This window comes from Brachypodium distachyon, chromosome 5, assembly GCF_000005505.3.
Source record: "Brachypodium distachyon strain Bd21 chromosome 5, Brachypodium_distachyon_v3.0, whole genome shotgun sequence".
NCBI classification, from domain to species: Eukaryota; Viridiplantae; Streptophyta; class Magnoliopsida; order Poales; family Poaceae; genus Brachypodium; species Brachypodium distachyon.
Window position 1 is genome coordinate 19,754,507 of NC_016135.3, and position 67,710 is coordinate 19,822,216.

The 67,710-nt window shown below is 48.9% G+C and overlaps 8 protein-coding genes, 3 long non-coding RNA genes and 1 other non-coding gene across 24 annotated transcripts in view; 7 read left to right on the forward strand and 5 right to left on the reverse strand.

Annotated features, from left to right (window-relative positions):
- Positions 1-141, forward strand: part of LOC100828358 (ATP-dependent Clp protease proteolytic subunit) — a 1,421-nt gene extending 1,280 nt beyond the window's left edge. Inside the window, exon 1 of the mRNA XM_003581397.4 lies at positions 1-141. This exon is cut by the window's left edge and continues 1,280 nt beyond it. The gene's annotated coding sequence lies outside the window, so the exon portion shown is untranslated.
- Positions 142-2,810: 2,669 nt separating this feature from the next.
- On the reverse strand, positions 2,811-7,511 carry LOC100827334 (serine carboxypeptidase-like 35). The gene is made up of 8 exons (XM_003580122.4): positions 7,084-7,511; positions 5,488-5,595; positions 5,155-5,343; positions 4,957-5,045; positions 4,150-4,464; positions 3,901-4,049; positions 3,390-3,482; positions 2,811-3,277 (listed from the first exon to the last, which is right to left on the reverse strand). The coding sequence occupies exons 1-8, from the start codon at positions 7,343-7,345 to the stop codon at positions 2,983-2,985; spliced, it is 1,500 nt and encodes a 499-aa protein (XP_003580170.1). The 5' UTR covers positions 7,346-7,511; the 3' UTR covers positions 2,811-2,982.
- A 3,860-nt stretch (positions 7,512-11,371) lies between these two features.
- LOC106865638 lies at positions 11,372-14,389 on the reverse strand. 2 transcript variants are annotated; one of them, XR_002961118.1, is made up of 3 exons: positions 14,247-14,389; positions 12,088-14,068; positions 11,372-11,991 (listed from the first exon to the last, which is right to left on the reverse strand). It is a non-coding gene; the product is annotated as an uncharacterized LOC106865638 (long non-coding RNA). The 2 variants fall into 2 exon arrangements; XR_002961117.1 differs by having other exon boundaries at positions 11,376-14,068.
- Positions 13,960-15,796, forward strand: LOC100827635 (uncharacterized acetyltransferase At3g50280). Its single transcript, XM_003580123.4, has 2 exons — positions 13,960-14,068; positions 14,247-15,796. Exon 2 carries the CDS (start codon positions 14,263-14,265, stop codon positions 15,646-15,648), a length of 1,386 nt encoding a protein of 461 aa, XP_003580171.4. The 5' UTR covers positions 13,960-14,068; positions 14,247-14,262; the 3' UTR covers positions 15,649-15,796.
- A 555-nt stretch (positions 15,797-16,351) lies between these two features.
- Positions 16,352-21,887, reverse strand: LOC112269345. 10 transcript variants are annotated; one of them, XR_002961114.1, is made up of 9 exons: positions 21,463-21,886; positions 20,769-20,835; positions 19,333-20,656; positions 19,015-19,093; positions 18,848-18,934; positions 18,437-18,556; positions 17,433-17,525; positions 17,129-17,188; positions 16,352-16,657 (listed from the first exon to the last, which is right to left on the reverse strand). It is a non-coding gene; the product is annotated as an uncharacterized LOC112269345 (long non-coding RNA). The 10 variants fall into 10 exon arrangements; XR_002961110.1 differs by having other exon boundaries at positions 19,015-19,124; positions 19,279-20,656; XR_002961112.1 differs by having other exon boundaries at positions 18,848-18,930; positions 19,015-20,656; positions 21,463-21,887.
- A 2,040-nt stretch (positions 21,888-23,927) lies between these two features.
- LOC104585388 (nicotinamidase 2) lies at positions 23,928-25,260 on the reverse strand. Its single transcript, XM_010241853.3, has one exon. It carries the CDS (start codon positions 24,911-24,913, stop codon positions 24,299-24,301), a length of 615 nt encoding a protein of 204 aa, XP_010240155.1. The 5' UTR covers positions 24,914-25,260; the 3' UTR covers positions 23,928-24,298.
- Positions 25,261-27,098: 1,838 nt separating this feature from the next.
- On the forward strand, positions 27,099-27,519 carry LOC106865583. The gene is made up of 2 exons (XR_001404745.1): positions 27,099-27,207; positions 27,288-27,519. It is a non-coding gene; the product is annotated as an uncharacterized LOC106865583 (long non-coding RNA).
- Positions 27,520-29,042: 1,523 nt separating this feature from the next.
- LOC100827950 (probable sphingolipid transporter spinster homolog 2) lies at positions 29,043-38,601 on the forward strand. The gene is made up of 16 exons (XM_003580124.4): positions 29,043-29,786; positions 30,873-31,001; positions 31,385-31,486; positions 31,682-31,786; positions 31,904-31,979; positions 32,710-32,784; positions 32,925-33,027; positions 33,164-33,232; positions 33,777-33,852; positions 34,437-34,534; positions 35,298-35,374; positions 35,605-35,718; positions 36,304-36,423; positions 36,763-36,891; positions 37,257-37,335; positions 38,044-38,601. The coding sequence occupies exons 1-16, from the start codon at positions 29,440-29,442 to the stop codon at positions 38,163-38,165; spliced, it is 1,821 nt and encodes a 606-aa protein (XP_003580172.1). The 5' UTR covers positions 29,043-29,439; the 3' UTR covers positions 38,166-38,601.
- Positions 38,602-41,749: 3,148 nt separating this feature from the next.
- Positions 41,750-42,882, forward strand: LOC100828254 (transcription factor TCP21). The gene has a single exon (XM_003580125.4). It carries the CDS (start codon positions 41,832-41,834, stop codon positions 42,438-42,440), a length of 609 nt encoding a protein of 202 aa, XP_003580173.1. The 5' UTR covers positions 41,750-41,831; the 3' UTR covers positions 42,441-42,882.
- Positions 42,883-58,408: 15,526 nt separating this feature from the next.
- Positions 58,409-58,481, forward strand: TRNAF-GAA. Its single transcript has one exon. It is a non-coding gene; the product is annotated as a tRNA-Phe (tRNA).
- Positions 58,482-60,782: 2,301 nt separating this feature from the next.
- On the forward strand, positions 60,783-64,586 carry LOC100828556 (mRNA cap guanine-N7 methyltransferase 2). 3 transcript variants are annotated; one of them, XM_014895458.2, is made up of 12 exons: positions 60,783-61,238; positions 62,114-62,203; positions 62,314-62,392; positions 62,488-62,582; positions 62,866-62,937; positions 63,019-63,128; positions 63,311-63,421; positions 63,499-63,591; positions 63,702-63,770; positions 63,962-64,017; positions 64,105-64,223; positions 64,311-64,586. In XM_014895458.2, exons 2-12 carry the CDS (start codon positions 62,123-62,125, stop codon positions 64,428-64,430), a joined length of 1,005 nt encoding a protein of 334 aa, XP_014750944.1. In that variant the 5' UTR covers positions 60,783-61,238; positions 62,114-62,122; the 3' UTR covers positions 64,431-64,586. The 3 variants fall into 3 exon arrangements, with proteins under 3 accessions (XP_014750944.1, XP_010240157.1, XP_014750943.1); XM_010241855.3 differs by having other exon boundaries at positions 60,784-61,238; positions 64,126-64,223; XM_014895457.2 differs by having other exon boundaries at positions 60,785-61,238; positions 63,962-64,050; positions 64,126-64,223.
- Positions 64,587-65,495: 909 nt separating this feature from the next.
- LOC100828963 (endogenous alpha-amylase/subtilisin inhibitor) lies at positions 65,496-66,567 on the reverse strand. The gene has a single exon (XM_003581398.4). It carries the CDS (start codon positions 66,344-66,346, stop codon positions 65,636-65,638), a length of 711 nt encoding a protein of 236 aa, XP_003581446.1. The 5' UTR covers positions 66,347-66,567; the 3' UTR covers positions 65,496-65,635.
- Positions 66,568-67,710: the final 1,143 nt, after the last annotated feature.

A 67,710-nucleotide genomic window follows, 5' to 3' on the forward strand; every position in this document is an offset into this window, starting at 1 on the left:
GGGAAATCTATAGCACACATGCTGAATAACTGGTTGTTGCATACTGGGATTCATAATTTTTAGTCAGTGCCTCCTTCATTATGCAATTTTTGTTGTACCGTGTTATCCATAAGACAAAAATAATGCACTTGTGTTCATGCAGTGTCCTCCCTCTAAAATAAGAACAATGTTCCATTGTTTGCTTTGCATAATTATGGTAACTTGTGGTTTCATTTCACATGACTGAACCCTTTGAATGCAAAATTAGTTATCTTTGAGAAAGGCTAGGTTGGCTTCAAGTTGATTGGGCTACCATTACAGAATACTTCCCTTGAGAGAATAAAATATAAAATGGATGTACTGTTGCAGAATTTTCCTTGAATGAATAAAGATAGGCTGGCTAAGATATACTCCCTCCGTTCCATATTCTTGTCGAAATCTTACATGTATCTAGACGCTTTTTAGGAATAGATACATCCATTTTTGGGCAAATTTGAAACAAGAATTATGGAACGGAGGAAGTAGTATTAAGCTACTATGCCAGTATGCCAGTACTCAGAGTCCATTAGTCATATTTTTAACCATATCTCTTATATACCATAGACAGATTTCTAACGCTGTCCTTATGCCATTGTTTGTGCACCATGTGAAACTGGCAAAAGGAAATATAAATTCAAGGATCTAGTATTTGCTACTACGTACATGGTAGTGGCCCATAAAGCCTTCAAAGCATGCACATCAGGTCTGTAAGGTTTAGGCTCACTGGAATCTAATAGGAATGTTTAACGATACATACAACCTTACATATTGGAGATGTTAGCACCAATCTTTGGTTTGTTTAGGGGGACAATGCGGTATATATAGCTTGAAGTGTTGTCGATACATCTAATTGTAAGGAAACATGTATGCAGACGAAAAGTTTCCTTAGAAACAGCTACTAAAAATGGATCTCACATTATGTGTGGCGCAAAACCACCAAGCTGCTCCATTCTTGTAATCACTTAGCCCAGTTGCATCCAGTGTACTCCCTCTAAAACAAAGATCACCTATCTTAGTTCTTACATCATAAGTCGAACCAGTTTCTCTGGCCATTGATCTTATTACCCCTGATGCCAGTAGCTCATATGTCAACTACTTCTTGTGCATGTAGCTGGACAACACGTTTATTGTTCGATCTGAAACTGCATTTTAGTAGTAGTTAGTTATAATATTGTCATAATACAACCTGAACTTCTGCCTATATGTTTCTTTCAGTGGTGCATGGAATATATCACATGCTGTTTGAAAGATAAAATAATAACCATGGTGTTAGTGTTGCAGTATTTCAGAACCCAACTAGATGCTCTATGCAACCAAGGATGGGGGTCTGTTTTTCCTGTCAATAAAACATAAAAGTGGAACATCGATAGGTTCAGTTAAAGAAGTCTTAACCAAGTTAGGATGGCTCATCCACTTCCCCTCTACATTGTTGTAATGCAATTTTGGTCTTGTTAGTTTGTGTCTGCTGCTGGCTTCATTATTCGTATAGCAAGTTGGAGCGTTCTATCTAATTAATTGTTCTTATCTGTTAGCCTCCTATGCCTGATTTTTGGAGTACACATGATTTCGTGTGTTAATTGGTTGGACAAGAATTGGATCGTCAGTGTTACAGTCTGTTCTCTCCTGATATTTTTTGGTTTAGAGTTGTAACTTGTGGTTTAAACTCTTCTCATCTGTCACCAATTCACTATTAGAAAGGTCTGCTGCAAATAGTTGAGGCTTTAGATGTGGAGAGCTCCTCAAGGGTTGAAGGTGTGGTTGATTTTTCTGTGTTTTCTTGAAACAATGGGCCTCCCCGTCTATTTTCATTAAAGAAACTGTCACCAACTCTACAGGGTTCATACAACAAAACAAACAATCAACATAATAGTCCCAACAGCAAAGGAAAATCAGTTCTGCACTTGCAGTGTCATCAAGGCAAACAAACACACATCCCATCAGTGAACTTGGCATTCTAGGCATCCAGCCAAAGCTTCTTGCATATGCTTCAGTGATCACTGTTCTGATACGCTGAACTCCCTCCTTTCTCTTTGCTGGTTTCGCTCTTTCTGCAAGATTGGTTGTCTAGGCCATCAATATAATAGCTTTAACTAAAGATTATAGCTGCAGGATCACTGGGGTATAGTTGTTTAAAATAGGCTGCACTCGTTCTCTTCCATATTGTCCACGCTACTGCTGCCCCTCCCTCCACTCAGCAGTAGATGGCGTGGATCACCTGGAGAAGACACGGACCAAGCCCAAAACATATCTTTTGTGCTATTTGACGGTCGAACAAGACCAAAAGTTTTTTCCGAGTGTTATAATCAGAAAGATGCTACTTTCAGCAAACTGCTCTCATTCAGCGCTGAGTTTATTAGAAGTTATCTGCGTTTCTTGAAGCAAATTTATTGATTGTTGTGCTTCTGCTGATTATTTCCGTGACTAGCTCTCGCTGTTTTATTTGCAAGAAAAGCTTCCGTTAAGAATCTCTACTGTTTGAATGGTATAGTTGATTCTATTCCGAAGTCTCAAACCAAGCAGGCTATGCGATGTGTTCCACACGAATGTTGCATTGCTTGATGTGTTTATCCGTGCAATCAGGTTCGGTGTCGATGTAAAACAATCGCCTAAAGACCTGATGTTTTTGTTGAGGAAAAATAGAGATCGACTGCCGACACTAACTTCGAATTCAAACCCAGTTGGTTCATGATTAAAATTGTGCCAATGTGCTGCTACTGCTGTGTATGTGAACCTGTTATTGTGTTTGTGTACGCATCTTGCCGTTGTTGAACTGAAACAATGTACTCTTCAGCGAGGGGCCAATAACCCATTTAATCCAATAGAGCGCTGGGCCATATCTTCTCATGAAATTCCATATTGTCACAAGTCACAAGTTACAGCCATACCACAACGCTTGCGCAAATAACCAATGGAGATCGCGCTGGCTTATAGCTAGGCAGAGGCTAAACAATCAAGACACACTTGCTAGCGGGAGCGCGATGCCGGCAGGGGTTGACCCCGGAGGAAGTGGTAGAGCATGACGAGCGAGCGGTCAGGGGCGAAGAGTGGCACCTGGTGACCGGCGCCGCGCAGCGTCACCAGCGTCATCCCCTCCTCGTACTCCACCGCCCACCCGGCCACCTGCCGCCTGTGGTACCACGCCCTCCACCCGCCCCATTCTGCCGCCCCCGCCCTCTGCTTCCTCTGTCGCGGCCGCAGCTTCATCGCGTTGATGCTGTACCGCGTCGACGTCACCGGCACCCTCCCGTCCGTGTCGCCGCTGCGGCAACCGCAAACATATTTGCACGTAAGAATGAGTTCAGGTTTGCCTTAGGCCATATATAGCTTTTGACAGGGCGATTGTGCTGCCGCTAGCGTTAGGTCCAGTGTACCTGTAAACCCAGACGCGCAGCCCGGCGCTCATGAGCTTCTTCAGGACGGGGAGAACTGTCGCCGGCGAGTCGTTCCATTTGCTTATGACCTCACTGCAACACAACACACCACAACACACAGTTCGTCCACAAACAGCTTACACAAGCACCGTAAAACGTACTTACGCATGAATGTTAAAACCGTGTGTAGCTTTGCAGTAGAAACGTACTGTACTAGTACTAAACCGCATTGGCAACACAGGAGAATCAATGCGGATGCAAGTTGCTACATCAGATCTGAGGACGTCGTCGTCCGCCATTAAACATTTACATGGCAGCAGGTGCAGGTAGATGCATGGGGGCTGAGGCTCAATCGATCAATCAATAGGAGCGATCGAGCAGTGTATAGTGTGCAGGCGCTGGAAGCATCGTAGGCAGGGCAAGGGCAGTATGCAGTGGTACTGTAGCAGTGTTAACTGCGTGCCGGCATGGGGGAGAACAGAGTAAAAGTAGAGCGGTACTGGGCACGTACCTGCAAGCCGAGTATGGGTAGGGCAGGCCCGTCCGGTTGGCGTGCAGCGCCCGCTGCACGTCCCCGCGGTTAAAATACCCCTTCACGTACGCCTCCGTGCACGGGTCGTACCCCGCCGGCACCCGCTTCGTCATCGCGTGCCATCCCTCCTACGATATCATCACCACACCACAAAAAGCCAAGTAAATTTTCTGCTAGAAAGATGCCAGTCAGAGACAGACAGAGAGCGCGTGTAGGGGAAGGCCATACGTGCTGGGAGAAGACGCGAGGCGCGGCCACGAGCCTGGACGGCGACGACGTGGTGGAGGAAGAGGAAGAGGAAGGGGACAGCAGGCAGGTCGGGGTGTAGATGCTGTAGATGTCGATGTCGTCGAAGGCGCCCAGGAACGCGCGGACGGCCGGCGAGCATGCCTTGCTGGGCTTGCCGCCGTCGGCTTCTTCCTTGAAGGAGTCGCACTCCCGCGTCACCGCCGCGTGGAGCTCGTCCGAGATCACGGCGTGGCTCCACGCGTACTCCACCATGCCCAGCTGGTCCGTCGCGTCGTTCAGCACCGCGTTGCCGATCTGACGAAAAAAGGAAGAGCAAAAAAAAAAAAACAGTCACTACTCGCAACTGAATTTGATACTACTAGCTCGGAGCGAGCTTCAAGTACGAAAGCAGAGGCTGCAGTCGTGTGCTTTTATCACAGGGCGGGCGCACGATGGATGGATGCATGCGTGGAAACGGAATTATTACTGCCGCGGTTAAAAAAGGTTTTGACAGGAACAAACCGTGTGCTTTACACACACGCTGGTAGTTATCGATTGGCCGCGAACTAAAGCGAGTAGCGCGAGCGGGTCATGCACGCTCGTGCCCATCTTTGAATCATATTCTTTTCGCGGCACTGAATCTTCTCTCTTACACTCTTTTCCTTTATCTTTCTTAGGACATCAATTACGTTCGGTTTCTGCAAAGGAGCTGGTTTACCTGCCATTTAGCAATCTTAATGGTATGATTGCAAGCATTAAGATCTATAGGGGGCAACATCCTTTTTTGTGGGGGAGAGCTCAGCTTACCATGAAACCTTTGATGTTGATGGTTCTGCCTCTGCTCGCCGCTTTGTTCCCCTCGTAGATGAGCTCTGCGAGCTGTGGGACGTAGTGCCCTGCGAAAGTGAACCAAGCGGCAGGTTGCCTTTAGCCACAGAATACGAGATGCAGGCCGGCGCGTAACACAATCGGTAAATATTCCTTGTTAACCATGGCCGTACGTACCGGCATAGCTCTCTCCGGCGATGTAGAAGTCCCGGTTCTTGAACTCCGGGAACTTGTTGAGCCAGTTCAGGAGGAAGCTGTACGAGTCCTGCGCCGTCACGCGGTCGCCTAGGCGTCTCAGGTCCGACGTCTTGTTCGTGTAGGAGAACCCCACACCAACCGGCGCCTCCAGGAACAGCAGGTTCACGGCTGAAATTGAACAGACCACACCGCAAAATAGCAAGTTCCCGATCAGTCATGCTCCATTCTGTGGAGAGTTTCAGGGTTTGCCTAGCAACTTAGGCATTTAGCAAGAAATGTACTATGGTTCAATGGTTCCTGATGTGTGCTTGCCTTTGTTCCACGAGTAGGCATTGCGAGTGAGATTTGCGCCGTTGCTCCTGACCAGAAACGGGCCCAGCTCCTGGGCGGCGCCATAGGCGATGGAAGAGCATCCGGGCCCTGCACATTACACGGCAATGGCCCCATCAGATAATTTCTTGCCAAAAGAGGCGATTGAAGAGCAATTTACAGTTGTACAGCCTTATCCAGTGGGCCATTGCTGCAGTTCAGGATGGTCTACAGAATTGTTTAGTAGTAGATGCGTAGGCTTTATGTGTACTGTGCTAAATTAGTGTACTGTTCTTTACTGAGAAACCAAATGCAAAGGCGAGGACAGGGAAACGAGACAGCCGATTTGCCAAGTACTCTCCAGGACCCTCTCTGGCGTTCCCTGACAGTCAAATGGCTCGCATTTCCACGTCGTAGTGGTTAGCAGCCATGCTAATCTCCAAAGCTTATTTCTTACTACTGTTTTCTTATGCTACAGGAAATCTCTGTGCATGTTCACGTTCCTAACTATACTCCGTATCTTTCTAAAGAAGATTATAACTCTGACCTCTGACACTAACACGTGCTGCATTCCAGGACAAAGGTGTAAGATCAAACCGTAACACCTACGAGATATTCCCGTAATTTTAAAGGAACTCATGTTCATGCAGTAGCAGGAACTAATCTCTGTAAATCCAAAAGGATACAATGGCATTTCTGCTCAACGATACCTTCTGTTTTTCGTTTACTGCATGTACCCTGGTGGTGCCCATCTGCCTCTCTGTATGTTACTCTAGCTTTGTCCGTGTCGCTCGTCGGCGCAGGCCAAGCTTCTTCCAAGCCGCTGCAAGGGCAGGATCTGCTCGCCTGTACCGCTGCCTTGCCTTGAGCCTTCTTTTACCCTTTTGCCATCTTTTGCCGTGTCTTTTCTGCGCCGCGGGGCTATGCGCTATGCTGCATTGCTGCTCCCCCACTGCTCTGAATCTGAATGCATGCCTCTCCTCGGCTCCTCCTACCCTGTGGTATGTGGATCCGGGTGCCCTTTGAAGCTTTTATTGCCGGAAAGCATCATTCTTCCGGCCGTCGCGGCAGGGGTGGGCACACGGGCACGGCCTACAGGCTTGAACTAGCTTTTCCGAATAGGACTTGGTCAATTGCCAATACGTTTCGATCGATGGCAAAAATAGCAAGACGAGGAGAGAACGAGCATGTCAATAAAAAGCTTGATTTTTGCCTTGGGTTTTCGTTATCTATCTATTGTTTTCTCTATGTCTATTTCTACTTACTAGTAACGTAGTCCTGCGTCATAAGCTTTCTTTTCTTTTCTTTTCCTTTCTTTTCTTTTTGTTAGCTGTTACTAGTAACTTAGTACCACGTCATGAGCAGTTGGAAACTGTAAGCTCAGTAAATCACGCCCAGCAACTAGCTTAGTCAAATTGCAAGAAACAGGCATACTTGTGCCGTCTTCATTTTTCACACGACACAGTAGCCGCTAGGAAGAGAGCAAAATAATTGAAACAATTCCTTTGTACACACTGAAGGCAAAAGCAAGAATCGCAAGCGGGCAGCAATCAAGAGAGATCTGCGGAGCTAGGGAAGAACGCTCATGCGTTTGCGTACCTCCATTGAGCCACAGCAAGAGGGGCTTCTTGTCCGGCTCCTTCTCGGCCTCGAAGAACCAGTAGAAGAGCGACTTGTCGCCGCCTGTTCCGACATCGACGTAGCCGGCGTAGTGCGTGAAGCCGACCACTGGTTGCCCAGGGAGCCCTGTCACGAGGTCGGCCTCTGGCCGCGGGCTCCAGGACGCTCCGGTGGTAGTCCCAGCCGAAGCTATACTGAATAACACCGCGGCCAGGGAGAGCATCGCAATGGCCCTAGCCATGGGTGTTTCGTGCAGATGCGAGCTCTCCTTGGGTGTTTGGCTCTGGGCTCGTTTTGCCTCTTGGGGTGTGCGGCGAGATGAAGAAGGAAGTTTGGTTTGAAGACAAAGAGAGGGAGAGGACAAAGCATTGTAGCAAATATAGCACAGGAGAAGCCGAGAAGGTTATGGAGCTCTAGTGATTGTAAATTATTTGGGTTAGTGGGGTACTGTTAAAACGGCAAGTTTTTGGTGGGTGGTTTGGGTGCAGTGGGCATTGAGCAGGGTGAGCCCAGAAATGCATTGGCCAATTACGTAGGGATATGGGTCATAGCCTCAAAGGGCAGTCGACCAAAGCTGCAGATAATTTCAAGATGTGCAACTACTTGATTTCCATCGCATAAAGAATCAATGAGCTGACAAAAATTATAAAAAATATACTAATATCAATAATATCAAATAATTATACTACGGAAAATATATATCATGAGTCTACCAACATGTATAACTCTATATTAGTTCCCTTTTATTAAACCCGTTGTGCTATATATCTTCAAAGTATACTTATTTGATAGTATTGTAGATCTTAGTATATTTTCCTATTAGGAACAGATCGAGTATTAATGTGCATTATGACCTGTATTATCTTCAATAGGATAAAATTAGGAAAATATTACATGTTGTTTTACGGATTGTGGATACTAAAAACTATATGGACTGCACAAGTATCATGGTAACTATGAAGTTTAACTCACCTGCATTGTGTAACACTTATGTGGCATGATTTGACAGTTTCTCTGGATGAAAATTCCAGTTTAGGATCGTTAACGAGTAATATAATATGTTATACTCTGAACTTCAATGGGTTAACCATGTGATTCACCTGTGCTTAACACCGCTGGCAGTTTTGATATGTTGTACCTTGTGTAAAAGTGCAGCCTTTTGGGTTACTGTAGCTTGGTTATCACTGATGAGCATGTTTATTTTTTTGACAAAGAGATAAATGATGTCTTATGTTTATATTAACATTGTCTCGTTTCTGTTATATACCCAGACAAGGCTGATTTCTCAGAAAATAGTAATGATTCTGCACAACCTGGAGTATACATCGATAATTTAATTTGCTACGTTGTCCATTGTTGTTTGCTTAATGAACATCCATATTTGGTAATTCTAGAATAAAGTCTCTGTGGCAGTGGATGATTTGTATGCACAGAATTGTTTGATCTAGCCCACTTCTGGAAACGAGTAGTTTAATAATTATCACTCAAGCTATCTTGTGTACTTTCTGCTACTGTGAGACAACAACTTATGCTGTTCGATTTTTCAGTCTTGTACTTCTGCAAGCTAACAATACTGCTTGTGGAGTTTGAGCCAATTTCACAACTATTGTTGCCTCCGGTACCATTTTTTTATACTGCCATCATTTCCACTTAGCTTACTCAAAAGGCTTAATATACTTTCTGGTTTCGCCAGAAACAAACATATGGGCTCAGCTTGCTTGCTTCAGTTTACTGCTCTTCTGAACCATCAGATGGGTATAACTGATGAGCATGTTTATTTTGTGGCATGGAGATAAATGATGTCTTATATTTATTATCCTGTTCCATATACCCCAGCCAGGGCTGATTTTTCAGAACTATCCCTATTTATTAATGCTAGCATGCATGGGTCTGAACAATCTTTACCACCAAAATGTGCTTGATTCTTCTTCTTAATGAAAATGACACGCCGCTCGGCGTGTTCGAGAAAAAAAAATGTGTTTGATTTATCCCATCTATTGATTCATACTTCTGCATACTCAGTGAGACGGTGACAAGTTCACCAACTGCTTTTGTGCTTGATTTATCCCGTTCTTGATTTTTTTTTGGCGCGGATCCGTTTCTTGGGGCCTGTTTGGATTGAGCCACATTCAGCCCTGTCAAAATATTGGCATGACCAAATCAAAGGTATGACCAAAATATTGGCAACTTGTGGGCAGTGGCGTAGCCAGCTAAAATTTTCAGGATGGTCCAACAGTGAAAATATTCATACAAATTTAGTTATTTTAATGTTTTGAATCTTTTTTAACTATGTTATATAGAGGATTGGAAAATCTCAGGGTGGTCCATGGACCACCCGGCAACCCCCTAGCTACGCCACTGCTTGTGGGTGTTTGGATTGTAGCCATTGTGTATGCCAAATTTTGGCAAAATTATTGGCTTCTATTTGGTTTCAAGCCAAATAACTTGCCATGTACTTGGCAACTTTGATTGGCTGCTGTTTGTTTTTCTCCGTTAAGCCAAATAACTTGCCAAAAACAACCAGTAGGTATTAATCTGAGATATATCACATGATACACATATGAAAGAAAATAAATTAAATAACACATGCAACGTGCAACCTGACTGAATACAGTACCACCGCATACTGAAAATTCACAACAACATCAATTCATATATTAGGCCATACAATATTCAAACACCAGATCTAGCGACGATACAAAATCAGGTTCATAAACTAATACACCCATCACCAAACAATTCGAGATCATTTAAGAGACTATGACCTGCTATGCACCCAAGTCTGAGAAAACTTGCCATTCAGAGCATCTCCACGCTGCAGGTGTTGTTGTTTCTTGAACTTGAAAGTCACTGATTTGTCCTTACGAAGCTCAATATGATGTCAGCCATGTCCTTCAAGCAATGTCCATGGATGCTGTCTGATCAAGGTTAATTTGCATGCATATTAAAGGGTAAGATGCACAGGTGCTTCAGTGATCAAATAAATTACAGCTAGATGTACTGCAATCAGGAAAAAGGATAGCAAGGAGAAGTATACTAATCGAGCACTTTATTGCTTCAAGGAGACACATGCATGTTATGATTATGGACCGAACTATGGGGCGACCGTGCCCACGCGAGTTAGCGTGCGGCGCCCCAGGTTTCGCGCGGCGATTGCGCTCGCTCCTTTTTTTCCACGCGCTGCGTCCGGCCGTCCGCTCAGCGCAGCCCAGTAGCGCTCCTTGCCCAGCAACGTTTTCCGCGCGCGTTTCAGTCCATCGAAATCCAACTAAGCGAGCGCAGCGCATCCCCGCATTAGCAATGCATTACTGGCTTGTCTCCGGCCCACGTTGTTTTTTTTTTCTAAATTAAAATTCATAACTTTTGCAGCTTATACAAATTTGATCGATTTAAATATATAAAATTCATCAATACACACGGGTGTCTCTCGAAAAGTAGCACTCTTGCATATGTCAAGAAGTTAGCTCGTCTATTTAACCGTGCCCACTTGTCGATTTATCATCACATAATTGCCGAATTATATGTGCTTCCTTACTCGCTCGTATAGCCTACTTAATGGCTTGCTAGTTTATTTGTCGGTTCAGCTATGTTTACTTGTCGATTTATCGAGGTATTATCAGGTTAACTATGCCTACTTAACAGGTTATCTATGCCTATTTATTAGGTTAATTGTTCCTATGCTTGTTTACCGGATTAACTATGTGTATTTATCAGGTTAACTGTACTTACTTACCGGATTTTTGTCTAAGTTGCCTCCCGTCCACTTAGATTTACTAATTTTTTGTCTTTTAAATAGACATATTTTCGCAACATGCGGTCCGTCCTTCCTTGTAGCCGTGGGAAACCTATTTAGCCTAAACCTACGCATTTATACATCAGTAACGTCCTTGTAGCGTGCTTAAGTTACCTCCTTAAACACGGTTAAATGTGCATATTTATCAGATTAAATGTGCCTAATTATATGTGTCTCATTACCAGGTGAATTAAGCCTGCTCAGCAGGTTACATGTGGCTAATTATCAAGTTAATTAAGCCCACTTATCATGTTAGCCATGCCTAATTACCAGGTTAAATCATACGTTAACCATCCCTAATTACCAAGTTAACCATCCATATTTATCAGGTTAATCGTGACTGTTTATCAGGTTAAACAGACATACTTATCAGGTTAACCAGGCATACTTATCAGATTAAAAGTGCATACTTACCAGGTTAACTGGACATCTATCCAGGTTAAAAAAATAACCGATAACCCGTGGTAAAACAACAAGATAAATCGAAATACAATTGTTGGCATATGTCAAATACTCTTGATACAACACGACAACAAGGTTCAACAAAATACTTGTCTTGATGCCCAAACATGAGCAAAAACACATCAGAGAACAAAGACATGGATCGACACGCAGGAGACGAAAGAGAGCCACGGGCTCGCACGCATTCGACACAAGAAACAAAACAAACAACACAACACAACAAAAGACATCGAAGCCACCCAGCATTCTCTGGGTCGCCGATAATCAAATCCTATTTTGCGTCGCCATCGGCCATCTCCTTCGGGTCAGGCTGTGGGATCCTGCTCCGCTGCTCCTGCCATCACGCGCCCTGCCCTGTTGCCGTCACACTCTGCTTCGTCGCCGCCTCCCTCGCGCCCTGCTCTGCTACCGAGCGCCCTTCTTGCTGCCGCACTCCATCGCGCACCTGCGTTGCCACCGAGCGTCCTTCTCCGCCGCCGCGCTGCAGCATGCCCTTCTCCGCCACCACCGTGGCACGCCCTTCTCCGCGTGCGCTCTGCTGCGCCCCTAGCCCGCGCAGCTCCGTCAATCCAAGCCTTGTTCCGCGGCCGCTGCTTGCTTGTACAGCAATAAGAAGAAACCAAAGGATCATCCTAATAAGAAAACATTTACAGCCTTATCACTTTCCCAAAATGGTACTACTACATTAGCTGCTACCGCTGCCCATCTTTGAGTTTCACCGAGCGAACCTGCAGCCTGAAGCTCTGAACCCGTCCAAAATCATCCCATCAGAGCATCCACGGCATCTTCAGCGCCGCATGGTCATGGTGACGAAGCCATCCCCTGCGAGGCCTTGCTCTTCCTATACCAGACCACCTCCGCGTCCGACACTCCCGTGCTCGCCGAAGAACCGCCGGAGCTACGAGCTCCTCACCATCAGCGGCAGGCCACACACCACCACCACCACCCTGAAACACGGCCCCTGGGGCTCAGTCGCCGCTGCTCGAGCTGCTCTGCCACCGCTGCGCAGGGATCCGCCGCCGCTACTCCGCGCCCGTCCCGCGGGGCTCCGCCACCGCCGCGCGGGGATCCGCTTCCGCTGCCCCGCCCTCCGGCCCGTGCAGCGCTCCGCCGTCGTCGTTCCAAATAGAGATGGGATGGGGAGGGAGAAAAAGAGAGAGAGGGCGCGGGCCCGCATGCGCTGCAGCCGACGGATCGGTCGCCCGAATCTCAAAGTGGCGCCATATGGTAAGACACGGGTGGGCACGTCCCCTCGTTAGATTGTCCATATGATTATTATCTAGAAACAAAGCGAAAGGGGAAGAACGGTTTAGTATGGATACTTCAGATCTTGCCGATAGGACTGACATCCACTGGGTGGCTAATGAACGATCTAGTTGTAATATAATAAGAACAAAGTTAGTTCATTCAGCAGATTAACAAGATCATAAACCTAAATGCCAAGAACCAGTAAATCACGCCACAGGTAAAGGGGATAAGGATGGATCTGACGGGATTCTTGAGCTCAAGAAAGGTGGAACTTGAATCCGTGGAGAGGAGAGGAAGAAAGGTGGAGATCGCCGTTGGCGGCCGCAGGAGCACACCTGTTCACTCCGCCGGCCGACCGGGAACGCTGCAGATCTGAGGGCCTTCTCTCTTGTCCTCGCTGTGTGCAGAACTGGAGTTTAGGAGAGAAAGTAATGGAAAAGGAAATTGATGCTTAGCTTAGCTTCTATGCCACGCGAGAAATCACGCGCGATTTGGCCGCCAAAATTTTGGCGGACGTTTTCCACGCCCTCGCGTTGGCGAAAATTACAAAGGGGCGCGCCCGAGCGGGCCAGGGCGAGCCAAATTTGGCATCGATCCAAACAGTTGCCGAAAATCACGGGCTGGTCAATTTATTGGTAAGCCAGCGTTGGCAGTGATCCAAACAGGCCCCATTCATACTTAGTCATACTCAGTGAGACAGTGACTAGTTCACCAATTGCTGGTTTGGTGCTTGATTTATCCCGCTGGTTCGATGCTTGATCTATCTCGTTGGTTGATTCATGCTTCTGCATACTCCGTGAGACAGTGACTAGTTCACCATTTGCTGGTTCTGTGATCTCTCATGTACTTCCTCCATTGTAAAGAGAAAGTTATATATTTTGACTTTTCAGTTCCCTGCCTGCTACTTTTGGAACTCTAAGAGATAATTTTACCGTAGCTGCACTTAGTTCACAAGATCTTGCAACTCTTAGAGCAAATTTTAAAGTAGCTCTTGCAGATATAATTTATAATCTGAGACACTTATTATGAATCGGAGGAGCACTTTTTAATCAACAGGACACTGGAATTTTTCACCCTCTGAGATGAGATGGAATCTGGCCACATTTTTATTTGTGAACCAGGTCTCTAAATCCTGGAATGGAAACTTCCATCCGCTGCACAGAGTGCTGAATCAAGTCGGCGGTTTGAGATTCGAAGTCACATTCACATGCTGGTCTAGATACGTACTACCCTAAATCAAGTTAGTAATATAGATGTGAAGTCAAGCTGATATTGTGCGGTGGCTGAATAGCTTAACACTTCTTCACTTCAAATGAGATGGATATTTTTTGTGCGTCAAAATCCGTGGTGACCTTGCGTGCCTGTTTTACTTTGTTAAAACCCTTTTCCCCTTCCCCTTCAGGCTTCAGCTCTGGGTTCGGGCCATCAAAGTCCTCTGGGCTGCTTCTCATTTGTCTGAAACTGACAAGTATTTGAAACACTCAAACCAGCATCACTAATGGCATAGAGATCGACTGGCAGCCAGTAAAATCTAAACACAACATCACAAATGGTATAGACGAGTAGATCGATCGACTGCCAACCAGGAATATTTAAATACAATGATTGAATGGAAGGAACCGCCAGAGTAGATGATTACCAAGCGCTTGTCTTGTATGGCGATGGAAGGTTGTGCCAAGCTGACTATGCCTGCAGCCGGCGTCCGCGTGGTCTCCCGCCGCATGGTCCGGCCGTCGTCGGTGCCTGACGCAGAGACCGTGCACCTGACGCCGTGGGACCTTCAGATGCTCACCATAGATTACATCCAGAAGGGCGTCCTCCTGCCCCAGCCTCCCGCCGGCGCCGGAGAAGACGACCTCGTCGCGCGCCTAGCGTCGTCCCTGGCACGCGCTCTGGGACGCTTCTACCCCTTCGCCGGCCGCCTCGCCGTGGAGGAGAAGGAAGGTGGCAGGGTCTCCGTCTCGTTGCACTGCACTGGCGAGGGCGCCGAGTTCGTGCACGCGGTGGCACCCGGCGTCGCCGCGGCCGACGTCGCCACGTCGCTGTACGTCCCTCGCCTGGTCTGGTCCTTCTTCCCGCTCGGCGGGCTGGTCGGCGCAGACGCGGCGGCAGCCGGCTCCCGACGACCCGTCCTTGCCGCGCAGGTCACCGAGCTTGCCGATGGCGGCGTGTTCGTCGCCATGTCGCTCAACCACTGCGTCGCCGACGGGACCGCGTTCTGGCACCTCTTCAATACCTGGTCCGAGATGAGCCGTGTCGGCGCCGGAGTCGAGATCTCCAAGCCGCCGCCGGCGCTCGAGCGGTGGTTCCTCCCGGGCACTCGCCCCGTGCCGATCCCTCTCCCCTTCGCCAAGCTGGAGCACATCATCCGGCGCTTCGAGCGCCCTTTGCCCGTGGAGGAGTGCTTCTTCCACTTCTCCGCGGAGCGCGTGCAAAGCCTCAAGGCGAGAGCGAACACCGAGGCCGCCGGCGCCGGCTCGGAGTCGGAGGCGACCCTCTCGTCCCTCCAGTCCCTGCTCGCTCACACGTGGCGCGCGGTGTCCCGCGCCCGGCGCCTCCCGCCGACGGAGGAAACGACGTACACGGTGCTCGTCGGGTGCCGAGACCGGGTCAAGGGCGTGCCGCGGGACTACGCGGGGAACGCCGTGGTGCGCGCGACGGCGAGGTCCACGGCAGGGGAGATCCTGGGCCACGGGCTGGGGTGGACGGCGCGGCTGCTGAACCGGGCCGTGGCGTCGTCGGGAGACGAGGCTGCCGTGAGGGGGTTCCTCGGCCGCTGGGCCCGGGAGCCGCGGTTCGCGTACCTGGCGGGGTTCTGGAACCCGGCCATGGTGGTCACCGGGAACTCGCCGCGGTTCGACGCGTTCGGGAACGACTTCGGCTGGGGCGCGCCCGTTGCCGTGCGGAGCGGCGGAGCCAACAAGGTGGACGGCAGGGTGACGGTGTACGAGGGCCGCGGCGGCCGCGGGAGCATGGCGCTCGAGGTGTGCCTCGCGCCCGAGGCGCTCGCGCGGCTCGTAGCCGACGACGAGTTCGTATAGAAGACTCTGTTCCTATACAGCGGGCCCCTGATCCAGCCGCCGCTATTTTGAGGGATTGCGTTTGGTTAATGTACTGTGAGATATTTCGTGAAATTTGAATGATTTAAACTGCCTAAAACTAATTTGTGTTTAAAAGGCAGAACTGGGATCTACTCCTATTGTTGGGTCTGTCTATTGGGTAGACGCCTGATTTTGGATCTAAAATCAGTCACCTGATTTTGTGTTTAGAAGCAGGCGCCTGTTTTTTTTTATCAGTCGCCTGATTTTTTCTCCAAAACCAGTCAAATCTCCTAGTTGGGCAAACAAACAAAGAACTGCTAGTTTTGTCGCCTGCTTTTGAAACTAAAATAAGTCGCCTGGTTTTTTTTGTCCAAACCAGTCAAATCTGCTATCAGACAGCTGGCTGGGGAAACAATCAAAACCTTGTTAGTTTTGGCGCCAAAAGAACACATAAATGCAAACTGATAGATTTGGGAACAAAAAAATCATTTATGCAAGCTACAGCTTAGCAGCATATAGTTTTTGCTGTGCAAACCTGTTCCTTCTGTGCATAGACATTCAGCCACCAATCCGCAAATCATTCTAGGACCCAAAAATAAACCCAGGCAAGCAAAAAACAGCATTTGTACACATAGGAAAAGCTTAGATGCATGCTAAGTGCATCTGCAGTAGTAAGTTTCAAAAGAGATAAGAGAGCAGCATAGGAAATGCTACAGGACAGAACCAAAAGCTATACTGAGTAGTATATACACACAAGACAGAACAAAACACACCATTTGGGGTTAGGTTACATGACCAAAAGTTTGCATTCTCGGTGCTTATAGGCTACAGGAACAAAAAAATTGCATTCTTGGTGCTTATAGGCTACAGGACCAAAAGCTTGCATTCTTAGTGCTTTTAGACTACTAAGATCATTCAAATTCCCTTGACACAGACTACTAAACGACCTATTTCCTTGAAGGTTAGCACAAATAACCACACTGCTAAAAATGGTAGCTCCAAAATGATCCTAAGAAAAAGACATATTACAAGATATGAATAATGGACAGAGGAGGAAGCCCCAATTAATATGAATTCGATGAATAAAAAGGACATGCTAGATAAAAGATGGACATTTGCAATTATAAGCATAAGTTGATGCAAATTAATACAAATTGCATTACAAAATTATATCAATTGCATTGGATGGTACCACTGATTGTAGGGTGATGTTCAACAAAATCAAATTTAAAAAAATCATGCTTAGTTGTCCCCCTGCTAACTAATTATTGCAAATGTAGCTGCAATAACATAGAAAGAAAATGCACTAGGTTTTTGAAGGTTGTGATTGCAACAGCTCAGATCGTGCAAAATTAATGCAAAGAACAAATGCAAAAATCTTAATGTGGACTGTAATTGCATTTGTATAGAACTACGATTGCAATACTAATCTTTATGCAAAAATGATTAAAAGGTAGTGCAATTTGAATGAAATTTATACCTTCTCCTTTGTTAACAACATCTCGTCCCATTTGTTTCACTTCCTAGAAATATACAGCCACTGCAAAAGTAGTTTGGACACAATTTAACAACGATAAAACAAAATAAACTACTAAATTGTAAGGCACATCAGGAATCCAGCAAATGAAAAAATATTCTATATGTGTGCTATTCAATCTGGCACTACTGCTCAGAAGAAACAAAACAAAGAACATAGTAGCTGCAAGAAAAGGAAACATGGAGCTAAAATGGAGATGTTCCAGAAAATCGATGCAGAAATCATAAGGGAGAAGATGGAAACTCACCAAGATCTCCAGGCATGGAAGGTACTACTTGCTTGTGCCTCGCCACCCGCCGCCCCACTCCCTAGCTTGTTCTTGCTTCCTAGTTCTTGCTATCTGGATGAACAAGAGAAGCATGCACTAAATGAAAGCACCACAGGAGCATGAGTCTGAATCACTACTATAGCCTACAGGCTACTGCTAGCCAGTAGATCAAAAACAAAGGAAAAGTCAAGAAGCCTACAAATTTGTGACAACTGCAGTGCATAATTACTGGGATTACACGATGCGAATTAGAAGTGCAATCAAATGAGTGTGCGTAAGCAATTGCAACAGACTCGTGTAGTGATTGCGATGTTTACAAAAATGCAAAGTAAATGCAAATTCGCATTGCACATTCACATAACAGAAATTCATAATTCATAATTGTGCTATGTAACAAATTGACAACAGATAATGCATGTATCGGATCATGTATATAACAAATTGTAAAACCTAAAGAATAGACATCATCATGCAACTATTTTCAAAATCAGTCTGGCAGCAGGGATGTTGAACACAACAAGGAACATAAAAGTGGACACATCATTTGGAGCAGAACGCATACATAACCAAATCCACTGAACTATAAGTGCTCTTTTGTGGCAACATTAAAAAAGGGAACAGTGCATAAAACAATATTCCCCTACTGTTGGTTAATCTTGGGATTCATGTTCAGAATGAACAGAGCTCTAGGTTTGTTCTTAAGATGTAACAAAAACCCTAAGTAAAGAAGACAGTGTAAATGGAGTAAAAAAACGAGAGGGCCAAAAACCTAGATTAATGGAAGGGGTGCATGAAAGGAAAAGAACCCAAAGCCAACAACAAACTAACATGAGCCATTCAGAGTGGGTGGAAAAAACTTTAAAAAGGGATAGAACAAGGAGGTGGAACGAACACACAGGTGCCTCAGGGCATGGAACAGCATAGGAAGCAAATCATGAAAGTAAAAAGTTTGTGAATGGAGGGTGAGATGAACAACTTCATACCTCGAGAGAAGGCTGCAGATTTGTGGGAGGGAAGATGAATCAGAAGCAAATAAGGGGCACTAACTTGCTCTTTTAATAGCGCACCCACCACACCAAGGAACAGGAAGGAGTAACTCGGACCTGACACAAGGGTTAACGAGACAAGACGTGAAGAAACACAAACAGAATTGGAAGCAGTGATCCAAAGCCTAGCCAAAACAAAAAGCCCAAGTTGTCAATGACAGGCCGAAAGGGTTACAGGGCCCATATAAGTAGCCGATCATACCCACACACAAAACACACCCGCTGGCAAAGACACAGGACACAGCGGTGGCGCACGCGTCCCCAAAAAAGCACCTGGCGGCGGCGCTGACAGCAAAAGGCAACACGGCGATCGGGGGACAAAAAAACCGCACAGCCATGGAAACTAACCTTGGATCATCAAGGTATGTTCTGCCCCTGTTCTTCTCCCCTTCAAAAGTATAGATGCAGCTTCGGTGTCTCTTCTCTACAAACTGGCTGCATCCAAAAAATTAGGTTAATCATGACTTAGTGGGCTAAATTAACACTGATATTGCAAATTTTGGATCAGCCGAAACCTGCATATTGCAACTGGATGATGTTGAACACACAATTGAGCTGACTGTGCATGTAGAAGGGCAAATTCTGTACCCCCACCTTCATTACACAAAAAACAAATCTTAGTTACCTGCATCCAAAACAAAACATGTTGAACAAGTCTTGGTTAGCTAAAATCCTACAATTGCACTGGGGGCGAGCATAAATTGCATAGTGCAACTCGGTTGTATTTGAAACAAAATGGCATTTACTGTATAATGCAAATGCACAATAATGTAGCACACCTTCACTTCAATGTACAAGCAGCTGCACAGCTACACGAAGAAACTCAAAGTTACCTCCATCCAGAAGAAAATCGGGTACTATAATGTCTTAGTGAGCTAAATTCATAGAATTGCGCCGAGATAAACAGAATTTGCATGATGCAACTATGCAATGATAGGAACTCAATTGCACTTGCTGTAAATTACAAATGTAGTTAGTTGGCCTTATTGAGCTCTTAGTCAGTTCAAGAAATATACTAAAAAATCAGAATTGCGCAGGGATAAACAGAAAATGCATATTGCAACTAGTAGACAATGGAAACTCAATTGCGCTTGATGTATATTGTAATTGCAAATCCTGTAGCCTGCCTTCACTTCAAAAATATACTAATAAATTCATAATTGCGCGTGTATAATACAGACATTGCATTAGAGCAACTAGTGGACGCTAGAAACTCAATTCCGCCTTCTGTTTATTGTATTCGCATAATCCTGGAGCCAGCTTACATTTCAAAAAAATATACTAATATTTCAGAATTGCAGACGAATAATACAGAAATAACACAGAGTAACTAGTAGGCACTATAAGCTCAATTGCACTTGCTGTGTATTGTAATTGCAAATACTGTGGCCTGTCTTAAATTCAAAATATACTAAAGTGGAAGAATTGCGCTAGTGTAACCAGAAATTGCACAAAGCAAGTAGTAGGGGCTGTTTATTGTAGGGTCTGGAAGAATTGCGCTAGCGTAACCCGAGAATCGCCGGAGAGGAACAAGGGCGAGAAGCTCGCAGCAAAATGCTCCTTTCCCCTTCCGAGCAGACAAGAACAGCGGTGGGTTGGATTTTGAGAAGAGACAGTGGAAGGCCCGCAAGCAGAGACTAAACACCTCAGCACAAAATCCCACCTCAGCGCGCCCAGAGAACAAATCGCAAAGACACATCGACAGCCTCCGCATCGACTGGTTTGGAGAAAAGAAACAGGCGCCTGTGCGCTAGCAAAATCGTTTTCTAAAAAGATGAATGATCCAATTGGGTTGTCTTTTGCCTCTATATTAGCAGCATAAGATAAAAGAATCTATTAGAATCCAAATTTGCAAGTGTGTAGAAAGATATTGCCAATATTTATATTCTTCAGAACACTGATTATTCACAATATGATCAGCTAAGAAATTCCAGAACTACATGTATGCTATGCAAAGTGGTTATAATTGAGCAAAATTAAAAGTTACGAATAGCACAAGCTTGTAGAGAAGGAAGTGCAATTGTATCTTGACAATATTGTGATTGCATTTAAAAGAACAGTGCAAAAACATGGACGGGGGAGTGCAATCTGTTGAAACATATATTTCTAGTCCCCAATCAGAAGAGATTGAAAACGCCTCGCCTCTGTTGTCTTAGCCTTGCCACATCCGCCACAAAGAATAATGAGGAAAAATCAACCACAAAATAAGCACGAGTAAGCAACCTAGCACAACCAATTGTTGGGGATCAGAAATAAATGACCAACTCACAGGCACCGAGGAGACCTCACCGTCAATGAGCACAAAATCGGAATTTCCTTGCCTCTGTTGACTTCGCCTGGCCACATTTGAGCCAACAAAAAAGGCAAGGAAAATGTGAGCACAACAAACTGCAAATCACCATTCATCGGCAACAAAAAAAAGTTGGGGATTCACAGGACAAGGATTAGCAGACTTTGTCTCCAATGGCAGAGCGAGTACAAACAATTGATGCAACATGTCTAGAAGAGTAGAAATACATATAAATGCGCTGCATATTTAGCATGTAAGTAATTCAAAAGTAGCAAATCATGACACATATATCAATACTTTTGACAACCACAAGCTGCTCCTGCCATTGAATCAAAACTGAAGAAATGACAGTCTAATTTCAACACACATCAACCATATATTTCACCACAATTACTTCTAATGGAGAGGGAGCACGACCCAACTGACATAAATAGATTAAGGACCAACCCCCATGATCTCTTTAAGCATAAGCATTGAGCAAACAAGCGACCTGATGACAATCACATCCACCGAACAAAAGAATTTAAACCTACAACAACCACTAACAAACAATTTACTATGTAGAGGAGAGATTCAGAAATTGGGAGATTAAGAGATAGAGGAGACAGAGAAGAGAGACGAGAGAGCAGAGAAGAGAGAAGTGGAGAACAGGTAGGGGATGGATAAAGCTGACCTGATCCGCTCGAGTACTTGGCGGCGACGGAGCAGCAGGGGCGGCGACGACGGAGGCTGGAGAGTTGGAAGGGAGGAGCAGCAGGGGTAGGCGGGCCGACTGGGTGGCGACGGCGCAACAGCAGGGGCATCGGCGGGTCGAGCGCGCGGTGGCGCAGCACAATAGCAGGGTAGGGGGATGGCGCACAGGTGTAGCAGGGCCGACGAGCCCGCAGTGGCATCGCAGCAGAGCAGCACAGACGACACAACAGCAGGGAGGGAGGATGGGGGCTGCACACCGGCGTAGCCCCCGGCGGCGGCACCCAGGCGGAGGGGTCGGAACTGGCCAGAATGGGATTAGGGAACGCGAGCTGCGAGCAGACCGACGAGAAGATGTCTTGTTCGAGTCAAAAGAACAAAAAGAAAAGCCCGACCAAATTCACGGATCTTGATGGATCGCAAGAGTCAAAAGAACAAAAAGAAAAGCCCGACCAAATTCACGGATCTTGATGGATCGGATGGTGCGCAAGACTGATTTCAAAAAAAAAACCAGGCACCTGGTGTATAGCAAAATTGAGGGGTGTATATTGTATGAAATCTCTTGAAAACTTGTTTATAACCTTCCAATCTTATAAAGGAGCTAGAATATTTTTTCCCAAAAGTTTATGAGTCAAGTCTTGTAGTTCAAATGACAAATAGATTCATATATGATTTGGAGTCTAGGAGATAAAATGTTGAATTAAATCTGCTCTAGAAATAATTTATTTTCATGATTCATGTTCCCTTCTGTGAAATCATAGGTGATGTATAACATTGGCAAGTGTTTTAGATGAAACATTGATGTGGATACTTTGGATAATATGGATATTTTTATGATGACATGTATCTTATTTGGAATTAGTGCTTTGCTAGTGGTGTGCTGATCCATTAGTTTCTTATGTGAAAACATGACGTGACTTGTGTGAAACTTACCCTGAGTTAAGTCGCGGACTTGTGATCGTCGCTTTCAGGTGTGGCCGGAGCTAGAGGAACGTGGTCGATGACAGGATCGACGGACGAAACTTGGGAGAAGCTAAGGTCAAGGGATCAAGGTCATGCAGGACGTTCGTGCAAAGGAACAATGAAAGTGAAGGTTACGATGATTCGGGAGGGCACCGGTTTGTCATACGTTCTTTATACCGGAGATGTACGGTATTGGAGATATTCGACACGTGATGGTCGAGTTTTGAAGACATCACAAGAAGAGTGGATGGCTGGAGTGGCATCGACGTGACGACATGTAGGTCCAGCCGTGACTGGATGAGAGCTGTTTAAAGATTAAACAGTAGCATCCTAAAGATGGCATCCGATGGAAAAATGGTCCCCAGGAAAGTTGTGCGCGTCGTCGAGGCGAACAACTTTGATTTTGGAGTCATCTCAATCCAAGGTTGTATACGGGTCCCACGGGCAAAATACCGACCGGGATAGAGGAGTTCGTGTTGGATTCGGACTCAGTTTAGGGTCACGAATTTTCCCTTATAAATAAGGGCATCCTAGTTAGGGTTTTAGCAAGGACGTGAGAGAAATCAGACCTTTGGATCTAGATCAATTCTTGGAGAGTTCTTGGATGCATGGTTGCATCTTTTGTAGCCGATCGACATCGTTGCAATAAAGAGATTCGTTGGCGGTGTCATCTCTGTTTTTCTCGGATTTTCGTGAAATCTTCATGCTAAATCTTTCTAACACTTTGGTGCAGGTTCATCACAAGTTCATAATATTTTGCTGCAGGTTTATCACGAGATCAAGAGAAGATTGCGATTAATTCATCTTTCTTGTTATTTCTCGAAATTGGTTTTAGATTAATCCTCGTAACTTTCTGTCAGCTATTACTATTTTGATCATATCTTTTGATTGGTACGTCCGATTGAGCTGATTCTTGTTGCGCTGGTTAGATAATTTCAATACCTTTCTTTTTCATACTCATATGTATTTTTTGGTTCATCCAATCAAAAGTTACGGCTGTTTTACTATCACGGACAGAAAGGTGATTTAGAGTTTGAACTTCCGGGAAAAGTTTTAATTTGCTTCCGCGCAATCATTCACCCCCTCTCTGATTGCCTATCTCGATCTCACACCTTCAAATCCTAATAAAATTTCCAGACAATTTCTTTCAAGTTTGGATCTCCAAAAAATTCAAAAGCAATTGATTTGAACTTGAAAACAGAAAATAAAAAGATCGAGAAGGGGACAAGTAAAGCTTTACCTGTTGGGCCTAAGGATGGCCGAGCTCGCCCTACTGGGCTTGCCCGTAGGCCGCAGCCAGCTCGGCAACGTCCTTTTCATTTTTGCCGTCTGGATGACATGTGGGCCCTATCAGTCAGGCCGTTATTCCAAGCGTGCTAGATATAGTCTTTACAAATTAATCAAAATGCTAGCATGCACATAGCGAAAGCACTGCTAGAGTACTAGTGCCGCTCACTATACAAACAAACGTACTGCAAACAAACAAGCAATAAGACTTTGTCCATAAGTTCTGATCCTTGAACGTAATCATCATCGTCTATCTGACTCGTTCCCTGACTGTCCATTCCTCGCACTGATAATGGAAAAGGTAGAACAGACAATATACGCTGACATGGAAGCCCAGGACACACCTAAAGTTACACGCATTCATGAACAAGCCGTTTGGGTTGTTTATAGCACAACTAGTCCGGAAAACTAAAACAAACAAAATCCGAAAACAAATTGACCAAATCAGGGTATGATGTTTACGGCTATTCGCACTTCACTGATTCACTTCAGGTCACTCTAGGGATACAAAGCCGGATCCCACATAGCATGTCCCGTGAACGTAAGTTGCGCCTGACTCCTGTGCATCTCTATTCACTTGCCTTCCCAAATGCCGCCTGGAGCCGCTCGCAGTCGACGATGTACGCGAACCCAAAGGCCATGTTAACGAGTGTCGCCTCGTGCAGGTCCGGGCTGGCCGTGGCCGTGGCGTCGGCCGAGAAGAACACCCGGAACCCCCTCACGAACGCGTCCCGCGCGGTGGTCTCGCAGCACAGGTTGGTCATCACGCCCGCCACGATCACCTCCTGGACGCCCATCCCGCGCAGCGTCTCCTCCAGCCCCGTGCCGGCCGCGAAGGCGCTGTACGTGCTCTTCTCCACTTCCATGTCGACCCCCGCGATGCGGCCGGCCCCGGGGAGCAGCGCCGCGGCCGGCGTCCCTGCCAAGATGCGGTCGCCGTCGCCGGGCCACCACTCGGCGAGCGGGCGGCTTGGAGGCACGGGATCGATGTGACGGGTGTAGACCACCGGGATACCGGCGCCGCGGCAGAGCGCCACGGTGGCGGCGATGGCCGGCATGGCCGCCGCGGCCAGCGACGCGAAGTGCGCCTGCACGTCGATGACGAGGAGCGCCGCGTGGCGAGGGTCCGGATCGCGGCGGCGCGTCTCGTACTTGGTATACGTGTGCGAGACGGGAGGCGCCATGGTGGATGTACGGTGCTCGGCGCCTTGATGCTGCGCTCGATCGCCGAGATCACGAGAAAATATGGGTCGATGCGGTTGTGCCTGCGCTGCGCGTGCGGGGAACAATATTGGAAGGGGTCACGGAGGCGTGGGAGCCAGAGGCTTCACGAACAATCGTCCCGTTGGACTCCTCCGCTGCTCGAGTATGATCGATCGGCCAGCGCTGCAAGAGTTCCACACGACGACTGGGCTGCGCGTGGCACAAAAGTGACAGAACAACGCCCATAGACTCGTAATCCATGAGAACTTCTTTCCCAAGCCAACACGTGGCTTCTTTGTACTTTTGCGTTCAGAAATGCAAGAGTTCGTTCGGTTTGGAGTATTTCCAGAGAAAAACTAGTGTTGGGAGCTCGGTTCGTAGGAACGAGCTAAACCAAATCATCAGAAATACTGCTCTCTCCGATCCTAAAATTGTTGTCGAAATATTACATGTATCTAGATACTTTTTAAGAATAGATACATCCATATCTGAATAAATTTGAGACAATAATTTAGGATCAACAATTTAGGATCGGAGTGAGTAGTATTTATTTTCTGTGTTTTTTGAGAAAACTATACATTGAGTCCAAACAATAAGTCGATTCGTCAGCCTTTTGATATAGTCTGTGCTTTAAGGAGGGCGGCCGACACAAGGATGCAGGAGAAACCACAGAGAGACGTGGAATGAGCTCGACGAAGAAGATGAATATGACACGTGGGACAATGATGTCAGTGGGTGTAATAAAAAGTGCTAGCATTAACGGCACTACTACAAAACACAACATAAGTGACGAGACGGATCTTTCCTGCCCGTCACTGATGACACCTCATCAGTGGTGGGCGCGGTACGCCCGTCACTGATGAACCCTCAATATGACAGGTGCGGAAAGCCCGCCACTATTGGCCAAATATTAAAAATTGCAAAAATCACAAAAATACAAATTAGTGGCGGGCTTTACATCTAGGCCCGCCACTGATGACATCTGGAGTCCTTTGCACTTTGGAGATTGAAATAATCATAACTAATTCATAAAAAATCAGAAAAATGTGATTCTTTTTTGCTGAAGTCTTATTTTTTCTTGCTTAACATAGTGGAATAATAATATCATATGATAACATTTGAAAAATGACATATGTAGTGCAATATTGTTATTTTCCATGGTTGAACTTGATGTTTTAGGCCAAATGGCCAAAGTTTTGTCCATTTCTATGCCATATTTCATGATAATGTATCTTTTTTTTTGAACAAAGGTGCATCTTTTGATGAAAAACAATATTGCCAAAGAGGTTTACAAATGTTTGGTTATGCATGTCAAATGATGTCCCATTTTCGAAATGCAAAATGTGAGATATTTTGTGTAAAACAACTATAATTAATACGATTCAAAATGAAACCTACCAAATCTTCAAAGAATGTAGACCATATTCATAATTTATTGACCAACTTAGTTATGGAAAATAATTTGTATTATACGGAATATAAAAAAACAAAAAAAAACATGTTTGGCCTCATCAGTGACGGTTTTAAAAGTTAAGCCCGTCACTGATGCGTTTTCTAGACCCGACCAACCCGATTGAGGCCCAACCCAGTCTCTGACCTATAAAAACTTCCCCTAACCCTAACCCCACCACACGTCCTCTCTCTCTACCCAGCCGCCTCCTCCTCCTTATCTCTTCTATTTCTCTTTCTCTCCCACGAGCTCTTCTCTCTGCCTCCCTCCCTCCTGACCTCCTCCATCTCCCTCTCTCCATCCAGCTGGCCACGACTCCTCCGTCCCTCCCCGACTTCCTCCCAGAACCGAAGATGGCGGATCCGGTCTCCCATGACCGCACCCCGCCGGATCCGCGCCCCGTTGGGCCGCCGCCGCCGGATCCATCTCTGCCTCTCCTTCTCCCTCCTCCCTCTCTTCTCTCTTCTGTGCGTGCCTCCATCCCGAGGGATAGGGCGCCGCCTCGGGTCCCGGCCGCCGCCGCCGGGCAGGAGGGCGCGGGTGCAGCCCCTAGTTCCTGCCGCCGCTGCCGCGGAGGAGGGCACGGGCGCAGCCTCCCGTCAGCTCGTCGCCGGATCCGGCGACCAAATCGCCGCTGCACACCGCAGGTACGTTCTCCCCGCTCTCTGCTCTCCCTTGCCCCTCTGTTCTCTCCCTCACTCTCTCTCTCTCTCACACACACACACAGATGGTGGGCACCAACCGCCAGTGGAGAGGAGGAGCTCGTCGTCGGTGAACTCGCGGGTGGAGAGGAGGAGCTCGTCGTCGGTAAACTCGCGGGTTAAGGTATGTCTCTCTCCCTCGCTCCCTTCTCTCGATCTCTCCCTCTCGATCTCTCCCTCTCACTCTCTCCCCTCCTACTGCAGTCGCCGAGGGCGCCGCTGCCGAGGAGACGAAGCCCGCGGGTTCCCGCTACCGCTGTGGAGATGAGCCGCCAAAGCCACGGGTTCCAGTGATTTGCTGATTTAGATTGTATTGTGATTTGTTGTTTTAGATTGTACTGTGATTGTCGCAGCCGGATTTGTTGTTTCATTAGATTAATTTGTTTGATTTGTGATTACTGAATAGAAGATGCGGGCTTGTGGTCTGCTTTTTTTTGTTTTGGCAAAACTCATATCAGTGTCGGTTGCTCACCTGCTGCCCACCACTGATGTGTTTAACATCAGTAACGGATGGGATGTCCGCCACTGATGTGGTACATATCAGTCACGGGTCGTAGTGACAGTCGGGCGGCCCGTTACTAATATACGTTTTCGACCATTACTGATAACTGTTTTTTAGTAGTGTGGTCAAAATCGCTCTTTTCCCGGCTTGCCAAACGAATCAAAGGTTAGATTTGACCAGGATTGTTAGGGTGCCAACTTAAAATTTTTTATAGGTGGATGTTTGATTTTGACAAGTTCTACAAGTACAAGGCTTAAAATAGACTTACTCTTCAACAGGACTAAGGCTGTTGCCAGCTACCATGGAGCTGCTGATGTCCAGGTGCTCGACATTGGTGCGGCGCCGGCAAGATCCAAACGAACCCAACTTGACTTACGAGAGGAACGACCTCCCAGATGCCAACGTGGCTTGAAAAATGACTCTACCGGTCACAATTGGTGAGGCCAATGTGGCATGCTAACTAGGCCTGAATAATGAAGTCTACGTGTCAGAAAGAAAATAAAAGATGGGGTAATCGGTATCACGAGATAAAATTCTCCTAAGGACTTGTTCGGTTGCGGAATTTGAGCTAGAATCTAAAAAACAAACAACTCAGAAGTGCTTATCGGCAAACAATATTCCGAAGTTAATGACACTGTTTACTGTAAACATACGTGAACGATCGGTATGCTCGTCGTCTACGAAAATAGAAAACCATAGAGAGGCAATATCCAATCGGCGGAGCGGTCATCAGTCCATCACGTCCGCTGAATCTGAATGCGACGGGAGGAAGCACGGGAGGAGACGCGAAGGGAGTACCGGGCAGGAGGCCGTTGGAGTGGAAGGGACGGCGGATTAGCTAGGAGGAATTATAACTTTGGGGCAGCCACTCCCCCTCAACCCGACAGCTACAGCTAACCTTCGCCTGTCGATGGTCCAAGATCACAATTCTTCACATGTAAAAAATTACTCCCAGGAGATGGCGAAAAGACGGAAGCGTGCCCTACCATGCATGGGAGATACCTTCGTGGAACGAACTGGAATAAACTACTGTAGTACATGGCTTCATCATGGTGCTTTTCCTTTCTGCAAATAAACTTGCAGGCGCTTAGCGGGAACGAGAGGAGGGAGGCAACACCGTATAAAGAAACTTGTAATTAGCTTCTTTTTTTGAGAAACTTGTAATTAGCTGATGCAGGGGAACGAGGTCTCTGTCGCATACTAGACAGATTTCCAAAAGAAACGATTCGTAAAAGCTTTCTAAAGGTCTCGTGAACCCGAATCTACTGTCGTATATCCTCGCCAAAAAAGGGGAGATATGGCTCAAAATTAACAGCTGTAAACACTCGTAAACGTGGATAACCACGAGCTGCTTTACATGATCAAGCATTTAAAAGCATCTTAAGAGATACCAAAGTCCAGGTAAACAAGTCCATAAACCGCACGGCCCGCTTTGCTGTCCCCACCCCTCCACTAGCACCTGTCTGTCTCCCTTTCCCCGCACCACGCTCGAGCGGAGCCAAGAGCACGAGTCCACGAGAGGAAGGGAAGCCGTGGAGCATGGAGCACGGGAGGTAGGAATCTCCCACCAGCCAGCACACACCGGCAGCAGCAAGCAATCGTGCTCCCTCGCCCCTCCGTCCTCCTTCCCCTACCAGCCAAAACGACGTTGCGTCGTCGCCTCAAACATCTTTACCGAATATTCAACCGCCTGCCACCTACCTATAATAATTTGCCAGGGCCATATTATCCGGTTTCCAGTTCCCGTCTCGTTCACAGGAGGAGTTAAACCCATGAGATATTTTCGAATCCCAGTACGGGACGATTTTTCCTTGTTGTAACTGATTTACAGGTCAACTTCGCGCATTGTTTTTTATGGGCGGATCCGACGCGACCCCAGACGCAAGGGACGACGCCCGGGTCGTGGTGGTTGTGGGATCCCCCGTCGGTGACTTCGCCTCCGATCCCCGCACTCCTACGCCTCCGCCGCCGGTCTCGACACCATCGGCGTCGGCACCGGCTGAGGCGGCGGAAGCTAAGCGGGAGTTTCCGGCCGAGGCGGCAGAAGCGGAGGGTAAACAGCAGCAGGCAGCGGCGGCGGCGGCGGCGACGACAGGGGTGCAGGCCATGGCGGTCACCGTGGTGCGAGACGTCGAGACGGGCCCGGAAGCGAGCACTAGCGGCTCCGCGGAGGAGAAGCCTTCCTGGTTCACCCCTAAGAGGTAGGAGTACTACCAACCCGGAGCATAGCGTGGTTAAGCAGCATCGTTGGTGTAGTAGGTTTGAACTGTTCGGTTGCACGCGGTTGCTGCAGAGCTCTGGGGCGTTTTGATCTAAAATTGGGGCGATTTGGTGGTATGGTTTCATGAATCTAGGTTCTCGCGAGCTCCAATTGAGCTGCCATTGCATTCGTTTGAGTTGTCTTCCAACTTTTTTGAACAAGAGCTGTTGCTCTACCTTGACTTCTGCTTTGATCCTTCAACGATGCCGGTTCAGGTGAGATGGGAGCAGGGACACTAATTTCTATGTTTCCATCTCTTTATTCGAAATTTTTATTCAGTCTCCGATTGTTGCATTCGTGACTTGTAGTTTGGGATTTGTCTGTTTTCCCACGCTGGTTTACTTTTAGTGTACTAGACCTTCGTTTTTGTACTATTCCAGCTTTGCAACTTGAGGTGGTCTAGAATATGTTTACGCCTGCGTGCGTGGGTGGAGTATTTGGTAACAGTCCTTTTTCTAGCGAGATAGGTCTAAAACTCATGAGATGTGGCAATGTGCACAGTTGAACGGCAGGTATTTCTAGCTTCTCTGAGGTTCGATGTGTTTGTTGTGTTCTGGTGGTGTCCATTATTTGTTCTCAATTTCAGCATGATGGAGGCTGGAGAGTTATTGATTTGGTTGTTCTCTTGTTGTTTAAGCTTCTGCTCTACAGCCACAGTTGATCTAGTTAGTACATTATGTGCTCACTATGGCTCCGAATTTGTAGTTTTGAGCCACTCCAACGTGAATTTAGAGAAATTCGAGGGGGTGGTGATGGCCATGATGCAACGCCAATAGTTCAGGTTGTGTGATCTTTGAGTTTCAAAACATGTTCTTCCTGCAGATCGCAGTAGCAGTTTGGTACTATATGTGCTCAACATGCCCCTGAGCGTTGCTATCTGAATTTCTCCAATAATTCCATGCCATATGTCTTAATTTATGCAGATAGTGTGCCATACTAGTGTTTGTGTCTTCAAGTTATGTCTTCTCATTGTAAAGGATTAGCCCATCTATGTACTGTTTGAGTTAATTATTTTGTATGACTGCAGATTACTTGTGATGTTCTGCATCATCAACATGCTAAATTATGTTGACCGAGGAGTAATAGCAAGTAATGGTGTTAATGGCAGCCGTGGCAGTTGTTCTGGTGGCACATGCACATCAGGTTCTGGAATTCAGTAAGCCCAGCAGAAACTTTTTTACAAGATTTGTCTTTAAATCTTTGTTTACAGCCTTTTTTTTTGTCTTAATACACTTGCTGCCTGTCTTCTTAATACACTTGCTTGCATGTCTTGGCCATTTATCTCATTATTAAATGAAAACCTAGATCAGGGGAAATGCTAATATAATTGCATTCTTTGCAAATTTGCAAGCTTCAAATCTTATGCAAATTCTTTTACTCTTTTATATCTTCTCCTGTTTTGCTTTCTGCCTGCCATCCCAATCTGTCTTCATTTAATTGTAATTTGAACAGTTTCTCATTAATCTCAGTCGGCCATCTTAGTTTATGATGATATCTTTTGTTTATCCGATTGCCCTTACGATGCCATGTTGTCTACAGGGGTGACTTCAATCTTAACAATTTTGAAGATGGAGTGTTGTCCTCAGCATTTATGGTAGGGTTGTTGGTGGCTTCGCCGATATTTGCGTCATTGGCAAAAATGTTAGTGTTCTATGGGTTCTTTTATTTAATATGTACCATAACTTCACTCATTGCAGTAGGAAAGCATATGGACAAACAGTGTTCTTCAAAGAACAATACACGTTACGGATTAACTAATCTTTTGTAGTATGTTCTGATGTGAGCTTTTCGGGTTGTTATTTTCAGGCATGTGATTGATTTTTCCTTTCCTTGCAGACACAATCCTTTCAGGCTTATCGGTGTTGGATTGTTAGTCTGGACTATTGCAACAGCTGGTTGTGGGTGCTCATTTGATTTCTGGTCGATTACTATATGTCGCATGTAAGTGCATTCTACTTTGTCATTGTGAGTGATATGTTGATGTTTCGGATCTGTGTTATTATATTTTAAAAACATATGCTTCTCTAATCCTCAGTTCTCCATCATATTGCTAATTAGGTTGGTTGGTGTTGGTGAAGCTTCATTTATAAGTCTCGCAGCTCCATTCATTGATGACAATGCACCTGTTGCACAGGTCCTGTTATTCTTGCAATGCCTTTAAATTTTCTCTTAACACTGATTTCCACACGTATGTGAACAGATCTTATTGTTGCTTGGCTTCGCTATACCCAAGTCCTAACATACACCTACATCCATCTAGGAAATAGTCTACATATGTGAAGTATTCTTCAGACATTTTTCTGTTAGATAACACATATTTATTATATTGATTACATGTCAAGGATATGCATGATGTTACTCCATAAACAGAATTAACCAATTACCAAATCCATGTAACAGACAAAATTCAACAGGGGCCACTCAAAATATGTTAATCAATACAGCACTAATGGTGTTGTGATTGAGTAGTATAATTGATCTCAGGCCCTGTTTGTTTGGGCTTCAGCTTCAGCTTTTGGTGCTTCTAACAATCTCAAAAGCACTTCTCCTGTTTACACATGAGAAGTGCTTTTGAGATTGTTAGCACAGGAGAAGTGCTTTTGAGATTGTTAGAAGCACCAAAAGCTGAAGCTGAAGCCCAAACAAACAGGGCCTCACTGTATTGACCTGATTAGTTTAGTTAAAGAATTCTTCGCCAATTGCTTCTAGGTCTTGAATTAGGTGAAATCTCCTTGAATAGTTCGCACATTCATCATTATGGTGTTTGCACAGGAGGTTTTTGTTATAATAGTACTGGTGTTTTTAGTGTTTCACATCGTATCTGAGTCAACAACTAACACTGCTACTAACGTTATCGTTACCAGAAAACAGCATGGCTTGCTATGTTCTACATGTGTATACCCACTGGGATAGCGCTTGGTTATGTTTATGGTGGACTGGTAAGTCTTCTGCCACACTGTTTCTTCTTCTTTCTTAGTTTTGTATAAAGTTTTACAGGTTGGGTAACAGGTACATTATCAGTATAACCTGATCTTGTAGTATGGTCCGTTTGGTTCAAAGTTGTCTTGCATCTCGTCAGGTTGGAAAGAGACTGCATTGGCGTGCTGCTTTCTGGGGAGAGTCAATTTTGATGCTTCCTTTTGTTATTCTGGGCTTCGTGATAAAGCCACTAGAGCTCAAAGGTGCAGTTTTATTGTATGAATTATTTTGGATACCACCTACCAGAGTAGATAACACATTGTAATTTGGTACTCTGTGATCCTGACTTTCTTCCATTTGTTTTTTTTCTCTTTCGGGGGGTGGGGATCACTTTACCAGGATTTACTCACAACAAAAAGACAAAGGAGTATGGTCCAATGCTCAATCCGGAGCTTCGAGATGAGACAAGTACGTCCTTATTTATCAGTTTTCATTTGATGAGCTAATCCTTTTGCTATTCACTTAGTTTGATCCAAGAAGATATTTTTACTTACACTATCTCTCTCGTCATAACTGCTTCGATGCTCTTCCAAATGGTTAAAAGCGCAATTTAAAAGCAAGTTTAGAGCCTGATTTGCAACCACCCACTACTCTACTAACAATACTGCCTGACATTCATATGGATCTCAAACATTTTCATGGGGAAAACAATGTAAGGATAAAACTGATATTTTGCTTAGCCTGCTGACTTATTTCGACTCCCTCTTATATTTGAAATGTAAAATAGCGGCTAATGTGTTTTAGGGAAGAAAACAGTAACTAAGTTGCAATCATGCGCCCATGAAGACTTTTGTTAATTTGCTTAGGGATTGTTTACATTTCTATAAACACTTTTCTAGCTGAGTTGAATTTGCCTCCTCCTGGCTACTGGCTTGCATAACTTCGCAGAAGCTCAAGCACCAGTAAACTCTTCTTTATTCAATATCTCATTTGTTTATTCCAACTATTCCAGATAATAATGGAATAAAGCAGGGCGTGCCTGCTGGGACTGAGGGCCTAACAGAAAAGATTCCACAAAGGTTTTCCTTGTAAGCACCTCCTTCATGAGATCTTTTTTCTTTGCTTGTTACTCCCTTGCTTCCTGTTCGGTATGCAAGGCCCATCTAAAAAATTACTGTAACCAAGGACCTAATGAAGTGCTGGACCACGTATTAACAATCCCTCTCCTTCATGCATTAGCTGGTCCAAAGCTGGGTAGGATGTGCATTGGCTGGTGTGGTTTTAATCTAATTATTTCAGCATGGAGGGGAGATTGGTTTTGTAGATTGGGATTTAGGGATTTTGGAGATGGGCATTGTATACCGATCTGGAGGGAGTAGATCAGTGTCTTAATTATATATATATTTGACACCTTTATACAGTACCTTTTGTCTGTTGATGATCTAGGCATAACTAAATGTTCTAATTGCTAAATGGATGTACTCCCTCCGATCCATATTAGTTGTCGAAATATTACATGTATCTAGACGCTTTTTAGGCATAGATACATCCATATTTGGGCAAACTTGAGACAATTAATATGGATCGGAGGGAGTATTACTATTGTAAATAGATAAGCTCTCTTGTTGTTCTTAAAACAAAAATCGTTTGAATATTTCTTTTTCATCTACAGCTCCAGTTTCGGGAAGAAAGTTATGATTGAAATTGGTCACTTTGGACAAGATATGAAAGAACTTCTACAAGAGAAAGTCTATGTTATCAATGTCTTAGGTCAGATCTCCTTTTATATGCCGTGCAAATTTTGTAACTCTGTTATGTTGAGTCACTTCCCTTTTATAGGATTCAACACTATGTTATTAAGAGCACCAAACGTAGCCCTGTTATTATCATGTAGAGGTTCAGCTTCCCTCTAGTGAATTATACTCATCCCTGAATATTGAACAAGAACATATATATAAATACATTTAAAACATTTAAATATAGTTCAAACAAGTTGAACTCTGATCCAGTTTTTGTTTTCTCGTTTAAGTTAAAGCCCAATTGGTTCAACTTCTGTTGTCAGATTTGGGTAATGTTACTCTAAATCACAGGTTAAACAGTCCTGTTATGTTAGTCTCATTCTTAGCAATTTTCTGCACCAAATCATTGGAATATGTGTTAGCCATCTAGTGCCCTAATTCCTAACTCTGCAACATAAATATATTGTCTTGCAAGAAGCAGCCAAGTGCGTGGGCAGCTCCATCACTGGATTCCATTTTGTGCAGGAGCAAATAGTGTCAAGTCACTGCTTGTGAGAAGAAAACATCCTTTTAAACGAATTCTACCTGTAGATTCTTCATTCGGCACAAAAACTTAGGCAATAGGTTCTCATGTGGTACATTGCTTAGAATGGATCCTCATAGTAACAGATGTCTTTGACATCCAATTTTGAAGTTTTAATTGATACTTCTGAAACACATTTTGTCTTTATTTTTTTCTTTACAAAGAATATTCTTCTTTTGGGTTTGGACTCAATTTTCATGTGCTCTTCCAGGTTATATCGCCTACAACTTTGTCATTGGTGCCTATTCCTATTGGGGCCCTAAGGCTGGTCAGGACATCTACAAGATGGTAATCCTTTGGCACTATTTTTCTGATGAATAGGGCCACATGCCTTGGCATGTGGTTATTTGAGCGCTAATTTTATTTAGTTTATTTATGTTCTTTTTAGTAGAAATCCTGGTCTGTATGAAGTTCATAAGTCTTCTATTGTAATGCAGCATAGACGTACCACAGTATTTTATACCATCACACTTTGCCTTTCACTGGCTAACCTTTCATGTTGAACACTGTCTTACCAGGCCAGTGCAGATCTAATGTTTGGCGGGATAACAATAGTGTGTGGAATATTTGGAACCCTTGCAGGGGGGTTCATCCTGGACAAGATAGAGTCTACAATTTCTAATGCTTTCAAGGTAAGAGGAAACTTCACAAAAGTAATATTTGCATCTGTCTGCGGGTCTCCCTCCTAACATTGTAGTTTAGAAAATAACCTGCTTTTGTCAAATTGACAGATATGTTTGTCAAATGGCTTGTTGGGTGCGGTTATTGAAGCACGGACATTCACCCTCCTCTTAACTCTTTAAATCACTGACCTCTTCACGCTACAGGACATAATAATTCTAAGCCACTGACCTCTACACGACATAATAATTCTAAGCCACTGACCTCTACACGACTGTTTTTATTTGTTTCATAACGTCCGTAGTCACTAGTTAATGTCATTCCCTTGGAGCATGTGCGTTATTTTCATTGCTTGTTTGCCTTATTTTGTTCTTTATCGGAATGTCACTGGCATCATTAAGTATGCAAGGCTAATAATATTCTTGCCCACAAACCAGTCAGCGGGGTGTTGAAGATGGTGTTATATCTACTGAGTAGTATATGCCAGTCATTTAAATCTAGACCAGTGAACCTAAAGGAAGCTGTATATGCTGCTTATCTTCATAACAACTGTTTTTATGTTATGTTTACCATTCACGAGATTTCTTTTCTTGTAGCTTCTTTCTGGTGCGACTTTCCTAGGGGCAATATTTTGTTTCAGTGCATTCTGTTTCAAGAGCCTATATGGGTTCATACCCTTCTTTTCAGTTGGGGAGCTCTTGGTTTTTGCAACTCAGGTAACTTATTTGCGTTGGTTCAGATCACTTTAAATTCTACTTTCTGTTACACAGTTAAGCTTTGAATTTCTAAACTAGGGACACAAATGAATCCAACTCAAAAGTTAAGTTTTGATGTTCGTCTCGGTTAGCACTTTCGAAGATATATGGTATAGAACGTTACTCTAGATTCTAATGGGCACTGGATGCAACAAGAACAGTGTTTCTTTATACCAAGTCGCTACAATTTTTATGTTCTCCTTGTCATGCTGATAAGCATTTCAATATATGGTAAATGCACTCATCTGCCAATTTAAGTTGTGCACATATACTTAAATTACTTATTCTTTAAACTTGCAGGCCCCAGTAAACTACATATGCCTTCATTGTGTGAAACCAAGTTTGCGGCCATTGTCAATGGCTATGTCTACTGTTTCAATCCATATATTTGGTGATGTGCCTTCTTCACCTCTTGTTGGGCTGCTTCAGGTATTTGTTTGTGTTTGTTTACAATAATTCCTAATCAAAATTTACTTGCTCAGTGATTTAATTGTCCATGTTTTCAGTACGTAATCAGGACCATTCTTTCCATGTTAAATGAGATTACCCTTGTATTGCTAATATTTTATTACTGGATCATTGTCATAATGGATTTTTATGCTAATATGTTATTTTAGATACCAATATTTCTGCGGCCTCTATTATTGCCCTAGCAGATATGGGTGCATTTTAATTGCATCCAACACCACTCAGATGCTGATTACTTTTGAGTATTATATACTGCGTTGTTGATTCTTACACTGTTTTCTTAGAAAATGATACACTGTGTTTATACTGTTTGAAATTGTATGCAGGACAACATCCATAATTGGAGAGCAACAGCGCTCACGTTGACATCCATTCTCTTCATCGCGGTTATATTTTGGTTTATTGGTATGCTCTCTTAGTATAGTAATTATAACTTCTTCTTTTTCTCGAACACGCCGAGCGGCGTGTCATTTTCATTGAGAAGAAAGCGGAAGTACAAACCGGCAACACAAAAGAGCCAAAAGGCCCAAAGAAAGGAAAAAGAACCGAAAGAAAGAGAAAAAAAAGCCTTTGGCAACTATACAAGGATATCTTATGTTTTCAAATATATGAATTAAAAGAATTTATAAAGCTTGCCACTCTAGGAGCATTGTATTGTTTCAATCTATTGAGACTCCTTCCTGATAGCACATCACATGCCTGCATGCCGAGAAACCAAACCATTCTTCCTCTGAGCCACTAGCCAACTACCATGCTTTATTGTCTATTATGTGCTTGGAGGGTGAGGTTAACATGATTTGCACGAAACTAACAAAGTAGGGTCTAAATCAATTTTTACCTGCTTTGGTTGCAGATCTTCTAGCCTTATTAGTTACAGGCAATAGAATAGGTATAGGAGTCGAGTGAAATACAGCCATTGATTATTAGCAAGGAATGATGTGGTCTGGAAATTTAAGGGTGCCGGAATAGCACTAAATGGACATCATTTTTTCCGCTAGTACTAAATGGGCAGAATCATATAAATAGTGCAAATGCTCTGTGTCAGCTGACTATGATCATGAATTGTAGTGTTGCGATACTTGGCTGAAGCTGAGATATGTTCTCTGTTTGCAGGCATATTTGTCCGCAGCGTTGATCGTTTCAATGAACAGAGTGAACATGGTCTTCCTGCCGCCGAGAGATCAAACCTCAGACCATTGCTCGATGAAAGTGATGAGGCACGCACATCGCAGTGAACAGAGCGAACATGGTCTTCATGCCGCCGAGAGATCAAACCTCAGACCATTGCTCGATGAAAGCGACGAGGCGCGCATGTCCCACTGATCTGCCAAATCATCAAGTGTGGTGTTATCTTTCTTTCTTAGCCAGATTATTCCCGCCGTGCCAGTAACATGCGAAATGTAAATTTTCATGTCCATTGGCTGTACCTGTACATACAGAAAAAAAAAGTAAGAATCATTTGCTTCGTAATCTTGACTTTTGTGTACAGATTACAGATACTGCAACAGAGTACCAGAACCCCTGTAAACCAGTTTAGAAGGATTCTGTTTCCTATGTAATGACTGTTCCAAAACTATAAATTGGATAGAATGCCCATCCTCCCGGGATAACTAGTTGTACACGTTATCATCAAGGAAGGGAAAAAAGCTACTCGGGAGTAATATATTGCTAGCTACTGGAAGCACATGCTCCTCCCACCGTCTCATATTAAGTGACTTTTTCTTACATGTATTTAGACGTTTTTTAGTTATAGATACATTTATATTTAGACAAATTTTAGTCACTTAACATGAGACCGAGGGAATATAGTAAATTAGTTCAGCTGAAAGAGAAGGTTAATATGCACATGGAATTCGACAGGCAGGTCATGGTCCCAATGATTCACGTACATTTGGTAGGTCAGTGGAATGAAAACCAGCGCTCAAATTGGCGTTGTACCAGTCCAAACCTGCACAAGGGTTTTAGCGCGATCATGACGCAGAACCACTTAAGGTGGTCCAGGCTGGGCGCGACTGCAGCATGTCGCGTCTGGTGAGCCGTCAATCCTCCCGCGATGATCCAGTTGCTCAGTCTCGGCTCCACCATGACCAGACCACCACACATGCACGCAAGCAGCACCCTGCGATCCTACATGGACCATGCATGCATGCACATCTGCCGAGCTGCGCACCACATCTGCTACTAGACCACCAGTACTCAATTTGCAACTTCTATCACGACGTATTCTGCACCAAATTCATGGATTATCCTCACCATTTTCTGCATTCCTCACCTGACCTCTTATTTGACAATGACTCGAAACAACGGTCTCGTTCTGCATATCAGTTCGGCTTTCGAGTGAAAATGACGTCCTGTGTAGGCTGGTCTCCATCAACAGCAGCCAGCATCTGTTCACTTCTTTTCTTTTGGCATACTGACTTTGTTTTGGGCATGGCAGAACAAATTAGCTACAGCATCCTCATCTACCCGGGTTTGAAATACCAAAGCTTTTGACCCAAATTACAGAGGGCCTACCCGCCATGAACCAACGCCAACGCCAACTGTAAGCAGCACGACAAAAGATCGTAAACCCCGAAAGTTCTTCTCTGCGACTAATCAATGCTTCACCGGCTATAATGCTATATCATGCTCATGCCATCCCGTTTGTAGAAGACCAGTATAGTACAGGCTCCAGCAAGGAGAGCTACGAGACGCAGACCAAAGCTACCCCCATGTGCCCTGCTCCCCCATCCCCAATGTCTACATTGCACAGTACTGCACAGCACTGCTGCTGCAGTGCTCCATGTCTGCCTCCCGCAACCTGCAAGGCTGCAATGCCCTGTCCTGTGTAGACTCTAGAGCCAAGTGTTAAATTTCAGGTCTTCAAGGTTCAGATGTATTTACCTCCCAATAATTGCTTTCAGGTCTTCAAGGTTTAGAGAGCTCCTGAAAAGCTGAAACCTCATGTGCGAATCCGCCAAATGATTACAGTGCCTTCAAATTTAACCCAACCTTTTCTACGGAGTACATAATTTCTCTACAGATAATTCTCATGTGAAGACAGATGCTTCTGGCAGAATCAGTCTGCTGTATGTTCAGGTGTGCATTCTTCTGACATTTACCCTGAAATATGTACGACTTTAAAGGATGATTGGCTGCTTGTATCACCTCAGCCTGTCTCGCCAGTACGTACATGCTATGTCGACTGGATGGTTTGAATGGAAGTATGGAAGTATGTGACCTTGTTTGGTTGCATGGTTAACGCAATCAAAATATACAATTATTTCTCGTTAAAAAGCAATAAAATATGGCGATCCAGATAAAGGCATTAATAACATAAGTTTTGATATTGAGAATTCGCTTGATTTTAGTTAGAGATCAGTCGACGTGTTTGATCGTCGGATCTTAATCCAATGGTATCATGTGGGAGATGAGAGTGTAGAGATGACCCTCAGATTTTAATCCAACTGTCATGATACATCAACTAAGATTTAAGGTTGTTTGCTTAAAAATTAGGCTTATGAGATATAGCCACACCCTATAAAATATATCATCTCTCAAAAAAGAAGAGAATGTCAGGTTTAATATATCATGTCCCTTAGAAATGCCTAATGCATATCAATCACTGAATCATTTATGCACAGCGATCCCTAACAATGCTTATTATTCATAGTAGCACACAGGGCCACATTAAGAAGATCGTCCAAGTTTGGTGTGCTTTTGATAGCTAGACTAAACGCTAGTTTGAGTCGGCTGGCTCATGCAGCTTGGGGAACCAGTCAACCCCAGCATACTGTCAAGCATGTACTTTCTCCTTTCTCCGTTCCATATTAAGTTACGACAGTCTAAGGTTTGACTAAGTCACCCAGCCCCAATCAATTATCTCTTTATCCTACAACGACGGTCTCCCTTGTCTACCAAGACCGTTTTGGCATCGGAGCACTGGGGCGACCTTGGATCTGTCTGTCCGACGAGATCTAGGATTTGATTAGAGCTACCGGCGGTAAGACGGTGGTGTCATCGATGGTTTCAAATAAGTTCCCTTTGATCTTGTTATGTATCAGTGACCCTATGCGGATCTGAGAGATCTTATGCTCGGAGAAGCAACGATGTCGAAAATAGATCGAGGGCTTCAAGTTGCCCCATCGACGATTACTTCTCTTGGACGTTGGTCCTCGTGGACCGTAGTCTCAATGACTTCCCTCTGCAAGTAACACCAAAATAAATTCTTCGTGAAACAATTCCCACATCTAGCCCCTATGGCCTATACTCAACGCCATACGTCACTATATTGAGCTTGCAACGAGTGGTTGTAGGGTGTGAGAGGGACAAACCGAGTCGACCATTAGTGTCGCGGCGTCAAGCAAAAATGATCATAGTTAAGAAGAAGGCCGAAAATGGTAAAATGTGAAGAAATAAAAAGCAATTCTCAGTTTGTTAACATTTTAGTACATTATTATTCAGAAAGTGCACTACAAGAAGTAAGCAATTTAAGTAAAACAGGACTGCAAATTTCGGACCGTCAATTATATAAGGATGGTTGCTTGCTAATCAAAGGCTTAGAAAACCGACATATTTAAAAAAAAGATTTTGCTAAGAGGAAGTCCATATGTTTATTAGTTATAGATCAGTCGACTAGTTGGGTAAGATTTACGGTATTTTCTTGAAAAATCATGCTCGTGGAACATAACTAAGCCCTTGAAAAAATTAGTATACGTCTTCAATTAGATTAATATACTGGTGATGTACAGTATCGCAACCTTCATAAGGCCTTGAAAAAACAAAATTAAATAATGAATACACACAAAATTCAAACCCCTTTATAAAAATTCCACCCCACGGGGGCCAAGAGGACACACGGCCTATCCATCCCCATCACTCCCCCCCACATCTGTGCGCCACCCGCAGCAAAGCCATCAGCCATGGCCTCTCCCGACGCCGCCGCCACCTTCCAGCTCTACCGTCCCATGTCAACGTCAATGCCGACGCCGACGCCGACGCCTCAGACGATGACGTTGCCTTTCTCGTCAGAGGGCGGGGACGCCGTGGTGCCAGCGTCGACGAGGAAGCCGGCAAAGGCCGGCGGCAAGGACCGGCACAGCAAGGTGAACGGGCGCGGGCGGCGCGTGCGGATGCCGATCGTGTGCGCGGCGCGCGTGTTCCAGCTGACCCGCGAGCTGGGGCTCAAGTCGGACGGCCAGACCGTGGAGTGGCTGCTCCGCCAGGCCGAGCCTTCCATCCTCGCCGCCACCGGCTCCGGCACCACCCCCGCCGTCTTCTCGTGCTCCTCCGCTCCCTCCGCCTCCGTGTCCCTCCTCGGGAAGCGCCCGCGCGAGGACCAGGAACCGGCGCCGTCGTCGTTCTGGGAGGCGCTCCAGGCGCGGCCCACCATGGCCTGGGGCCTCTCCCCGTCGCAGGAGGCGCAGGCGTACGCGTCGGTGGCGCATCAGGGGCACGTCCACCACCACCACCTGAACCTGCTCTCCACGCTCTCCGGCGCCGCGAGGCCACCAGAGGAGGAGTCCCGGTGACTGCCGCTAGCACTCAGCCTCGATCTCTACGTGATCGCATGAGCTGACCGCGTGGTTACCTCTGCCCTGGTGTTCGATCTTGCTGTTGTGTGGCTTGCCCTGCGTACTCTCGCATTTGATTCGTGCTTCTGTCTGCGTGCATTGTGTGTGCTTGTTTTTTGCTTGGTTTCTGGTTGGATCAGAAGAATGGAGAACGTGATCAGAGATTCAGATATCCGGAGGTGTCAACTGTAGATACAGGTCCTTATTAGATCGATCTTACTCGATGGATTCGTCGGGTTTATGCTTGTCCTTGTTACACTGTGCTGTGTGTGCCACTGCCATGGTTCTGTGATTCTGTCATGCTGCGCCGTGGCGACTGATCTAACACAGTGCTGGAGTGTTGTATGTCTCGTGTCTGGGTTGTTGTTTTGTTTCAATAGAATTTTCTCCATCTCTACAAGGTCGTTTTTGCTGATGCGTAGCGGAGAGAGAGGCTGGTTTGTTTGATTGGCTTCTGCGGCAACTGTCGAACAATGATAAAACATCGATCCCGTTACATGGTCAGGTCCATGCACTTTCCTGCGAAACAATGATTAATGTAGTCCATGTTACTCGTAGTAGATTTACTTTAAACATGAGTTGCTTTTAATTCTGCTTCACCGGGGCAAAAGCTGCTCCTGCATACTCGGCTATGGCCTCTGCCACTTTGCCCTGATGAAAGGTTCAGGCTGTCTTCTCTGATCATTATTCGTGTCAAGCTGTAGGCCATTTGGGCAGCGAAAGGTGACCTGCCTTACGCACATCCCTGGACATCCATGGTTTACGTTGCAATCATCCCAGGTTTCTTCAACTAGTATCAGCGCTGCTACTTGCTCACTCCGTTTCTAAATACTTGTCGCTGTTTTAAAATAAAACGGAGCCATAAGTGCTATTGAACGAGAAAAAAAAACAGAAGTAGAAACTTAACAGGTCCTTTAAAGGAAAGGAGGGAAAGTAAAAACTGGGTAATCCTCCATTCATCACAGAACGGGGACTTGAAGTCCTGGCCATCCAAGCCTAGGCAGCATGAACATTCCCGGGTCAACCATGTGGTCAGCTCGCAGAGTCCTGTGCATCTTCAATCTGCTATCTGCGTTTTATTCTTGCCCGCCTGTCTCTCGGCTCCAACGCCTTCGCCTATAAGCTTGTCGCACCTGCCAGCAGGATCTCCATGTCGCCGTCTTTCTGCAGCCATGTCCAGTAATTCAAGAAAGTGCACACTCGGCATAGTAATTTCACCGGGTCTTTGATCAACTTATGATGAAACAAGCATTATTGCGACACTTCAAAATAGCCCAACATACGGCAACTAAACCCATGACCTAAACACTGGTACTAAGCTGAACCAGTTCAGGCAACCACACCGAAAATAGTGAGAGAGGCTAACCCAGTTGGCAGGTGGGAGTGTTTGTAAAAGAATATGTGTACTTATTAGGGTGGAAGTGGCGTCTATGCTTCACGGAAAAATTCTCAAAGGCAGATAATTTTGCGGTTAGACGATGGGACCATGAGGAGTTATGTTTGCTCTGCAGCCAAGTCCCCGAAACCATCAACCACCTTTGCAGAGAATGTCCTTTCACTAGGAAGGTGTGGGATTCGGTGAGGCTTTGGTTTGGCGTGTCCCATTCATGATCGATATCGCCTATGAATGGTGGGAATTGGACAAAGCTAGGCTCAATGGAGACAGAAAGCAAAACTTTGACGATCTTACCATCTATACTATTTAAAGCGTTCGGAAGAAGAGAAATCGCCGTATTTTTCAGCATCAAGACATGGACAAGGATGTGGCCGCCTTTTCTTGTCATTAGAGCATCTCTAGCCGCCCCCCCTAAAGGCCCCCAAAACGCCAAATGAGGGTGCTGGCGCTGAAAAACTTGCCCAACCCTCTCCCCTAAATCCAAAAAGTAGCCGACGCGGCCCAAGAATTGAGCCGGTGCCCCCAGCCCGCTCCCTACTCACAGGGGGGCTAGCGGGGGCGCCGGCTGAAGCTAAAAAACAACGCGGGCCACCACTGTCGGTGAGACAAACCAATTTTGGGGGGCCAACGTTTGGGGGTGCGGCTGGGTGCCGGTCCACCCCAAACAAATTGCTTGCGCCGGTGCATCCCATATGGGCATATGCTGGACGATTTATGGGGGAGACGAGTGGATATGCTCTTAGGAGTTATTTTCAGAGTAAAATGCACCAGAGGTCCTAATTCTTTCGCAAATGTCCCAAGTTAGTCCTACTTCTTTAAAACTGCACATTTTAGTCCTAAAAGTTTCATAAGTAGTTCATCCCAGGTCCTATACTGGCTCTGGCACATGCCGCCTACCTACGTGGCTCTTCGGGCCCACTAGTCAGGTGCCAGCACAGACGGCATTTTGCAAATAACCCCCTGCCTCTTTCCGTCTTCTCCCCCGTGAGCCCACCTCATTCTTCTCCTCTTCTCCTTGCCCCTGTCCGCAGAACGGGTGACAGCGGCAGAGACCAGCTCGGCAGCGGGGCTGCCCAGAACGATCTCCTCCTCAGCACATGGCCTCGAGCACGGCATCTCATGAGGCCGTGCGTCGGGATCCAGCAGGCCCAAGGACCGGATGAACCTCTAGCGGCGCTCGTGGACACTGCTGCAGGGGCCCAAGACAAAGACCAAGCAGGGCCCCGCTGCAGTTAACATCCTCGTCGTGGCGCCCGGAGCTCCCCGACGAGGAGAAGACCGACGCCGGCGACATGACCTCCCTGGAGTCAAAGAACTCGTCGGTCTGCTCCTCCCCCTGCGCAATGGGCACACACGCACACGCTGCTCCCACCGCACCACACGACTAGACACGACCACCACCGCGAGAGTCGGAGTAGAGCCCGCCTCTTCTCATCGGCGCCGCGCACTGACCGAGCGGCGGCGAAACAGGCGAGCCAAGTAGGACCAGATCTCGCGCTGTCGTAGCATGGGGCTCTGACACCGGGGATGCGCGGGCACCCCCTTTTTGGTTCGGCAGTGGGCTACGGGGATCGCTCCGGCGATCGCCGGCGGGGCCGATGCGAAGCACGCCAACACACAACACACGGTGAACACGGATGCGTGTTTTTACCCAGGTTCGGGCCACCCGGAGGTGTAAAACCCTACGTCCTGCTTGTCTGAGCTTGTGTTGACAGAAAGGCAACTGCTTACAGGTTGCCGAGGGGAGCCCCCAGGTGCCATCTTTTTTGGCTAAGTGTCCCTTACCACTTTGGGCTACTGCTAGTGTAGCACTACGAGTTGGTTTGCGAGCGGACCAACGAACGAACCCCTTTCACCGCTGACGGGGGTCCTTCTTTTATAGCCAAGGGGATACTACAGGTGCCACGGTGCATTACAAGTGGCGAGCAAGGAGCTCGGGCAGCTCCTCCTCGGTGTGCTGGCATACATGCAAGAATACTAGCCTTGTAGCTAGGGGTCTAAGGCCTAAAAACTACTCTTAGACAGCCACTGTTTGCTTTACTTGACGGGGAACCCCCTCTCGGTCGGCTCATTAAATGCGCCATGCGCCTCACTCCTTGTCCTGACGAACCCTGCGCGCAGGGTGCCTGCCTCGCGCCCACGTGGTGTTGCTGTCTTGCTGGCTCGGTTCCACTCTCGCAATGGAAACCTGCGCCCGGGAATGCCCCTCCCGGCAAGTACCTTCCCGAGAGGTGCCTAGGCGGGAATTCTCCCCCGAAGCCCGCTAGCCCTGCCGGGCTGGTAGCTTGCCGGGCAGCTCGTATACTGCCGCACGGGGAGCAAGCGAGACGACCCACGCGTCGTGCAACGGTGGTACTCCGGGTGCCACTGGTGCGACAGTAGCCCCTGGGCGTGGGCCGGCAATGCCTGTTCCCGGGCGGACTCCTCCCTGGCCGGTTGCCGGGCTACGCCCTCAACCGACGCGTGGGTCCTGAGTTGTCTCGGGCCCGCGTCTCTCCGCCGTCCCAAGGACCCCGCCGTTACGGACGGAGTAGTGGGTGCGAGATTTCCGTCGTAACCTCCGCCTTTAACACGGTAAGTTAAGGCCACTCCTCGCATTATCCCCACGATTCGCAATTATCCCAGCGCACCCGTTGGATGCGGATGCGACTGTTACTGAGCAGCGGGGTGCTATAAGGCCCCACTGCTGTGCCGAGGGGTCAACACTTGGCCCCACAGCCTTTCTCCTCCGTCTTCTGATTCCTTGCGCCCACGAACCTAGCCAGCTTCCGCCCACGCTCCCCATGGCGCCCCCCACAACCAGGAAAGGAAAGGAAGGGAGGGCCCCAAAGGAGCCGACGGTCAGCAAGAGCGAGGCGGCCACCAAGGCCGCCGCAGATAAAGAGCAGAAGAAGCGGGCGATGAGGGCCCCGCTTGCCTTCTACCAGCCCGGCTACAACGGCGAGGCATTGGATAAGATCCGGCACGCCGTTGCCTCCGAGTTCAACGAGCACGGGGAGACCCCGATCTTCCCCGCCGTCGCTGACCACCAGGAAAACAACTTCTGGGTGTTCGGGCGCTTCATCCTCACAGGGCTGGTGCCGCCGTTCTCCCTGTTCCTCCATGCGCTCATGGAGTCATATCAGTTGCGGGTGGCGCAACTCCACCCCTCCTCCCTCTACCTCCTTGCCATCTTCCAGTTCCTCTGCGAGGCGTTCGTCGGAGTAATGCCGTCGGTGGCGTTATTCCGGCACCACTTCTACCCCCGCATCGATAACGCGAAGGCGATGTCGTCGGGGGTGGTGTTCCGCGCCGCGACCGGCTGAAGTCTGAGTTCATCGTCCGGTCGGAAAAGAAGATCGAGAAGTAGTGGCGGGGTGACTGGTGCTAGGTCCGCGTGGAAGACCCTGAGGAGTTCATCTACGCGCCTACCGAGCTGCCGCAACCCAACAGAAGTTGGCGGGACCGGTACCACCGCGACGCCTATCTCCTCCCCATCATGGAGTAGATCAAGGCCCTGCGGCTAGCGGGGCTCACCGACCTCGATGTGGCGCGCACCTTCATCAGCCGGCGCGTCGCGCCGCTCCAACTATGCTCCTGCCCCGCGTGGATGTACACGGGGTCCGGGGACAAGACACGCCTCCATCGCGAGGGCGTGGATCGGGAATCACTCCAGGTGTGGGTGAAGGGGATCTCCGGCGAGGACGCTCCCGTCAAGGGGTTTCCGCCGGGGGTTATCTCCCTCCATGCCGGCGTTCCGGGGCTGACCGACATCATCGCCTCCTTCCTGCCCTGCAACGAGTGGGGGCTGATGGAAGACTCCCCCACTCAGACCCCGCACGCTCCTCCACCTACACCTCGCGGGAAGCAGGTGCTTGAGGAGAGTGGGGCGAGTCGGAGATCAGCTAGCCCTCCATCCCGTCCTCCGACGACGAGGTGGGCCAGCCTGCCGCGACCCGGGTAGTCATCCCCGTGGGCGACGAGGAGGAGGAAGAGGAGGATGACACGCCCTTGATCGTGCGCAGACCAAGGGTGCTCGCAGCGGCAGCGACCACCTCCGCAGCGGCTGCCGGCGCCGCGGCGGCGACCCCTCCTGCAGCGGCTACTGGCAGCGTGGCGGCAACCACCTCCGCGGTGGCCTCCAGTGCCGTGGCAACTCTCTCGACGGCTCCCGCGGCGCCCCGGGCTGCGGCGACCCCACGGGCGCCCATGGCCCCGCCGGCGCGGGGGCTCTTTCGGGGCTTCAAGCTCCAGCTTAAGCCCCCGAAGGACGGCTCGCCGGCTAGCACCGGCAAGAGGGGGAGGGCTGATTCGCCCCCAGCCACACCGAGCAAGAAGGCGCGCACGCAGGCCGGTAGCAGCGCAGACTCGGGCCCGATGGAGGAGGCGTCGGCAACAGGTACCGCATCTTGCCCCGCTCCTTTGCTTTCATCCCCTTTGCTAGCTGATCCGCAACCGTACTGTCCTCTCTACCCGCAGGTGATGTCCAGCCTGCAGCAAGCGTCCCGGCAACGGCGGCCGGAACGGAGGAGGAGGAAGCCCCTCCCGCAAGCCTGGCGGCCCCGCAAGGTACTCGTCCAGAGCTTCCCGCGTCCGCCACCGGGTAACTTGGCTAGCCCTTCAGATCTTAACCCTTCTTTCTGTTGCAGGCCCGACCGCATCTAGCCCCATGGCGCCTGGAGCGGGCGTTGCGGTGATTGACCTTGACCCTGTCGCCGTGGTCGCGGAGGAACCGGAGGCAGCCCCCGTGCCAAGCCCCACCGCGCCGGCCGCAACAGTGGCGGCAACCGCCGCCGCCACCGAAGCGGCGCTCGGGCCGCTGGCACGGATTCTTCGGCCAACCAGCAGGAGGCGGCCCCTGCTGGGGGCGCAGCGACCCCACCAGCCCCGCAACCCTCAAACGCGGGTGCGGGGGAGGCTGCAGCGGAGGACCAGCAGGACGCGCCGCCGCAAGCGGACGACCTCCTGCCTGGCCAGACAGTGGCGGCGGGCGCTTTGTCGCCGTCGGCCACCACCTCCAGCACGGACCTCGGCATCCTCGCTGGGGTGGCTTGGAATCCCATCACTTGGGACCCGAGCATTTTCGACAGGGGGCACTGGTTACTTGACGCCATCAAGGACCAGCAGCTAGCCTTCGTCACCTCCTTCAACCCGGTGAGGGTGCACCACGAGATCGCCAAGAGTCAGCTCGGCGAGGTGCGACTGGTCGTGGAGAAGGAGCGGCAGGAACTCTCCTGGCTGCGGGAGGAGACACGCCTCGCCCGAAAGGAGGCACACCTCGCCCGGGAAGCCCAGGACGAGGCCGCCATGCCGGTCGTCCCCGAGGAGGAGCTCTACCGACGGCTGGAAGCTCAGCGCACCGAGCTCCAGGGAACCCTGGACTCGCTGGTGGCGGCGTAGGCGAAAGCCAAGAAGGAGCACGCGGAGGTGCTCGCCGCGGCTCAGGCTCGCATCGAGGAGAAGAGCGACCTGATCAGTAGCTACCTTGGCCAGATCCAGGGCCTACGTGTCAAGCTAGAGGTGCAGACCAAGGCTATGGAAGACGTGGTAACAGCGGCAGCACGGCAGGAGGTAGAGCTCAATTCTGCCAAGGATAGGAGGACCCGCCTCGAGACCGAGCTGGCCGCCGTCCGGGAGGAGCTCGTCAAGGCGGGCGAGAACAATGCGGCCGAGGCCGCACAACTCTCAGCGCAGGCGAGCCTCCTCCGCAAAGCCAAGCACGCCATGCATTTGGCTCGGACCAACCACGGCACGCTGATCGGGCAGCGGGAGCTGGAGACCAAGAAGCTGCTTGGAATCGCCCAATCGCTGCGTGACCTGCTGCCGCGGTTCGAACGGCGGGCCGCGATGGTGGACGGGACGGACGTTACCACGCTGATCCCGTTCTTCTCCGACTTGGTGGGGAAGCTCGCGGTGCTTGATGTGTGGATCTCCAAGTTCTGCAACGAGGAGATCGCCAACTGCGCCCGGGAGGTTGCCGGGACGATCCTCTCAGGACGGACCCGCCAGCCGCACGAGGAGCGCACTCTCCCCGCAAGCGTCCTTCCAACACCGTAGCTACACGCAGGGTTAAAGCCATGCTAGCGAGGCAACGTTCAGTCTTAGACAGTTTATCGCTCAAGTTTATGCACTTAGCTTTTCGTTCGTTCCCATGCTTGGAATGCTTGCCGGAGGGATGCGGCAGGGACGCTATGGCAGTGCAACCATCGGCGCTAGGCACTGATGGCATGCACCACCACAACGTCGCCGCGGCGGCCCTCACCTTTGAATCCGCCTGTTTGAGGGATGCGGCAAGGATGCTGTGGTTGGGCAGCCGCCGGCGCCAAGCACCGGTGGCTGTGCCACCACAGCGCCCCTGCGACAACCCTCGCCTTTGGAGACACTCTTCGGAGGGGTACGGCAGGAACGCTGTGGCGGGGCCGCCGCCGGCGCCTTGCACCGGTGGCGGCGCCACCACCGCGTCTCCGCGGCAACCCTCGCCTCGGAGTAGCCCGGTGGAGGGGTGCGACAAGGGCACGATGGCAGTGCACCCATCAGCACAGAGCACTGATGGCATGCACCCCCACCGCGCCTCTGCGGCACCTCTCACTTCTGCTGCCTCTTCCTTGGCTCCGCTCTGAGCTGCTCCATGGCCGGCACGCCCTTTTATAGGCGCGGGGGAGGGGCTTGCCACCACGCGCGCCAGGTCATCACGGCACACGTGGCGCCACGCCCCTTTGAAGTGCGGCCCGGTCTTTGCCACCCTGCATGCCAAGTCGCCGAGGCACACGTGGTGGCTCCCTCCTGAAGCAGGGGCCTCGAAGTGCAGCGAGACCCTTGTAGTGCGGTCACTCCACACCACAAGGCACCAGTAAATGCCACAGCCCGTGGGCGGTCCACGAGCGTTACAGTGCGTTGGATTCCACCTTTACCCTGCATGTTAGATTCTTACCAAACCCGAGATGCTGCAAATTTTTTTCGAAATTCATGAAAACATATAGCAACATGGATAACCATCCTGCCTCCCAGCCCCCGGACACAGAAGGGTCGATGCCAAACTTGGGTGTGAGCACTCATATATTCCAAGACGCAGCGTTTGCGTGATGCACGTTGCGGCGAGTCCGACAACTGCACACTCTGTGCCGGAGTGATCCGGCAACGGGTTATCGTTTTCGAGGCTCCGGCAGCCCGCTGCTCACAACCAAGTATGGAAAGAGATTTCTGTGCACCTATGGCAGGAGACAGAAGGAGGAGAAACACGCGAATAATCGAGGCAACTTGAAATTCAGGAAACAACACTTATCTTCATTCACAGCAACTAGTGGTTTACAATCAGGGGTTGCGCGGCTACACTAGTTCGAGAGGCATGCTTCGGCGGCATCACCTGTGGGTCGGGCTCCGCCGCTTCACGGGTAGAACTTGCGCAAGTGCTCAATGTTCCAGCTATTTTGCACCGGCAAGCCTTCTTCGGTTTCCAGTCGGACATCCCCCGGCCTGGTCACCTGCACTACTCGGAAGGGGCCCTCCCATTTCGGAGCCAGCTTGTTCCCGGCCTTCGTTCCTTGTATCCGGCGCAGGACAAGGTCTCCAGTCTCGAGCTCTCGGGAACGGATCCGCCTGTCGTAATGACGGCGGAGTCCCTGCTGGTAGCGCGCAGCTCGCATAGCAGCCCGGCATCGAAGTTCTTCGATGAAGTTCAGATCCTCAACCCTATGCTCGTGTTGGCTGGAGTCGCCGTACGCGCGTACCCGAAGAGATCCGTGATTGGGCTCGAGGGGCAGCACCGCTTCTGCCCATAGACAAGGGCGAAAGGAGTCTCGCCCATTGCCCGACTAGGTGTGGTCCTGATTGACCACAGCACGGGCTGGAGTTCTTCGATCCAGTGCTTCCCGTGGCCTTTGAACTTGTCAAAGGTTCGCGTCTTGAGCCCCCGCAGCACTTCTGCGTTGGCTCGCTCCCGCCTGCCCGTTACTCCTTGGGTGAGCAACCGACGCGAAGTGTATCCGTGTGCCCACGCCCTCGCAGTAGGCCTGGAACACCGCACTTGTGAATTGCGTGCCGTTGTCGGTGATGATGCCGTTAGGCACACCAAACCGGCACACAATGCTCTTGAAGAACTTGATGGCTGCCTGGGCGGTCACCTTCCGCACTGGTTCCACTTCTCCCCATTTGGAGAACTTGTCGATGGCCACGAGCAGGTACTCGTAGCCACCAACCTCTCTCGGCAGCTTGCCGACGATATCCAGCCCCAGACCGCGAATGGCCAGGAGGACGGAATGACTTGCAGGGCCTGCACCGGCTGGTTGCTCTTCTTCGCATGGAACTGGCACGCCTCACATGTCTTCACCAGCTGCTCCACATCGGCTAGGGCCAAGGGCCAGTAGAAGCCGTGCCGGAACGCCTTGCCGGCCAGGGCCCGGGAGGCCACATGGTGGGAACATGTGCCTCGGTGTATCTTTTCCAGTAGTGCGCGCCCCTCGTCCTGGGGCACGCAGAGGAGCTTGACTCCATTCGCACGCCTTCGGTAGAGGTTGCCGTCCACCACGGCGTACATCTTGGCTTGTTGGGCCACGCGCTCCGCGGCAACGTCATCTTCCGGGAGGGCTTCTCCCTTCAGATAGCGGGCGATATCCACCACCCAAGGCAGGGTCTCCCTGCCAGCGCATGCTGCTGTGTCGGCGACATGGACCTCCGCCACGGCGGGGTTTCTTTCGGTTGCCGGGGGGGGGGGGGGCTTCCCCAGCAGCCGGCTTGGGGGCGATCGAAGGCGCAGTCTGCCTGTGCCAGAACACCCCCGCCGGAACCTTCTGGTGCTCTGCTGCCAACTTGGACAGCTCGTCAGCCGCAAAGTTATCCTTCCGCTTGACGTGCTCGAATCGCAGGCCCTTGAACTTGCATTCTAGCTTGCGGACTTCATCCATGTACGCTGCCATCTGCGGGCAGTCGTAGTCCTTGTTGACCTGGTTGATCACGAGTTGGGAGTCCTCGCGAACGACCAGGCGCTTGATATTCAGGGCGATTGCCACCCGCAACCCGGCGAGCAGCCCTTCGTACTCTGCCGTGTTGTTAGTGGAATTGGGGAAATCGAGTTGGATGGCAAACCTCAACTGATCTCCCGTCGGCGACTCGACGACGACTCTGGCGCCGGCTCCCTGGAGGCTAAACGCGCCGTCGAAGTACAGGATCCAGTGGCCTTCGTCTAGCTTACCCGGCAGGCTGGTCTCCAGCTCCTCCTCTTCTATGCCTGTCGAAGTCCATTCTGCGACGAAGTCCGCCAGGGCCACACTCTTGATGCTCTTGGTGTTGGTGAAGTGTAGATCAAACTCCGACAGCTCCATCCTCCACTCGGCCACCCTCCCGGTGGCTTCACGGTTGGTGAGGGCTCGCTCGAGGCAGAACCCCGACACCACCGTGACGCGGTGCGCTTGGAAGTAGTGGCGCAGCTTGCGTGACGCAAGCAGAATCCTCAGCAGGAGCTTTTGCACCTGCGGGTACCTCGTGCGGGCGTCGCGTAGCACCGTGCTGACGAAGTACACTGGGTGCTGCACGAGCCGCTTGCATGGTGTTGGCGCTGCCAGCTCGAGGGCAGTCCCCGGGTCCGAGGCGGTTGCCCGGGGCGGCTCAGCCCCCTGCCCCGCGACCTCAGTTCCCGGGACGTCCTCCTCTCTTTCGGCAACCAGCACCGAGCTGACCACTTGGTCAGTCGCCGCTAGGTAGAGTAGCAGCGGCTCGCCCGGTTTGAGGACGACGAGGACGGGTGGCGATTTCAAGTATTGCTTGAGATCCCGGAACGCCACCTCGGCTTCGGGGGTCCAATCTATCGGGCCCTTCTTCTTCATTACCTTGAAGAAAGGTAGGGCGCGTTCGCCCAACCTTGAGATGAAGCGGCCCAGCGCGGCAACGCAGCCGTTGAGGCGCTGGACGTCCTTCACCTTGCGGAGAGCCTCCACCTTCTCGATAGCTTCTATCTTCTTTGGATTGGCTTGAATCCCCCTATGCGAAACCAAGAAACCCAGAAGCTGGCCCGAGTCTACACCAAAGGTGCACTTCTCAGGGTTCAGTTTGAGTTTGATCCTGCGGAGGTTATCAAACGTCTCCCGCAAGTCATCAATTAGCGAGTCCCCGCGCTTCGACTTGATGACGATATCGTCCATGTAGGCCTCTACATTTCGGCCTAGCTGGGGTCCCAAACACTCGCGCAACACACGCTAGAATGTTGAGCCCGCGTTTTTCAACCCGAAAGGCATGCACGTGTAGTAGTAGCAGCCAACCGGGGTGATAAACACTATTTTCTCCTCGTCTTCGACTGCCATCTTAATTTGATGGTAGCCGGAAAATGCATCTAAAAAGTTCAGCAAATCGCAACCGGCAGTGGGATCTACTATCTGGTCAATGCGAGGTACAGGGAAAGAATCTTTTGGACACGCACGGTTAAGATCAGTAAAATCTACACACGTGCATAGTTTACTTTCCCCCTTGGGCACTACAACAGGATTAGCTAACCAAGTGGGGTACAGTACTTCCCTGATAGCCCCCGCAGCTTTGAGCTTGTCCACTTCTTGCTTGATGAAATCCTTGCGCTCCTGCGCTTGCCGGCGGATCTTCTGCTTGACAGGGCGGGCGTCCGGACGCACAGCGAGTCGATGCTCGATCACCTCCCTAGGGACTCTAGGGACATCCGACGGTTCCCAAGCGAACACATCGGCGTTCTTCCAGAGGAAAGTGACGAGGGCGCTTTCCTATTCGGCAGTGAGGTTCGCACCAACGGTGACGGTGCGCCCCTCATTGCCGTCTTGGAGGGGCAACTTCTTCACCTTGGCGGCCTCCTCCTTGAGCTTCTGGCCCTTGCCGGGGCGCGAGCTCGAGCCTGCGCCTCCCCCAGCAAGCTCTTGTGGGGCAGCGCGGGCCTTTTTGGTTGCCGGGCTGTCGCCCGGCGACCCTTCACTCCCGGCAACGTCGTCATCGTCACCGGCGTCGGCGGCGGCCCTGACGACCTTGACAACGCACCAAGCCGCGTCCTTGAGGTCGCACCTGATGGAGAGGACCCCGTACACGGACGGCATCTTCATCATGCCGTATGCGCAATGAGTCGCCGCCATGAACTTGATCAGCGCCCGCCGACCAATGATCCCGTTGTAAGGCAACGGGGTGTGCGCGACGTCGAACACTACGTGCTCGGTCCTGAATGCTTCCCGGGACCCGAAGGTCACCGGCAGCGTGATGCGCCCCAAGGGGCGCACGATCCCGGAGTTCACTCCCCGGAACGGGTCAGTGGGTTTCAGCTGCTCCACCGGCAACTGGAGTTTCTCCACTAACCTGGCGGACAAGAGGTTCAGCCCCGCTCCGTTGTCCACCAGCACCTTGGTCACCGTCACGTTGTTGATGATCGGTGAGACCACGAAGGGTATGACCTCTGAACCCAGCTGCCGCGCTGGGTGATCGTCGGCGCTGAAGGTGATCGAGACGTGCGACCACTTCAGCGGCTATTGTGGCTCCGCATCCGGCAAGAGCGCACACACCTCCCGGGTGAGGCGCTTCACCGCGGCATGGGATGAGAGAGCGTAAGCTCCCCGATGGATGCAGGCGACGCCGCGGGGCTCCTGGAAGCCCGGCTCGTCGCCCCCGGCGCAGTCGGACTCGCGCTGCTCCTCTGCGCGAGCCTTGTCTCGTCCCCGGGGATGGCGCACCCTACCGGCGCGGGCCTGGCCACGTCCCCCCTGGGCTTCCTCCTTACCGGCACCGCCGCCGGCAGGCTTCGGCCCCGCCCTAGGGTCGTTCGGGCAGTCCCGGGAGAGGTGCTCAATGTCGCCGCAGTTGTAGCAGGCGCCGGCAGCTCGGCGCTCCTCATGGCGCTTCTCGCGCCTCTGTTTGATGCCCTGCAGGATGCGGCAATCCTGCGCATCGTGGGTGGCATTGGCATGGATGGGGCAGCGGGACACGTCACCTTGCTTGCCGCCAGACCCGCCACCGGACGAGGCCTTCTTTGAGGGCCTCGTGGTAGCCCTCGACTCCGCAGCGAGGACTTGCTTCCCGCTGCGCTTGCGGGAGCTCTTCTTCTGCGAGCCCTTGCTGGGGCTCGCGGCAGCCTTAGTCGCAAGCTCGGGCGCCAAGCGCCCTTCCTCGGCCATGGCACACTTGTGCGCCAGGGCATACAGATCCTGCGTCGTTCGGATCCGATGCGTGCTCAGCTTCTCGCGCATCATGGGGTCGTGGACGTTGATGGCGAAGGTGTTGATGATGGCGGCCTTCGCCTCCAAGATGGAGTAGGAGAGGTTGGAGAAACGGTTGACGAAGTTTCGCAACGTCTCTCCCGGCTTCTGCACCACGGTGTGCAGCTCCGCCATGGTTACCGGGTGCTTGTAACCGCCCTGGAACGCGCTCACCAACTGCTCGCGCAGGTCCGCCTAAGTGGCGATGGACCCAGCGGGCAGGTGGAGCAGCCAGGTTCTCGCTGATCCCTTAAGGACCATCGGGAACCAGTTGGCTCTGACCTTGTCGTCGGCGTCGATGGCATGCATCCCCAACGTGTAGGTCAGGAGGAAATCCTTGGGATTCAAGGTCCCATCGTACATACCGAGCGCGGGCGCTCGGAACTTGCGGGACCATGTCACCCGTCGCAGCTCGCGCGTGAACGCGGTGCAGCCGTCCTCGGGGCCCATAGGAGCATCCTCCTGCTCCTGCGGGCCCTCGCGCTCCACGGCGCGCCAGCGCCGGCGCTCCAAGCGCTGGCGGAGATCCTCCTGCTGGCAGGCGTTCAGGACGGCGCGCGCGTCACCCCATGTGACGGTGGGTGACGAGTCCGAGAACCCCTCCGGATCCCTGCCTCCCGGCCCTCCCTGCGGGGGAGGGTTTTCTCCTTGTCGCGAGGCGCGGGGCGCGTCTCCGCGCCCCGGGTTCTGCCCGCGGCCTGAGCCTGCCGGGGCGCCCTCGCCTTGTGGCTGTTGGACAGTGAGCGCGAGGAGTGCATCCAGCTCCGCGCTCCATGCCTCGTGTGCCGGCGTGCCCTGCTGCGGCTCGTACCGCACCATGAACCGTGCGGCGATGATGGCTTTTGCCGGGGTTTGGGTTGGGGGCAACCGATTCTCCGACTGGCCCCGGCACTGGGAGCCGTCGGCCCCCTCAGTCGGTTGTCTACCGACGGCCGAGGAGGCGGGGGTGGCAGCGGCGACTGCTGCGCTCGTGAGGGTTCGGGATTTTCATGAGCCCGCGACGCGGGCTGCGCGTCGTGTGTGCCGCTGGGGCTTCACGCGGATCGATCCGGGGGTCACCAGCCCGCTTAGGAGGCATGGTGGTCGGCTCTGTCGTCGAGGAAGACGAGGCCGATGTTGGCGTAGACGACGGTGCCGGCCGTCACCGGCGAGCTCTCCTCACGCGCGCCAGATGTTGTAGCACGAGCACCCCTTTTTGGTTCGGCAGTGGGTTACGGCGATCGCTCCGGCGATCGCCGGCGGGGCCGATGCGAAGCTCGCCAACACACAACACACGGTGAACACGGACACGCGTTTTTACTCAGGTTCGGGCCACCCGGAGGTGTAAAACCCTACGTCCTGCTTGTCTGAACTTGTATTGACAGAAAGGCAAGTGCTTACAGGTTGCCAGGGGGAACCCCCGGGTGCCATCTTTTTTGGCTAAGTGTCCCTTACCACTTTGGGCTACTGCTAGTGTAGCACTACGAGTTGGTCAGCGAGCGGACCAACGAACGAACCCCTTTCACCGCTGGCGGGGTCCTCCTTTTATAGCCAAGGGGATACCACAGGTGCCATGGTGCATGATTTACAAGTGGCGAGCAGGGAGCTCAGGCAGCTCCTCCTCGGTGCGCTGGTATACATGCAAGAATACTAGCCTTGTAGCTAGGGGTCTAAGGCCTAAAAACTACTCTTGGACAGCCACTATTTGCTTGACTTGATGGGGAACCCCCTCTCCGTCGACTCATTAAATGCGTCGTGCGCCTCACTCCTTGTCGTGACGAACCCTGCGCGCAGGGTGCCTGCCTCGCGCCCACGTGGCGTTGCTGTCTTGCTGGCTCCGTCCCGCTCTCGCAATGGAAACCTGCGCCCGGGAATGCCCCTCCCGACAAGTACCTTCCCGGGAGGTGCTCAGGCGGGAATTCTCCTAGATCTATTCCACAACCACTTGAGTTTTTCTCTTTCAGAATTTGGGGCCCAAGACCTCAGGAAATCATCCAACCAACTGGACCCTCTGAATCTGCAAATCCTCGTCCAACCATCTCCTAAACTGCAACCGTCTCTTCCTTCTATGGATCTCTCTCTCCCAAAGAAACATACTCGTGCATGGCAGCAATCCCACAAAAATTAAAGTAAATGACTTTGGCCTGCAAGAGAGGGAGAAACCGCTGCTGGTACGTACCAACCTTCTTCTAGCTGTCCTTGGCTTGCTGCTGGTTGGTGTCAGCCAGCTGTGCATGCTCTGATCGACCGGAGGTTTCTGGATTGGATAAGGGGACATGCCCGTGACTGTTGGCTACAATTGGATGTTTCGACTTGCTGTTATTCCATGCCATGCGTAACCAGGAGCTTCTGGTTGGGTCTACAAATATGTCCGTAAACACGAAGCGGGGATAGCTCAGTTGGGAGAGCGTCAGACTGAAGATCTGAAGGTCGCGTGTTCGATCCACGCTCACCGCAATTTTTTTGAATGTGGTTTCGTGTTACTAAACAAAGGTTTGATTACAATCTCGCATAACCTAGGCCAACGCGCAGGGAGGCACAGAGTCACGCATAACACCACCACTCGATGCACTACGACACCAGCGGGCGATACAATTCGCCACTTCATTATTGCTCCGTCTAACCTGAAGAAAGCTTATGCCAGGATGAAAAGACATGAGCTGATTTATGTGGGCAATAGTACCAGAAATAGCAGACTTGGGTGTAATAATGTTGGTAATTGCCTGGACAGTCACCGCAGAGTCGCTCTCCAGAATGATCAGAAGCTCAGTGAAGTCACGAAGGGTCCGAATACTTTGAAGACAGGCAATAGCTTCAGCTGATTCAGCATTCGGGCAATTATCAATAGTATCCCAAGCAGCAGCAATACCCTTGCCAGAGGAGTGACAGCACCCCACGCCGCCGAGTTGTCAGCGTGGAGTAAGCTAGCATCAACATTCAGTTTAGTTGTTGATGCATCGGGCGGCTCCCAGCGAATAATCTAAACCTGAGAATGAAGTAACAGAAGGTGTGTAGAGAGTAGGTTGTTTACCTTTTGAAAATGACAGACCCGAGTGAGCTTTGATGCCAGTGAAAGTCTCAACATAATTCATAAGGAAAATGGTGGAATCATGAACAGAAGGATCTCTCTTGCCAAAGATCATATTGTTAAGCAGGTGCCAGGCTCGCCACCATAAGAACAGTAGTCTCATACGCTGGTCTTCATTAAGTTGGTCGAGAAGAACAAGGACCCAATTAGTGCCGGTATGAAAGCATTTTTTCGGAGGGCAGCACCCACTGCTCTTTTAATTCAGTTCTCAGGGCCCTTGCTTTGGTGCACCTCAAAACAGCATGGTATTCATCTTCATCTTCCATGCCACAAATCTGGCAGGTAGCAATAATATCCATGGAACGACGGCATCTATTCACTTGGACTGCCAGGCAATTAGAAGCAAGTTTCGACCAAAAATTTAATTTTAGGAGGGACATTTGCCTTCCAGATAAGATCCCAAAGGCGGCGATGACCATCCGGATTAGCGCTCGTACTATTTTCTGAGAGGCTCTGTTCTAGTGACAACGCAAGGCGGTATGCACTACGAACAGAGAAGGCTTCGTTCTTTTCAGGATTCCAAGCCAACAAATCTTCAGAGCCGGCAGGGGGCAGCCTGATCTAGAGGATTTCATCCGCATCGAAGGAGTAAAAGATGTTCCTGATCAATGGTTCATTCCATTCATTTGATTGAGGAAGGATCAGATTGGAAACTCTCCTTAGTCGAGTATTGTTTCGAGGGGCCGAAACTTTAAGATTGCCTCTAGGGATCCAATTGTCTCTCCAAATTTACACATGAGAACCTGAGCCGATGCGCCAAATAATACCTTTCTTAAGAAGATCAAGACCATGTGTAATACCCCGCCATCAAGGGGACGGATTCTTGGTGAAAGCCGTGTCTGTCAAGAAACCATTAGGGTAGTATTTAGATTTGAGCAGACGGACACAGAGGGACTCAAGGGAATTTAGAAGCCGCCGAGCTTGTTTCACGAACAGAGCTTGATTAAATAATCTTAGGTCTCTGAACCCAATGTCCCCATAAGATTTGGGTTTAATGAGACGATCCCAGCTCATCCAATGGGTTTTTCAGCGGTCCGTTTTACCGCAGTTTTACTCTGGTTGAACTTTGCTTTTTGAACTTCTAATCATTCTCTGCTAAAACAAGCGGCCAGTCGTCTAAAGAAGACAGGCAGCCAGTTTCCTTCGAATATGCTCCATCTTCAGTTCTCTCATATAACCTTCACGAACTTGCAAATTTTTTCTTACAACCGAATAAGTCACAAAACGATAAACTCACGGTAGATTATTAACAGAGCAGAAGGCACACTAAGATTACTTTTTCACCCGTTGTGGTAAAATTCTCTCCGAGAGCCGCTCCACTTGCGTACAGTCACCTATAGTCATTGATAATATGACATGTCATCTTCTCGCTTGCAAAAAAACTGGGGGGCAACGCGCATCATGATCTGATATCTTTTTTTTAGATGATCAGGATCTAATATCTATTCTTCCACCGCAGCAGCCCGCTGATGTAGCTGGCCAACGGGCCGGCCCAGCACGGCCCGACCCACATCTTAGCGGGCTTAGCCTGGCCGGGCACCTCGGGCCCGTTTATAGACGGGCCGTGCCGGTCCGGCCTTTTTCTTTTCTCTTGGGCGGCGGCACTCACTCTCCCTCCTGGCCCAACTCCGCGAGCGTCCCCAGCCCAGCCTCCGCACGAGGTCGTCTTCCTCCTGACGCACGAACACAGAACGCCCAGGCACAGAAACACGCGTGCACCCGCCGCCGCAATTTTCGCTGCCTCCCGCGCGTGCTTGCCCCGTCCCGCCGCCTCCTCCAACTGAACCGCGCCGCCGCCTCCGTATCCCCGCGCCGCCTCCTCCTTATCCCCAGGCACTGAACCGCGCTGCCTCCTCCTTCGGCGCCGACCAACTCTGCCGCCGCCGCCGCCGCATCCCCCGACCCCCTCCGCCACTGGACCTGCACTCGACCACCCCCCTACACCTACCCTGCCCACCTCAGCTGCCCATCCCGTCCTGTACACCTACGCCGCCTCCCCTACATCGACCATCTCCGGCGTCTACGTCGACAGCGACCAACTCCGACTTCTAGGTTGTCTGCGCCGGACGAGCTCCTCTGGCTCGCCGTATGAGCTTTTGTGCAAGTACCCGTCGGTTGCAAGAAAGGTGATGCAGAGATTGATTGTTTAACTATGAGCAATTTAAGTTCAACTTTCGTCTTCTTTCATGGTATATAAATATGAGTAATTTCAGTTATAGAGAGATCAAATTCTGTAATGGTATTTGTGCGTGTGACATGTGTATAAATAGTATACACTTAAGATTATAGAATGTGAATGAAAATGAAAATAAATGGTGAATTTATCTTTCCAATATGTGATTGTAGTTCGTAAAATTGTTGAAAATAAAGAGGGATGGTGAATTTTGCTTGATGCATTTGTGTTGTAGTTTTTAGAATTGTCAGAAAGAGGAACGGTGAATTTAGCTTGATCCATTTGTGTTCATAGTTTGTAGAATTGTTGGAAAGAGGAAGTCCAAATTACCTTATATTTGAAATGGTGTATTGTACATTTTGCAAATTGTGGATCATTTGTTGAAATTACGGTGTCGCGAATCGCGAGACCTTATTAAACTATTTGTGTTACTTTTTTATTGAATTTATGTGCTAGTGTTGTGGTATTTCACAAATTTGGCATGCCAAGTAGCCCGACCCTTGCCAAAATCCTGGATCCGCCATCAGCGGTGACAGTAACCACTTGATTCTTTTGCGCTTCTTTTGGCTAAGGGTACATCTGTTGTCTTGCCAATTAAACGGAAATTTTGTGATCTATCATCACGTGAGCACAGCACTTGCGCCGTACCTAAGATTTAGTCACATGTCTGCCAAGGACCTCGATCTCGGCTTGAGACCCAACATTCCTGAGCAGGCCATACATGGTTGATCTTTCAGTACTTTTGTGAATGCCATTCCATTGACCAGCGTTTATGAGTTCATAGATGATTGCTGTCAGTGGCTCTCAACTCCCTGTCTTTAATTGCAGAGGTAGCACATGGCGGTGATACCACATCATCGGCTATATGAATTCGCTAAGGCTGCACTTATCAAAATATTTGCATTTCCTTATGCCACGGTCTGTTATATGCTCTTCTCTTTCCAGATCTTCTATTCATCCAATCTGTGAACAACTAAGCAGCGCAAACCTGATTCTGGCTTGCTTTGACCTGTTGTAAAATGTTGAAGGTTTGTGACATGTACTGCAATGGTGGAGCTGATACAGACAAGTGGGGTGAGGCCCAAATTGGTCACTACATAGGAATTGGTAGGCTTGCTGATTAGAACCTGACCCCTTTCTTGGCTACTTCGTTTAGACTATCTGAATCTTTACCTAAAGTCTACCTACTGGTTTCCATACAGATGCTTCTGCACCGGCTGTCAGTGATGCCCATGAACTATGGGAGAACAAATGGAAGCATTTCACTGCTGAGTTCATCAAGTTGAATCCTTCCGCTGTAACGTCCTTTCTTCCATCCCTTTTTACTTGCACATACGCAGATAGTCAAAAAAAAAAGAGGTTTCTCTTACAGTACAGCTGTAGTATCTGAACTCACGCACCCACGCACACACGCCACACGCACGCCACACTCACACACCCTACCCCTAGTGCGCAAGAGACATACAACCTACTACACGCATACTAGATTCTCAGAGTCAGCGGACTCTGTCGGCAACGAGCAGATAGTCAAATTAGCACGAAGTGTTCAGAGCTGACAGTTAAGGTAGTTTTTATAACAGGATGACTTTGAAGCTCAGTTGCAAGAAAAAGGCATCGAAGCAGATATAGTTTGTTGTATGCAGAATTTACAGGCAAGTTGGTTGTTCTCCGCCTCTAGAATATATATTATTGAGCTTTGCTAATTTTCAGATTTTATCCCTGTTGAAAGATAGTTATGCTTTGAAAGTGAGGAACAAGCAAAGAAGCTTCTAAATAATGTATCGTCATTGCTCAAACCTGGAGGCTATTTTCTTGGCATAATTCCTGATTCATCTACAATATGGTATGGCCACCATGAATTTGTTGTTACTTATTGATGCCTTTTTATGACAAAGCTAATAATTCTGGGCCTGGAGCTTTACTTTGGTTACTATCAAATCCTTAATATACAGTGTCTGGTTAAACTTTAGCTTTAATACCTCTGTTCTGAGTCTTTTGGAGTTGATGCTATGTTAAATTCTGTAGGACGAAATATCAAAAGAATGTGGAGGCTTCACATAATAAGGGTCTGAAGACTGTTCCAAATAGCATTCGCTCAGAGAACTACACAATTACCTTCGAAATCGAGGAAGAAAAGTATGAGTTCAACTTGTGCACCTATATACATCTGAAAAGGCTTGCTATATTGATGGATCACATGCAAAATGGTGCAGGTTTCCTTTCTTTGGAAAGAAGTACCAACTCAAATTTGCAAACGAAGTGATGTTTGAGAATCACTGCCTGGTCCACTTTCCCAGCCTTATGAGGTTACCGTTCCTCATTTATTTCCAACATTTTGTTGTACAGTCTTTCTTTCATGTAAACTCTGATAACTTGGGTCACAGGTCTTTTACAATATTAAAATATGTTGGAACAGATTAGCAAGGGAGGCTGGACTTGAATATGTGGAGATCCAGAATTTAACCGACTTTTATGATGACAACAGGTGCTCGTATCTTACTGGATGTCGTTGTTATTTGGTTGATGTCATTTTGTAAATAATGCTTCATAGTAAAAAAATTGTTTGCTTAAGTTACTTCTTCTCTCCTCTCTTGTGTGATGAAACACAATTTGATTACTATAATTATCAATAGCAGACATATCTGATGGTTTATTTTGATCTTGACTGTTTTCCAGACCACAGTTTGCTCCAATGCTTAGTAATTTTGGTTCCAATTTGGTGGATCCTCGTGGTAAACTAATTGCTCGTTCCTATGATATTTTAGGTGGTGTACCTTTTTCCCTGCACTGAGTCCATTCTAGCATCTCAATTTGCCCAGTGCTTAATATGATTTCTGCAGGCTTGTATTCAATTTTTGTATTCCAGAAGCCCGACCCAGATGCAATACCACCTATTGTAACGCCTGACCTGCATGGTTCTGATAATGCTCATGAAGAGGTACGCTGTTCGTTACCGAACAGCTTTAGTTTTTTGTTTCCTATTTCAGTGGACAGTATTGGTTAACGCTTGATTGAAAAAAAGCAGGAAAGGCTCTGGAGGCAGCAGGCAGCAGTGGACGATGGGAGGCGCTCACAAGCAGATCTGATTCCCCTGGATCCTGAGAAAGGCATCCTAGGTCCAGGACCGGCAGATATGAGGCTTTAGTTTGCCGGAAATTCAGATGTAGATGTAAACTTAGGGTAATGAGATTCTCCCTTAGTTGATGGTGCATGCCTGTATGGTAATACTCTCTATTTTATGGAACCTAGACATGGAGAAAAACAATGAAAGTCGGTACACGTATCGTCGTATATTTGCATCGATCTCTGGTTCGATTGACAGTTCGGCCTCCGATCGACTATCGGTGGGCGCAGTGTCGCTTTGGTTCCTTGACGATCGTTGGTTCGGTATTTCCGTCCGTCTCCCTATTACAGACGCCGGTTGATTGGATTCATAAAACAGCGCCGTGCGGGCCTGAGTGCAATCCGTCGATCGCCGGCGGCCGGCCCTGACCTGCCTATTGACGTGATGACGCATCGTTGCATCAAGGTTAGAGTTTCTTCCTTTTTTTTATTGCTGAACATAGAATTTACTCCCTCTGGCCACAAACAAGGGTACATTTGGGTTTAAAGTTTGTTCACAAAAGAGTGTAGTCCCTCCGTCCACAAATAAGTGTATATGTAAGAATTTCAAAACAATTAAGAAGTGAGATAGAAATGCATTGAGAAGGTTCCAACCAGCATCTTTCTCTCTAATTCTCATATCTCCAATGAGCTAAGTGCATGAAGAAATGTTATTGTGTTTGATTTCTGTGTATTGAGAGACGGCAATTTTTTAGTCCAAAGTGCTTTGAAAAGAGAGAAGTATATTTTTTTTTTGACAAATTTTAAACCCAAACGTACACTTATTTGTGTACGGAGGGAGAACTTCTTATTTTCAAAGCACTTTAGAATACGAAAAATTGTTTCTCTTTTGTCGCACAGAAATCAAACCTAATAGCATTTTTAAATGCACTTGGCTCATTGGAGATGAGAAAATTAAAGAGCCGAGAGATGGTGGTTGGTATATTTACAATGCATTTTCCATCTCATTTGTTAATTTTCTTGAAATTTTTATATGTACACTTATTTATGGACGGAGTAAAGGCCTCTATAATTTACGTGACCATATTGAATAATATTTAGCATGCAAATTTAGTAACCCATTTTAGATTTTGCCCAGAGACCTGATTCTAGGTTCATCCCTAGCCAGGCACAGAACAAAGCTTGTGCTATACCAAACTGCTCGGGCCACTTTATTCAACATGCACGCGCGGCGCTACGAACAAACACCATCCACACGGAACTGAAAAGAAAAAAGAAACATGCGACTTAAACGGAGGGCGCCTTCTGGAACACGACGACATGAACCTGCTCGGCGGCGGCGCCAAGGAACCACGCGCCGCCTTCGCCGTCCCTGAACACGCCCAAGGCCTGGCACGCCGCCTCGTCCCCGCACCACATCAGCTTGTACTCGCGCGCCTCATCATCCGTTGCGACGCCGCCGTACCTCTCCACGCGTTCCACGCGGAACGCGTTCTCCCTGCCGCTGATCGGGCTCGGGCCCCCGACCACGGGGCCGGTGACCACGTGCCGGCGCGCCCCCAGAATATTCTTGCCGCTCTCAACGTGCCACTCGGTGGACTGCACGCACGTCGTGTACGCGCGGAAGGAGACGCGGACGTCCGTCGAGACGCGAACAACGGTCGTCGGGTCCGCGGAGGCCGAGGCTTTGCCGTGCGGAGCGAACCGCACGGGGAGCCCGAGATGTTCCCGGCTGGCGTCCTGCGCGACGAAGAGAGGGCAGCGTTGCCCGCCGTGCAGGGGCGCCAGAGTGAGCCCGCCGCGGCGGGCTCCGTAGGGGCCGCCGCGGCGGATTAGCGGGAGCACGTGGTAGCTCGTGTCGGCGCGCAGCTCGTGGCCGTCCGTGTCGTACACCGGAGGCGGCGGGGGCGAAGCGGCGGCGCCGCGGCACGAGACCAGCAGGGTGGCGGCGGCTACAAGGGAGATCAGGAGGAGACGGGCACGGGGGCTACTACTCATGGCTGAAACAACCTTGGCTAGCGAGCTAGCTTGTGTTCGAGTGAGTAGGAGTGTGGCGCTGGTGGCTTGCGTGAGGTCTCACACGGGTGCGCTTGCTGTATTTACAGTGCTTCCGGAGTTTGTTGTACGTGTGACCCGAACCCAGCTACTACTGATCATCGGTGCAGTGGCCGCCAGTGTTAGCAGCTAGCGACACCCCGCTGCGCGCGGTACTGATCTCAGTTGACATCGCCTTTGCTAGGATGCCGTGTCACTGTGTTTTACATGTTTCGATAAAACAAAAAAACTGGCCATGCGTTTGAATTGTACTGCGGATCGAGTTCCCGTTCTGTCTTTTCAAAAAAAGAAAAAGGAAAAAAAAGAGAGTTCCCGTTCTGTGTGTTGTAACATGAATGGACGGAGAAAAAAAGAAAACTTGCTCCAGTGCTACAAAACCGTCACTACGTGCAGTGTCGTTATATTTAAGACATTTTCTATAGTGTCTCATATGACTGTTTCTACATAAAAATCTGTCTCAAAATTGTCTCTACAGCAAATTCGTAGAGACAAAAGGTATAGTGGAAAATGTCTCTACAAGACATTTGTGTTGTAGTGTTTGTACCAGTGCCGGCATATATCGGGGCCGGATCAACCACCCATCCTCGTTGGGATCCGCACTGTCCAGAGCGCATATGAGGGAAACAACATGAGAGCGCGCGGATCTCGTCGGTCCAACGAAACAAACCATGACGGCGGTAAATTCGCCGCGCCCAGAGAAAAAGTGCATGTGTTGTGTAGTGGCAGCCAGTCACCTTCAAAGTAAGTCACCACACTCAACAGTCAGTGACGCGCTACGCCTTATCTGGAAGCACTGGCAACGTACTGGTGCGTGGTTACGAACAAAACAAATTGGTTGTTATAGCTAAATTAGACTAAAAAATGTTGAATTTTATTGGACTTTGATGTCAACCATCACTATCACCTTAGCTTATCACGATAGACTTAGTAGGTTGACGGACCGTCAACACCAATTGTCTCTTTTACGAGAGTAAAGATAAAGAAAACAAGGTGCACACATTGCCATAGCAGTCTAATTAAGAAGCAAAACAAGATACACACCTTACTGTAGCAGTCAAGACGACGCACATGCTTGGCTGGTTCACATCTACGTTAGTTCGGGATAAGGCCACAATACACAACGTAACGTAGCTAGCGTGTCGATCCGGCCGGGCTCTCTGCTCCCCAAGCAACCTAATTTGGCCTCCTCCGGACGGGCAGTTCCAGCTACGCGGAGGTGCGAAAGTGCTGTGATCGACCGTGCCGGGACAAAAAAAATTTCGAAAAGGGGAAACTATTCCTGAACTCTGCATTGCACACAGTCATTT

Coding starts and splice junctions, on each gene's coding strand:
- LOC100827334 (XM_003580122.4), bottom strand. CDS start 7,345: ATGGCTAGGGCCATTGCGATGCTCTCCCTGGCCGCGGTGTTATTCAGT. Junction 5,596..7,083: donor CTTGCTGTGGCTCAATGGAG/GTACGCAAACGC, acceptor TGTAATGTGCAG/GGCCCGGATGCTCTTCCATC. Junction 5,046..5,154: donor CGCCGGAGAGAGCTATGCCG/GTACGTACGGCC, acceptor TCACTTTCGCAG/GGCACTACGTCCCACAGCTC.
- LOC100827635 (XM_003580123.4), top strand. CDS start 14,263: ATGGCGATGGAAGGTTGTGCCAAGCTGACTATGCCTGCAGCCGGCGTC.
- LOC104585388 (XM_010241853.3), bottom strand. CDS start 24,913: ATGGCGCCTCCCGTCTCGCACACGTATACCAAGTACGAGACGCGCCGC.
- LOC100827950 (XM_003580124.4), top strand. CDS start 29,440: ATGGGCGGATCCGACGCGACCCCAGACGCAAGGGACGACGCCCGGGTC. Junction 31,487..31,681: donor TTTGCGTCATTGGCAAAAAT/GTTAGTGTTCTA, acceptor CTTTCCTTGCAG/ACACAATCCTTTCAGGCTTA. Junction 33,853..34,436: donor ATTCCACAAAGGTTTTCCTT/GTAAGCACCTCC, acceptor TTTCATCTACAG/CTCCAGTTTCGGGAAGAAAG.
- LOC100828254 (XM_003580125.4), top strand. CDS start 41,832: ATGGCCTCTCCCGACGCCGCCGCCACCTTCCAGCTCTACCGTCCCATG.
- LOC100828556 (XM_014895457.2), top strand. CDS start 62,123: ATGGCGGTGATACCACATCATCGGCTATATGAATTCGCTAAGGCTGCA. Junction 62,583..62,865: donor TCAAGTTGAATCCTTCCGCT/GTAACGTCCTTT, acceptor TTTTTATAACAG/GATGACTTTGAAGCTCAGTT. Junction 63,422..63,498: donor TTCGAAATCGAGGAAGAAAA/GTATGAGTTCAA, acceptor AAAATGGTGCAG/GTTTCCTTTCTTTGGAAAGA.
- LOC100828963 (XM_003581398.4), bottom strand. CDS start 66,346: ATGAGTAGTAGCCCCCGTGCCCGTCTCCTCCTGATCTCCCTTGTAGCC.